At 35.0% G+C, this 72,089-nt stretch overlaps 3 protein-coding genes across 3 annotated transcripts in view; 2 read left to right on the top strand and 1 right to left on the bottom strand.

The window, feature by feature from the left end:
* The window catches only part of LOC132559244 (mitochondrial import receptor subunit TOM70-like), a 22,161-nt gene extending 10,358 nt beyond the window's left edge, over positions 1–11,803 (top strand). The window contains exons 6-11 of the mRNA XM_060223861.1: positions 1–64; positions 1,485–1,619; positions 3,124–3,229; positions 5,245–5,470; positions 6,000–6,122; positions 6,837–11,803. The exon at positions 1–64 is cut by the window's left edge and continues 144 nt beyond it. Of these exons, the coding sequence (XP_060079844.1) occupies positions 1–64; positions 1,485–1,619; positions 3,124–3,229; positions 5,245–5,470; positions 6,000–6,122; positions 6,837–7,011 (829 nt within the window). The 3' untranslated portion in view covers positions 7,012–11,803. The remainder of the gene's footprint in view (positions 65–1,484; positions 1,620–3,123; positions 3,230–5,244; positions 5,471–5,999; positions 6,123–6,836) is intronic.
* A 13,780-nt stretch (positions 11,804–25,583) lies between these two features.
* LOC132559241 (C-X-C chemokine receptor type 5-like) lies at positions 25,584–30,601 on the top strand. The gene is made up of 2 exons (XM_060223858.1): positions 25,584–26,807; positions 28,929–30,601. The coding sequence occupies exons 1-2, from the start codon at positions 25,741–25,743 to the stop codon at positions 29,002–29,004; spliced, it is 1,143 nt and encodes a 380-aa protein (XP_060079841.1). The 5' UTR covers positions 25,584–25,740; the 3' UTR covers positions 29,005–30,601.
* A 551-nt stretch (positions 30,602–31,152) lies between these two features.
* LOC132559263 (ankyrin repeat domain-containing protein 50-like) lies at positions 31,153–54,827 on the bottom strand. Its single transcript, XM_060223880.1, has 4 exons — positions 53,927–54,827; positions 50,896–53,535; positions 49,979–50,223; positions 31,153–31,236 (listed from the first exon to the last, which is right to left on the bottom strand). Exons 1-4 carry the CDS (start codon positions 54,825–54,827, stop codon positions 31,153–31,155), a joined length of 3,870 nt encoding a protein of 1,289 aa, XP_060079863.1.
* Positions 54,828–72,089: the final 17,262 nt, after the last annotated feature.

Here is a 72,089-nt window from a genome sequence, read left to right as displayed (position 1 = left end):
CCAATATGACCTTGCACTGGCTGACCTCAAGGTCGTTTTATCAGAGGAGGATATACCCAAAAGAGTAAGAACTTTAATGTAAAGAATGGTACAGTCAAACTTCTTTGAATCGAAATGCGATGATTCCATTTTCTCAATGTATGGAATTTTTTGTCTCGTCCCAAATCTCATTTCTATATATTACTACTAACTAACCCCCAAACTTTCCGATGTATCAAAGTTTTTTCATGGGCCGTAAGCTATGATAACACAGTCATTGACACCTCATGATTTGAACAAAACTTTTACTTGCACTGTACAGGTATTTTCGTCCTGTAGCAAAATTTCACACATTTCATCGAAGAGTGCTACCCCATAGGGATTATGATAGCCTTCTTCCTTAGCCCTGTGTTACAAGGTCAATTAATGACTGGACACAAATTAAAATGTAACTGTTTACTTACATGCCATGATGTTTAATCAAAGATAATGGGACGTTGTGTAATGTTCACTGCTGCCATTGTGGTAATGACACTAATTAGGTCTAATTTACAGAATTTTGAAAACAACAGGAGGAAATCCTATCACTTGTATGATTTTTCAACTCATTTCCAAACCATCACTTTTTAGTTTGAAGCATATAAGCATGAGAAATTCAGTGATTTATCTGTCAATCATGCGTTCTGCGATTGATTCAGACTAGCCATCATCAGAGCATTGGCAAACACTCTTGTAATTTCTACAACCGAGGATGGGTGATGTTAGTGCTGTCATTTCTGGACAGAATTCATTTAGATATGAATTTGCTTTCTTAAAAATCAATAATATAATGTTGATGTATCAGTCTTAAAATAATTACTGTAACAAGTGAATACTGTTTTAATGCTGTGAGTTGTTTCATTTAAAATTGACTCGTAAAATGCTTATACTGTGTGACAGGAAGGATCAATTTCTTGTTGATTTCAAGTCTTTTTTTTTTCATGAATGAAAAAGTTTTGTTTAAAGTTAAAAATGCATCTTTTCATTTAAACTGATGTTTTGATATTTGTTGTGTTTGTTCAGGTAGAACTCTATATATTGCCATTAACATGAAAACATCAATATAACCCACCACGAATGATTCAAAGTCTCGATGTATCAAAGCTTTTTGGTAGTCCCTTGAACTTTGATACATCGAAGTCAGTTCACTAGTAAACATGTAGTTTGTATATTTATGTATAATTTTTAATTGACTTCACAACTTTTGTAATATTCATTATCGTTATACATTTTGGAACACATCCCTTATGTTTCTAATTTATTGACAGAAAATATTGATTGCATTTTTGTTTCTAATACATTTACATAATATCAGCTCTTTTATCAACAGGTTATCAATAGTTCATGTACTGAAAAAAATCAATTACATTTCACAGAAGCAAACAGATATGATACTGTTAGTGTGATGAGATCATATTTCAGAGGTAGGCATGTCAAGATGTACATCTTTTTGTTTTTCATTTCAGTTAAGAATAAATGCTATGATAAAACGGGGAAGTATATACATACAAATGGAAAAACAGACGGAAGGCTTGGACGATTTCGCGTCTGCAGTTAGGATTGATCCAGAAAATGCAGACATTTACCATCATCGAGGACATGTAAGTTGTCCTGAAGGTTTGTCCTAATCTGAACCGTGTATGATAGGTGGAGTTCTACAGGGAACATTTATAAATATCAGTTAATAATTCATAAAAATATCTTCACATTTGATATATCTCGGTGTATGGTCCTATCTTTCAAAGTTTGGTTTAGAAAAAAAATTCCTTGATTAAAACTTGAGAAGAAATATGAATCCTGTCAAAAATGCTGGAGTGTTATTAAAAGAAATAATAAAAAAACATGTTTAAGCTCCCACTGGGGCTCAAAGTGATGACATTTCGGTCTCTGACAAGACACTCTGCTGCTTGACTAAAGGGAAATTTCTTGCTACCCAACTCTAGTAAGATGACTTGTACTTTCATCTTCCTCATTATCCCTCCTTCACCCATCTTTGTTCCCATAGGCAACAACAGCCAAGGTTTGATATCTCTAAGGAAACATCTCTGTCTCCATTAGCTTCTACCCTTTGTGTGATCAACAGCACCAAATTCGTAACAGGAAGTAGTAATGAACAAATATGTTCTGTCCCCATCTGAACGAGAAACTCACTACCATTCACTCTTGGGGAAACCACTCTACAGCTTGACAATAGAGAATTATTTATAATATAAACTTTATTTGTTTTACAACAATTGCGAAACAAGTTATTTAAACTTATACTAATCACTCTTGTTGGCCCGGATGTATTATTTAATGGGCCGTTCCCTTCCCTTGAATAGCCAGGGTCTTTTTGAGGCAGGTTCTCCTGGTAATAAATGTTGGTTACCTCACTTCTTAACATGCTAGAAGTCTATTACATTCCTTTCTGCGGAAAATGTGCCTTGCTCAGAGATAGGACCACGTCAGCACAGACTGGTAGAGGTCTATCACATTCCTTTCTGCGGAAAATGTGCCTTGCTCAGAGATAGGACCACGTCAGCGCAGACTGGTAGAGGTCTATCACATTCATTTCTTCGGAAAATGTGCCTTGCTCAGAGATAGGACCACGTCAGCGCAGACTGGTAGAGGTCTATCACATTCATTTTTGCGGAAAATGTGCCTTGCTCAGAGATAGGACCACGTCAGCGCAGACTGGTAGAGGTCTATCACATTCCTTTCTGCGGAAAATGTGCCTTGCTCAGAGATAGGACCACGTCAGCGCAGACTGGTAGAGGTCTATCACATTCCTTTCTGCGGAAAATGTGCCTTGCTCAGAGATAGGACCACGTCAGCTCAGACTGGTCTGATTCTCAACTTTATGAGCAACACAAAACAACATACGTAGGAAACGTTAAACTGCACATCATATCCTAGGGTTAGGTAGGCCAGTGCTTCAACTACCGCGACCCTGATTAAAAGTCCTGATAATACAGCCTAGTAAGATGGCTTTTAGTTCTACAAGAAAATTCAAGTTAACTTATCAGGATAATATGATCAGAATTTTGTTTTCAAAATCAGTGGTTTGTTTTTTTTAATCCTAGCCTGATACAAATTTGGCAGAACTGTATCATGTTTTTACTTCAGCATAACATACAGTTAGAAAGGATAGATGATGCCTTACGAGATTTGGAGAACGCCATTTCAAAGGATCCAACATTTGCGGCTTCTCATGTACAGAAATCCTTTGCAGGTATGTTGTTTAATTTCTGTACTGGAATGTTTTTGACATGTAAGCTTGCTTTATTGGATTTAGTCACTCAAAGCTAAGACAGTAGGCTGTACTGAAATGAAGATCTCTCACCACCCATTTTGAATTTTAAAGATTTTCTTTAGAGTTTTTTCCACTTTCTGTGATGCTTTGCAATAAAAGTTTGTCAAGACAAATTCATCATTTAAGTTGCTCTAAGATGGTTCTCATTATATTAATCGATGCACATATTGGACCAAAGATTTTCCAGGGAGTTACTTCCCCTTTTTAGACAATCCTTTAATATATTACTAAGCCTTGATCATAATACAGAACGATAGCTTTCGCAATACTAGTTCTTTCATAAGGTTGTTGTCCTAATACTATAAGGCTTGCTTAAATGTTTACAGACAAATACTACTTATTATTATTGCCATGGAACTTATATATGTTGTAAAAATTTTGGGAAAAGATTAGGCTTGCATGCATTACACATGCATTGCACATGCAGTAAACAAATACAACCCATTTGTAAACAATCATTAGAGAGCCCAAAAGAAAAAAGCAACATTTCTAATATTTAATCAATAAATTTTTTATCATGGATTTTTTCATTATATGATAACACATAGAGATGTTTTGTATTTACCAGTAGAAACTTATTCAGAAAAAGTTTTGCATGGTCGATGCATTGATTAAATCAGATTTATCAAAAGAAATAGAAAAGTGTAGCGAAATTTGATTTTAAAAATTTCACAAAAATAAGAGAGAAGATGTGTGATAAGGTGGTTGAGTTTGGTGGATAAGATAAAATAAAAACTATACATACACTGAAATAGAATGAGAGAACAGTTCAGTGTGTAATGTGTCAGATGAAAACTATACGTCCCTGTGAACCACAACAGTTGTAGTGGGAGACACCTGTACAGAAGTAAGGATCTTTAGACTGTGTTTCTACAGGTCCCTGTGAACTACAACATTCTACAGGTCCCTATGAACTACAACAGTTGTAGTGGGAGACACCTGTATAGAAGTAAGGATTTTTAGACTGTGTTTCTACAGGTCCCTGTGAACTACAACAGTTGTAGTGCGAGACACCTGTATAGAAGTAAGGATCTTTAGACTGTGTTTCTACAGGTCCCTGTGAACTACAACATTCTACAGGTCCCTGTGAACTACAACAGTTGTAGTGCGAGACACCTGTACAGAAGTAAGGATTTTTAGACTGTGTTTCTACAGGTCCCTGTGAACTACAACAGTTGTAGTGCGAGACACCTGTATAGAAGTAAGGATCTTTAGACTGTGTTTCTACAGGTCCTTGTGAACTACAACAGTTGTAGTGGGAAACACCTGTACAGAAGTAAGGATCTTTAGACTGTGTTTCTACAGGTCCCTGTGAACTACAACATTCTACAGGTCCCTGTGAACTACAAATTCTACAGGTCCCTGTGAAGTAAAACAGTTGTGGGAGACACCTGTATATAAGTAAGGTTCTTTAGACTGTGTTTCTACAGGTCCCTGTGAACTAAAACATTCTACAGGTCCCTGTGAACAACAGCAGTTGTAGTGGGAAACACTTGTATTATAAGTAAGGTTCTTTAGACTGTGTTTCTACAGGTCCCTGTGAACTAAAACATTCTACAGGTCCCTGTGAACAACAACAGTTGTAGTGGGAGACACCTGTATATAAGTAAGGATCTTTAGACTGTGTTTCTACAGGTCCCTGTGAACTAAAACATTCTACAGGTCCCTGTGAACTACAACAGTTGTAGTGGGAGACACCTGTATATAAGTAAGGATCTTTAGACTGTGTTTCTACAGGTTCCTGTGAACTACAACAGTTGTAGTGGGAGACACCTGTACAGAAGTAAAGATCTTTAGACTGTGTTTCTACAGGTCCCTGTGAACTACAACAGTTGTAGTGGGAAACAACTGTATAGAAGTAAGGATCTTTAGACTGTGTTTCTACATGTCCCTCACTGTTCTGTCTCTGAAATCCTTCCTTATTTGGTTTCCAGAACACAAGAGAACAGCTATGCAGATGATGGGCTCTAATTTGCCCCTCCCACAGACAGTGTTGCAGTCCTATAAGGCAAATGTCGACATGTTCCCCAAGAACGGTGATGCACGTGCACTCTATGCTCAGGCCCTGGGGGATGCTGGCAAGTTTGAGGAAGCTGAGGTGCAGTTTGCAGAAGCTGTGAAACTTGATCCAGATAATGCGACAGCACTTGTACATAGAGGGTAGGTGAAAAACAAGTCACATACATGTGCTGTAAATATACTTCATTTGATGCACTGAAATTTCAGTACTTATATCAATTTTTGGCAAACTAGCAAAATAATGAATTTTGGTGTCCACAATAATTGTTAATTAAAAAACATACAGACACTGTAAATTTCTGTTAGTGAAACTCTTAACTCTGATTACCACTTTAATGTATTTATTAACAGAAACTTGTGTTGTTTTTAATTAATTTATTAATTAATTAAAAACAAAACAGAAATTATCATAATGTCAACAGAATCTTAATTCAGTTTGGTAAAACTATGGAAAAATACAAACAAACAAAGATTTACATAGAAACTCCTAAAAACAAAAAGAAGGAGAATAAGACCAGGTGTTCCTGAAGGTTCATGGTCTTCTACTTCCAGAACAATATTCATCGCCAGTCAATGATTAGTTATTTTATTATATATATATATATATATATACTATAATTAATCCAACTTGATTTTTTTAAATTTTAAATTGTTTGATGGTCTGTACCAGGTTGCTGAAGCTTCAGGCAGACAAGGATATAAAAGAGGCCACGCGCACCATCAACACTGCCCTGGAACTGGACAACCGTTGTGAATATGCGTATGAAGTCCTTGGAACCCTGGAGGTCCAGCAGTGAGTGTTATTTAAACTGGACATTACACCCTGGATCAATGTGATGCTGATGCTGACCACAACTAACACTAAGTGACCATTGAATAGATATTATTCCCAAATCAGATACACTTTTACTTTCTCTGAGGAAAACCTTTGACCCAATAAGACAGAAATCTATGGTTTGATATCAAACCTAAAAGATATTGTTCTACCAGGTATTGATGAGAGAATTAAAACATCAACTATACATGAATTCTATATACACAGTTGTTAAAGAAATTACAACACTGGTATAGCAGGGATTAATCTAGACATATTTCACTACTGGAAATGGGTAATATTCCCTAAGAGATACGCATTCCCCTCTGAACATAAACAAATTCCCATCAAGAAAATATGCTAAAAACATGGGGAAAATTTCCCCAAAAGATATAAAAAATTTTCCCGAAAACTGAACTAACTAGTATATTTTACTTAACATATTTACAAATGCCATCATGAAAAAGATTTATTATTCTAACCTGAACATTGTCCTTTTTCATTCATGTAATTTCATGTAACCGTGTATGTTATATATTTTGATCTTAAGTGCTAGATTAAGCCATGTGTAATATAGCTAGTGGGTAAATATTTGTTTAGCGAACTCTGTTCAAAAGTGTTCCCATGTACATATATGTAATTGTTACTGTATGTTTGGTTATACACTACAACTGTATCTGTTTGTTTTTTCAGAGGACATATGGATAAAGCCATGGGTCACTTTGAGAAGGCTATTGAGTATTCTCGAACAGAGTCAGAAATGGCACATCTATTTTCGCTCTTAGAAGCCGCCAAAGCTCAGCTTAACGTGGCAAAAAATTTTGGAATTCAGCTTCCAAGTTTTGGTGGAGGACCTCCAATGGTGTGAAAGACTTCAAAGAACAAGGAATGCTTTCATCGTCATCCTTTTTGAATTAATGAAGGGTCCACAATTTTTGAAGATGATAGAAAGTTGTGTGTATTTTTGTCTTCTTATCATGTAATCTGTTATAATTAAATTAATTAATACCTTCTTCGATCATTTTGTAAGGTGATTTCCCAGACATCCTCTTTCGGTGTCTACTTTTCAATCTTTGACTAACTATTTGGGTTGCTGAGCAGCCGCAGTAATCAGCTGTGTCAGAGTTGAAAGCTGAATGAATTCTCAAGAGTGTGAAATTTTTTGTGGTGATATGATGCTACTTCATACATACAGAAAAAAATGAGAAATCTAAAAAGACAATTGCTGCTTTTGAAATCCAGTTTTCTGGTAGATAATTGTTTTTCCTAATAGATTATCTTCTATGTGCTATATAAAATGCTTGATATTACTAATTCTCTTGGATTTTAATTATTAAAACACAGGTGTATAATCATGAACTTCACTGTCAAATCTCCAAGGACTGGAGTCTTTAGTTTGTTTTGTTAAATTTGGCAGTCACAAATGTAAAATTTTGGTTGCAAGCTGGAAGAATTTTTAAAGTAAATTCTATTAAATTTTCTCTATTTCTCTTTTTTAAGCTGAGTTGATCATATTACATAACTAAAGATTATGAATTCCATTCATCAACAATTGTGAAATAAGCTGTTATATTTAAATGAAACTGACCACTTCTGGTTTACCTGGACGAATGTCCATGAGAGTTCTTAATGTGGGAGTAAGTGGTGGAAACCTATGTGGTTCAGCAGGTGATGTTTCCCACACATTTTTTCTATTCAATCAACAGCTGGAACCTTAGTCGATAAGACGAAAGGTGAGTGGGTTACAACATTGGCATCCAACTATTGTACTAGGTAATCACAAACAGGACTGAATTAGATAAGATTACAGACTACAGATTATAGAAGGCTTTCAAACATCTCCAGTTTTGAAATCTTGATGGATATATTTTTGGTGATACATGGTATGATGTATTGTTCACCATGAGGCCAAGTAATGCCAGTCTGTAGATGTGGACATACAGAATCTTGGCTTGTTATAGGATAATAACATATTAATGAGGCCAAGTAATGCCAGTCTATAGCTGTGGACATACAGAGTCCTGGCTTGTTATAGGATAATAACATATTAATGAGGCCAAGTAATGCCAGTCTATAGCTGTGGACATACAGAGTCCTGGCTTGTTATAGGATAATAACATATTAATGAGGCCAAGTAATGCCAGTCTATAGCTGTGGACATACAGAGTCCTGGCTTGTTATAGGATAATAACATATTAATGAGGCCAAGTAATGCCAGTCTATAGCTGTGGACATACAGAGTCCTGGCTTGTTATAGGATAATAACATATTAATGAGGCCAAGTAATGCCAGTCTATAGCTGTGGACATACAGAGTCCTGGCTTGTTATAGGATAATAACATATTAATGAGGCCAAGTAATGCCAGTCTATAGCTGTGGACATACAGAGTCCTGGCTTGTTATAGGATAATAACATATTAATGAGGCCAAGTAATGCCAGTCTATAGCTGTGGACATACAGAGTCCTGGCTTGTTATAGGATAATAACATATTAATGAGGCCAAGTAATGCCAGTCTATAGCTGTGGACATACAGAGTCCTGGCTTGTTATAGGATAATAACATATTAATGAGGCCAAGTAATGCCAGTCTATAGCTGTGGACATACAGAGTCCTGGCTTGTTATAGGATAATGACTTATCACTTGGCAACTCTGATACTGCAATATATGGGGGGCTTATAAGCAGACATGGGCTTATTGTGGCACACATACAAATAATTAAAGGATTTTGTAAACAGATATCTGTCTTATGGAATGGGTGAAAAGTCGAGTTTGTTCTATTTTAAAGTATGTTTGTCTCAGTGTTTGGTTTTGTTTTCATTACAGAGTCCAGTATTGAAATATTGGACAGATTTTTATCATATTGTTCAGTTATCAGGACAACAGCACTTGTATGTAAAAGACATCTCAATTTTTAAATTGAAGTAAATGAAATTATTAAAGAATTTAAATTGTAAATTCCATGGAAAAGCATGAATATTTGAATTTTCTGGTGAGAGACACAGAAGATATGTACATGGTGTAGATATAATTTGTTGTTTTGATAAGAAATTTGTGTAATTGATAGTACCCAGTTTTGATTTTACTTATAGTATCAGCACCATAAGGGAGGTAAGTTAGTTACCATTCACAATATTTTGTTTTGTTAGTGTTAAAATAGTTCGCAAACTGGTACTTAATGTCACACAATAACAAAGGATACATCTTTAATTTGAACATTTAAGTTGTATTAAAACTAAAACCATTTTGTTACTGACTTACATGAAAACATTTTTTAATGATCAGATTTCCATGGAGATGCATTCCACAACATTCAGGGTCATAATAATTCAAATTGTTAGCTTTCCACAATTTATAAACTCACAACCATACTTCACTTTTTTCAGATAGCATAATCAGCAGTAATAGAAATTGATATCTCTATAGGCAATAGAATGTATATGTTTTGTGGTCTGCTGACCTAATTTTCAGCCCAAAAACATCATGATTTTAGGGTTGACCTGTGTGAATTTTTTTAAAGTGGTGTGTTGTTTTTCATTTGAAAGATTTTTTTTCAATACTGAAAAAGATAAATCTTCGTACTTTTTGTCATATGAATGGTGAAATATTACATTTAGGAACCAATCTTTAAATTTAAGCTTGTACATAAGCATCCAGTATCAATAGTACACAGTTGTCTTTTGTTGATTTTGAATTGTTTTTGCTTTTGATCTTTGTTCTGAATGTCTCGGAAATTTACAAATTTTAAATTTTAACTTAATTTCATATCTGATTTATAGTAAATGGATAATCATGATTTTGAATTTGCAGCGATAAACTGAAAGTGTACTTAATCTAGTGCAATCAAAAGGTCGTGTAAAAGTTTTCTCATTTTGACAAATTAGCACATTGATGAGTTAGCACATTGATGAGTCAGCACATTGATGAGTCAGCACATTAATGAGTAAGCACATTAATGAGTAAGCACATTGATGAGTAAGCACATTGATGAGTTAGCACATTGATGAGTCAGCACATTAATGAGCAAGCACATTGATGAGTGAGCACATTGATGAGTTAGCACATTGATGAGTCAGCACATTGATGAGTCAGCACATTAATGAGTAAGCACATTGATGAGTAAGCACATTGATGAGTTAGCACATTGATGAGTGAGCACATTGATGAGTCAGCACATTGATGAGTAAGCACATTGATGAGTCAGCACATTGATGAGTTAGCACATTGATGAGTAAGCACATTGATGAGTGAGCACATTGATGAGTTAGCTTATTGATGAGTTAGCACATTGATGAGTTAGCACATTGATGAGTAAGCACATTGATGAATTAGCACATTGATGAATTAGCACATCTACAATGATAGCCATAAATGTTATACCTGCTATTGACCCAATCACATTTTAACCAATACTTCCAGAGTCAATAGCAATAGAAAAATTATCTTTGTGGGAGGGATGAGAAGCATTTTTCCAAAGACCTCACCACCCATCAAATATTAAAATATTTATCAGTATGAGAGAAACACTAGCAAAATGGTGATGAACCCCCCTCCTCTATCAGATTTTAATACAAGTGCTTCCCACCCCCACCCACCCAGATAATATTGGAATAACCCATATTAGGAAAATATGTACCTTGGCTGCATTATTCCATTGACCAATCAAATGTCATATTACATCTTTCATATAACAGAATTCTTCATTCCTCTAGTGTATCAAGGTTTTTAACAGTATACACTTTGTGATGATGCTAGGAGTTAGCTGCTGAATCTGTGGTTGAGGGGAGTATTTGTGTGTGATCCAGAAAATCTGTTTAATTTCTTATGTAATTAGAAGTACACTGTAATAGAAAAATAAAAAATATTTGAAATCTGGTATCAGAATCTGTAGAATAAAATGGTTTGTATTTTGTATATTTTAGGATAAACCAGCAGTAAAAAGATATAGATATCCATGTTAATATAATTAAGACAGTTGTACTTTGGATTTCCTGTAGTTCATGCAGGTTTGACAATTTTACACGGTAGCAATTAGATGTCAAGACATGAAAGAATTATTACAGAGTTTCTGAAATATCAGAATTATACAGTTGTCATATTATCTGTTTTTTGTAATGACTTAAAAAAAGGGAGGAAAAAGAAGAGAGTCAGGCCGAATCACTTCAGACCTTTCTTTACATTTGTTATAAATTGGATTTCTGATCTGGGTAAATTTATTTAAGAGGAAAATCTAAACAAAACAGTTACTGACCACCTTTATCAGGAATGTGCAGTGAATGACTTTATTCAGAAGGATTTCACTAAAAATACGTTTAACCTAATTAATGCGGTCTCCACTGTTTTCTATGGAGGCTTAACTGACTTGACAAAACCTGTGTGTATGTCATTCATTTTTACTCGGATACTTCTTTTGTTGAATACCATACATTTTGACACCAACCTTATTGAATAAGATATTTGTCAGTATAAACAATCAACTCGTCTTGCTGTTTAAAAAAATCACATCAATGTTGTAGACTTGTTACAGAGACTTCAGCTCTGTCAAAGACATTATTTTGTAGGTAATGACAAACTATTGTGACATGTGATACAGATTGTTAGGTTTCATATCATTAAAATAACTTTCTTTGAATAAAGTATGTCTTTACCATTGAACATAACTGTTTAATTTGTATTTGCTCTTCCGGAACACCTGGTCTTTATTTTGTATTTGCTCTTCCGGAACACCTGGTCTTTATCTTGTATTTGCTCTTCCGGAACACCTGGTCTTTAGTTTGTATTTGCTTTTCCGGAACACCTGGTCTTGATGTTTTTATTTGCTCTTCCGGAACACCTGGTCTTCAGTTATTATATGCTCTTCCAGAACACCCAGTCTTTAGTTTGTATTTACTCTTCCGGAACACCTGGTCTTTATTTTGTATTTGCTCTTCGGAAACACCTGGTCTTTAATTTGTATTTGCTCTTCCGGGACACCTTGTCTTATTCTCTAACTATTCTGTGTAGATGTTTTTCCTTTTATTTCATTTATTTTTTTTTAATTTAAGGGCAACGTGGCCTGCTTTAACAGACTGCATACTAATGAAAACATCATTTAGATTCTATTGTAAAATTAGATCAGATTTGATCAGACACAATATAGTTAAGGACTTTGGAATAATTTTTTAAAAAAGAGAAAAAACAACAGCATTATATGAATTTTGTTTTTGTTTTTTGTTTGTTAGCACAAACTATTTAATATAGCATCAAACACAAATGAATGCTAGCTGGAGACCCGAACCTACGCGATTAATTATTCTTCCTATAAAATTCCAATGTGAACAATAGTGTAGGTACATCTCTTTTGCTATTTGCCTCAAATTTTACTACAGTAGGGAAACAGGCAGGGCAAATGTTCATGATTTTGTCCTTCCGGATACGGTAGCGATTTAGTAATGGACGAAATTATCAGATGTTGCAGTGAATTGGCAACTTTTTGACTGAATTCCTGAAATTTTAGATATGTGCTGCATAGTCAATTCAGCTTGTCAATCAAATGTTTCATCCTTCTAGGACTCGTCTGTGATCTTATATCATACAGCTGTTTCGTCCTTCTAAGACTCGTCAGTGTTGTTACATCATGCAGTTGTTTCGTCCTTCTAGGTCTCGTCAGTGATGTAACATCATGCAGCTGTTTCGTCCTTCTAGGGCTCGTCATGATGCTACATCATACAGCTGTTTCGTCCTTCTAGGACTCGTCAGTGATGCTACATCATACAGCTGTTTCGTCCTTCTAGGACTCGTCAGTGACGCTACATCATACAGCTGTTTCGTCCTTCTAGGACTCGTCAGTGATGCTAAGGGCCTAGATATTACTCCAGAGAAATCACAAGAAAAAAATATAGAGATGGAGGTGCAACAGGCCTATTAAATAAATTTCGTAATTTTTATATTTCTGATAATTTAAGAACAGTGTCAAGTACATGTTTATATGCTGAACCGGGCCACTTCGAATGAATTGAAATGAGTATGTTAATTGATACATATGGACAGAGTTCCTTAATCTGCGATATGCCGTATAAATAAGAGAGGTGATAAAGCTTCTGATCAATAGATAAGTCATTTAGACCCGACGATAACTTTTTCGTCGTGCTTGGAAATGTCTGTTCGACAGGCTATTGGTGTTAGGATAAAGCTGAAAGGGGGTTTACATTGATGACACAAACTTTTAATTAATTTTTTATTTATTATTCTATTTGCATTATAAACAAACACTTACCTGTTTTCCTGTAACATATACCCACATTTCACACACAGTTCGGACGCTCCCGTACACGTTATTAACAGTAATGGTCATGAGTCTTTGATGTCTTATCGCGTTCAAGAAGAATTACGGTGGGGTTGACAGAGAACCAATCCTCGATTCAGGAGTGCATTGCGAGTTTCCCTGAGCATGTACAGATCTATACTGATGGCTCAATAGATGGTGAAAAAAAAAATCGCAGCAGCATTCTGCACTAATCACCACTGTTCTTCAGTTCGTCTACCAGATGGTACCTCTATTTTCTCTGCGGAACACTGTAAAACATCTGTGTAAAGTTACACTCTAATAACACCAGATTTTGTGAGATTTTACACCAATTACTGTGTTGTATAACATTGTACATTAGAGTTGGTGTAAAATGACACTATTTTCTGAACTGTGTAATGTAACGACGAATTCAGTGTAAGTAAAGCGGGTTTTAGGTGTAGCCTTGATCAACAATGCTGTAGGTGGTGTAAATTTACACCTCCTAATTTTTCGGGTAAAGCTATACTTAATTTACACAGACTTTGGTGAAACTTTACAACAATAACAGGTGTCACATCACATAAAACGAACAAAAATGGTATTGTAAAATACATTATTTCTTGGCCGAGTAATGTTGCTTTGTTGCTTTATAGTGTAGGGGGAGACCGGGGAACAGTGAATCGGGGAAATTGTTTTTTTTTTAAATATTACTCCTTATCAAAAGGCAGAATTGATTGTCTTTTAAATGCAAATGATAATGACCCATGGTCAGTGTTTACACATGCAAAATATTACATGCCAATTTTAACCATTTAAAATATACAAGTGTTTGAATTTTTTAAGCTGATTCACTGTGCCCTGGCACCGTGGAACAGTGGATCATCACCTGGGGCACTGTGAATCAGACCATCACATGGGGCACTGTGAATCAGACAGTGAAATCAGTGGACCATCACCTGGGGCACTGTGAATCAGACAGAGAAATCAGTGGACCATCACATGGGGCACTGTGAATCAGACAGAGAAATCAGTGGACCATCACATGGGGCACTGTGAATCAGACAGAGAAATCAGTGGACCATCACACATGGGGCACTGTGAATCAGACAGAGAAATCAGTGGACCATCACATGGGGCACTGTGAATCAGACAGAGAAATCAGTGGACCATCACATGGGGCACTGTGAATCAGACAGACAGAGAAATCAGTGGACCATCACATGGGGCACTGTGAATCAGACAGAGAAATCAGTGGACCATCACCTGGGGCACTGTGAATCAGACAGAGAAATCAGTGGACCATCACATGGGGCACTGTGAAGAGAAATCAGACCATCACATGGGGCACTGAAATCAGTGGACCATCACCTGGGGCACTGTGAATCAGACAGAGAAATCAGTGGACCATCACATGGGGCACTGTGAATCAGACAGAGAAATCAGTGGACCATCACATGGGGCACTGTGAATCAGACAGAGAAATCAGTGGACCATCACATGGGGCACTGTGAATCAGACAGAGAAATGAGTGGATTGTTCTCTCTAAACAGGATAAAAAATTACAAACATAAATGTTTTGCAAACAAAATTATTTATTCGATAATTAAGGAAAACCAAATTCAGTCTAAATGCAGTAATTTAGACCACAAAATTATCTATCTATGAACAGCAACATGTGTGACTAGGTGTCTTCTAAAGTCACACGAGTAAAATTGCCACTAAAATATCGTAAGTAAGGGAACTGTCTATTCATGAACAGCAACATGTGTGACTAGGTGTCTTCTAAAGTCACATAAACAAATTGAAATGGGTAAACAAAAAGTAAGTCATCAAAACTGTCTATCCTTTTGTCCAATGACAAGATGTTTGACTGGTTGTCGGATTTTTAAATTCATTTACGGAACAAATTTTGAACAGGCGTCAAAATCCACTGGGAATAAAGCTCCCTAAAAGAGTGTTCCGCACGTGCTCACTCCTAATCGCTTCTATAAATGCGGTCGTGCCATATGCGGTACAGTATACTGAGGTTTTGTACACTGTTCCGTATTCTTGTGAGTACACGTTAACCGTGTCTTTATTTCATGATATTTATGAATGAATTTCCGTTATTGTCTACGCAAAAAGTTTATCTGTTTGAAGATGTGTAATTACGAAAGGTTCAATCTTTAATTCGTTTATTTAACTTTTTATCAATTGTTGTAATTTGCATCCTGTCGATATTATGCATGATCTAGGGCACAGTAGTATGAATGTCAAGTTTATATAATTCAGATTGGTTTAAATAAACATGTTAGATATAACCTCGTGGAATAGGTGGTCATGGCAGGGACTTTTTGGGAAATTTTCAGCAAACACAAATAGACTTCCCTGACAGTGGAAGAGACTTCTCGGATAGTGGAAGAAAGTCGGTATGTATCCAGAAATATAATAATGCAATTTATATCAGAAGAGAGAGAGATAGAGAGAGAGAGAGAGAGAGAGAGAGAGAGAGAGAGAGAGAGAGAGAGAGAGAGAGAGAGAGAGAGAGAGAGAGAGAGAGAGAGAGAGAGAGAGAGAGAGAGAGAGAGAGAGAGAGAGAGAGAGAGAGAGAGAGAGAGAGAGAGAGAGAGAGAGAGAGAGAGAGAGAGAGAGATTAAAATCTGTTAGAGTTAAGTATATAGTTTATATATTCCTAGAGTGTATACATACCAAAGTCCTAACGCCTAAGCGGAACGATCATGTTTACCTCAACCTACACTACTTGACCTGTGAAGAACCACACGAAATGTGGCTTATTCTATCAAGTATGAAAACATGAGTTAAGTGCGCTTAATGTACTTATATTTTGTAACACAAACTCAAGGATCGGTGTTGATACAAATCTGCGCATGCGAAAAACAAGCAGGAGTCAATATTAAAAACAAAAACAAAAATTATCAACACAATCGTTGTTTGTTTTTTGGGTTTTTTTTTCTTTTGAAAAATATAATTGAAATCAAATTTCATTAACGCTTTCACCTCTTTTATTAACTATTGTATGTAGCATAGAATAGCGAAATAGATCAGACAGAAAAATCAAACACACAAACAAATAAACAAAAACAAACCGACAAAATGAATTAAGGACGCTCTACACCAAGCTAAAGATACACAGAAGAAAATAGACACTTCGAGAAAAATGAAAATAAAAACGAAAGAACAAAGATTGAGACAAAAATAAAGACCGCAAAGTTCAATCATCACTTATGACATGATTGTACCGAGTCCTTATATTTTTTGTTTCTTCTTAATGTCCCTCTTTATTCTTTTTATCAATTTGGACCGCGTTAATGAACGTCTGCCAAAGTAAGGAAGGTTAATGATACTACATATTAAAATCATTGACACAATGGATTGAACGCATAATGACTAGTTAGCCCATTATCTGTGTCACATGATTGAATATTTCACGGTAAAGCGTCGAATGATGACTCAATTATCCATGGATACGATACTCCTATAGATCTTATTGTTGTGAGAAATTAAATACAGTAATTAAAAAGAACATGAGGTGAAGGGTAATCAATGTATTATGGTTCTGACCATGGCTTTTCGATTTCCTTTTAAAGTACTTTTTCGCTGAACTTCATTTTCGCGGGATAAGTAATTTTTAAAATTTTGAGGAATTCATTTTTCTCACTATTGATGTACAGAAATATGAAGTATTACAGAACAGAATATATGGTTAAAACATTGTTTGGCGATTTCCTATCTCCACAATAGATTATGAATTATTGTTTTTATTAAAGTTCAATCTTTTGCTATGACAGCGAAAATTTCTACCATCGTAAATGAAAATGAGCACAGTATGACAAATTCTAATGCATAGTAGTGATGTTGTAAATACTTCTGACGAAATTAATTTAGCGGCACGTTTTAGCAAATTAGCATACCAGTAATACTTGCTTATATAAACAATGCAGAGAAACAACAATTAGCGGAAACCTATTTTAGCGCAATTAATTCATCACGATGATCACCGAATTCCTCACGATGATCACCGAATTCCTCACGATGATCACTGAATTCATCACGATAATCACTGAATTCATCGCGATCATCACCGAATTCATCACGATAATCACCGAATTCATCACGATCATCACCGAATTCATCACGATGATGACCGAATTCATCACGATCATCACCGAATTCATCACGATGATGACTGAATCCATCACGATAATCACCGAATTCATCACGATGATCACCGAATTCATCACGATGATGACTTACTGGATATAAACGGTATAATATTTACGTCTATAGTACTTAAGCTTATCATCACAGTCACATGTTCTGTTGGGGTCAGCTATCTCTACAAACACTCAGTGACTGTGTAAGGCCGGCTTTATTCCCCGGTATTTTGTCTCCTACCGTGTACTTCTGTTGACGAATGTCTAAGTGTCCCTACTTACATGTGTGGTATGATGATATCTCTTGACACCGATAGAATAGCATTGTTTGTTGTTATCAAACTTCCTTCATTCTTGTTTATCACTTATTATTATTAATGTATTACAGGCTCATATTTGTGATGTAGACGTTCGGTCTGATTGCTAAAATTACGTTCGGATATTAAGTAATCACTGTGACGTTTATTTGTAACAAGTATTTTACTGAACCCTAAATTCTACCACTGTACTCCTTAACCTATTAAGAATATGTAATTTCTTTATCAAACTACTGCATGACCACATCCTAACGTGATTACTAACTAACACTGATTGAAATTTCTTTATCAAACTACTGCATGACCACATCCTAACGTGATTACTAACTAACACTGATTGAAATTTCTTTATCAAACTACTGCATGACCACATCCTAACGTGATTACTAACTAACACTGATTGAAATTTCTTTATCAAACTACTGCATGACCACATCCTAACGTGATTACTAACTAACACTGATTGAAATTTCTTTATCAAACTACTGCATGACCACATCCTAACGTGATTACTAACTAACACTGATTGAAATTTCTTTATCAAACAATCATTCATCGCGTGATTACTAACTACACTGTGACCACATCCTAACGTGATTACTAACTAACACTGATTGAAATTTCTTTATCAAACTACTGCATGACCACATCCTAACGTGATTACTAACTAACACTGATTGAAATTTCTTTATCAAACTACTGCATGACCACATCCTAACGTGATTACTAACTAACACTGATTGAAATTTCTTTATCAAACTACTGCATGACCACATCCTAACGATTAATTTCTTTATCAAACTACTGCATGACCACATCCTAACGTGATTACTAACTAACACTGATTGAAATTTCTTTATCAAACTACTGCATGACCACATCCTAACGTGATTACTAACTAACACTGATTGAAATTTCTTTATCAAACTACTGCATGACTACATCCTAACGTGATTACTAACTAACACTGATTGATTTCTTTATCAAACTACTGCATGACTTTATCAAACTACTGCATGACCACATCCTAACGTGATTACTAACTAACACTGATTGAAATTTCTTTATCAAACTACTGCATGACCACATCCTAACGTGATTACTAACTAACACTGATTGAAATTTCTTTATCAAACTACTGCATGACCACACATCCTAACCTGATTACTAACTAACTAACACTGATTTTTCTTTATCAAACTACTGCACACTCCTAACGTGATTACTAACTAACACTGATTGAAATTTCTTTATCAAACTACTGCATGACCACATCCTAACATTACCTAACTAAGATTTCTGATTATCAAACTACTGCATGACTCCTAACATTACTAACTAACACTGATTGAAATTTCTTTATCAAACTACTACATGCATACATCCTAACCTGATTACTAATTCACAATAACTAAGATTTCTTTATCAAACTACTGCATGACCACATCCTAACGTGATTACTAACTAACACTGATTGAAATTTCTTTATCAAACTACTGCATGACCACATCCTAACGTGATTACTGATAACTAACACTGATTGAAATTTCTTTATCAAACTACTGCATGACTACATCCTAACGTGATTACTAACTAACACTGATTGAAATTTCTTTATCAAACTACTGCATGACCACATCCTAACGTGATTACTAACTAACACTGATTGAAATTTCTTTATCAAACTACTACATGACTACATCCTAACCTGATTACCAACTAACAATAACTAAGATTTCTTTATCAAACTACTACATGCATACATCCTAACCTGATTACTAATTCACAATAACTAAGATTTCTTTATCAAACTACTACATGCATACATCCTAACCTGATTACTAACTAACACTGATTAAAATTTCTTTATCAAACTACTACATGACTACATCCTAACCTGATTACTAATTCACAATAACTTATATTTCTTTATCAAACTTCTACATGACTACACCCTAACCTAATTACTAATTCATAATATTCGTATCTTGTTTTTCAATAAAAAGAAATAAAAAAAAGAAAGAAAAAACGTCACGGACTTCTGATGAAGAAACAACCAACTCTTCTTTATTGAATTGTGAATTGTCCATTTCTGGATAGCAATTTACCTGCTTCCCCATGTTATTATGCTTTCGTATTGTGGCTGAATTTATATTCAGTAACTCGTTTTCCACGATAAGCGTCGGCCGATAACAACAACACTGAGTAAAATGTAGATATCAATTATTTTGTGGAAGTGTTGTAGTCGTCAACATAAAAAGAGCATTCGCCTATCTTGTACTTGGTTTTATGCTTGTAGGTCAATTCTTTTTTCAACTCGAACTTTTTTTTGAGAACGTGACATTACATGGATAAACAAGCTGATACCAAGAGGAACGGATCAATATCTTATATACTAAATTTAATTAAAGTTATTTTGTTGTTTATCATATTTGGCCTACAAGCTTGTATCGGGTCTGAGGTGTGCATCATTTACTATATTTTTTGGTGGTTTTAATCTTATTGACAGTGTTTCATGTAATCAGGCGGTAGATGAAAGAAATAAAAAAGGTGATAAAATTGAACAAAATATGAAGATGATTGACAGATTACTGTGAAGTCATTGGAAATTCATTTTCGTTTAATTCATGGGCTATCTATATCCACGAACCCCCCCCCCCCCCCCCACCCCCCCCCCCCCCCCTTTCACTATTTATACACATGCTTTCTAATATACGATAGATGAATCATATTGATAAGCAGTCGAAATAGATTCACAATATTATTTTCAATTGACTAAAAGTGAATGTTATGAGAAAGGACGATCTCACAAGCATCAAGGCCATAGATCATGTACAAATCCGGAAGGACATGTCAGGCATGGGGCAGTCAATACCCGCACTCACATGACCTCGATGCTGCGTCATTTCCGGATGGAAGCATGACAGGTTCTTCCTGTAGAGACCCTTATCGTATGAGAGGAGCCCCCTGGTGTTTCACCCTTGATCCGGAAGTAGAATGGGAGATATGTGGCGTCGATATCTGCGACGGTAAATATATGTTAAGAAATGGTGCATTAGCTACGAGAAAATATCAAGGATTGCTTACCCGAACATGATATGACTTCCGTGGACTTTATATAACACACCTGACTCTAAATTAAAACTGTACATGTCACACTTAAAATCACGTGTACAGAAACGACCACATGAAATTTCATTTTCATTCTTGCTATGAATTCTGCTCAGAGGAGTTAACTTGTTAGAATTCTACTGAGATTGTATCAGCCATACATGTCTAACATGCTACACACGATGTTTATACGTATGCATATCTTATTGGATTATTAATTGGAATATCACTGTATGCTGACATTGGTATCTTCTTGTTGTTTTCATGAATGCATGTGTTACGTGAATCAATGAATCACAACTCATAATAATTTTTTTTTCAACAAACAAAACAGCAATGCGGATGGTAAATAAGATTGTACGATTTAAATGTTACGTCTTCAAGACAGTTGACGTCATATAAAAACAGTGTCCACAGATGATGAGGCCACTTATGGATGCATTTGTAGTGCCGTCATACTGAAATATCCTGATTCTTGTATCACTAACAAAGGCAAAGAATGCTTTAGTCTGAGACACGCGTTAGCTTATTCCTTTTACTTCAAGTAACAAATGCGCATGCGTTTGATATATGCGTTATGACATCAATTGTCAAAGATTTCGATTTAATTGTCTGTAGTTTCATTAAATACAGGTTATATTCTAACCCTATTTAGCTCGAACTTGTATGATTCAAAGACCCAGTTTAATTCGAAGCATTTCTTCGGTCCCTGTCTAACATTCCAACTCGAATCGAATACTCGGATATCTCGATTTTTTCTCATGTTCCCGCCGAGTTCGAGATAAAGAGGTTCGACTGTACATATGCACAAACTTTAAACCACGTCTCGGTATTATTTGCCTTCCATTTAAACTGGTTGTTCTTATGGGATCGAAAGATCGCAGGCATATTGTTTATGTGCTGTCTGTTGTCTACATTAACATTGCCCATAACTATAGCAACTTGAGAGGTAGGGATTTCATATTTAGCTTGTGTGTTCCGTTTCTGGTTATTACCCTCTGATTTTAATTTTGTTGCAACCAGGGCATATTGTTTCATAAATACATATTGTTGGACTTGGTGCAACTGCAAGGAAACAATTATACAATCTGCAACCATGTAGCGTATATATATATTATTGAATGCGGGTCAATGAGTAGATATTGTAAATCACTTTACACATTTATCATTTTTGCGAGTAGTCACATTTCAGCAGGCGTAAAACTCGATACATATCTTCATATATGTATATACACCAATATTATTATCATAGTATCATGGATACAACGTATTTTTATCTAGCGGATTCGAAATACGCACTCACAATCAATTTTTGCTATGTCCGCCGTTTGGTTCAAAAGCTTCTTTTACATAGAAAGAAACTGTCCTCAATGATACAATATGGCTGCGATTAGCATGAAAGACATGCACTTATTTTAAAAATAGCTATTTGAATAAAAAAAATTTACTCATAACGTTGGGGAAAAAAACAATCAAATAATGTCACGTTCTCAAATAAGAACAAGGTCTACAACAACATAATCACTAGATGTTATACCGAACATCACACCCGTGTGTGTGTGTGTGTGTGTGTGTGTGGGTGGGTGGTGTGGGTGTGTGTGTGTGCGTGGTTACTTTATAAACAACATTCAGAAAAATTAATTATCGCAAGTATTTCAGAAAGAAATTGTAGAATATTTACCTATGTGGTCATGATGACAATGAATAACAATTTTAATACAAATATAGTATTAGAATCGGTAGAACCAAACAATGAATTAACATTATCTCATATCAATACACTCAGTCATCATAACATATTAACTCGAGCGGAGACAGGAGTATCATGGCGGCAAACAGAATCATATATATATATAACATACATACACCGTTAATGCTATGTTACAGCCACAGAAATGAACCTTGACCGATTTAATGATTTCCCTGTTGGATAACATGTCCATTATACTTGTACTGTACTGCTTTGACTTTTAAAGAACAAATGTTGTATACTGTTATCTATGATGATAAACAATAGAATGATAGCACGTGATTCTACATGTGCTGAGTACACCGGAAGCTATGTACCGGTCTCTGCCATCTCACTTTAACCACAAAATCATGACCTTTGTGTTCGTTGCACTCGTTTACAATCTAAATAAAATTTGATGTTAGTATTTATTATACGCTATATTATAATGTATGTTATCAATTTTTATTGTCGAAACAAAACAGGAAATCGATATTGAGCAGCAAATATTTTTGGTTAATTTTGTGTTCTATTGTCATGCAAATGTTGTATATCTAAGATAATTCCCATTGTTTAACAATTCCAGGGACATTTGTTAAAATGTCCTCCTCCGTGAATGATTTCTGATATTCTGTTCTGTCAGGTAACTCCAAACCCATGTAAAATTCTTGTAAATAATAGCAAGTGGACAGCCAAAGGATATTGCCGACATTTCTGGCATCTGGATGCAATTCTAGCAGCCGACACTTGAATTAAGTCTAATGATAGAAAGTCATGTTTCAAAATAAAAAGTGTAGCTTTTCACAAAGTTTGAGTGATAAACGGAATAGTTTCTCCTAAGGTCTAGATAATCAATGTGCATTTACCTGGTGTTCTAATACTTTGAGTGGTGTTAGATACCTTGTCTCACAGCAGGACTCATATATTGGGTTACTCTAAAACAACAACCATATTTAACAAGAATAAGGCAACTAAGTCCAAAAAAGTAATAAGTATTGCTCCATCCAAGTAAGTAATGTTTCATGACGAGAACAAGGCATACAACAAAACTCACCTGCAAATAAACAGACTTCAAACACGTCCAGCTTCATACCTCACAAAGACGTAGACTAATTCTCAGTGAGATCATTATGATAACCGTAATATCTCTCACGATTTTCCAGCATTTCACCAAAAACCGAAATTGTTCATTTGTCTGTCAGTTGGCGACATCTTGCACGAGAATCGTGATATTTGGAACAGGTCCTTGAATATTGCAACATGTAAACACCATACATAGGGATGTTGCTATCAAGAAATAGAAATTTCACAAGAGGGAAATTGAAATATATTATAATACCAGTGTTGTAGTTGTAGGAAAGGACCGATGTAGGAGGCCGATATAGGAGTGCAGGTCGTTTTCTAGATTCTGGTGGGTACATATGACGGACATGGCCTATAAATCGTTAATTATTTAAAGAAAGAAATTACTGTTAACGTACATAGTTTAGTAAACAATCGCTTTCACGCTGAAATTATTGCACTAAAATTTGTGGAAAAGTGGTACTGCACTAAATGTGATTTAACTAAATCCAATTTGTCAACAGTATTGAACATATATTCTGAATAACCATGATATACATGTTGCTGTTTCTACATACTACACAGCATATCGTAAACACACCCAATCAACACATGTACTCAACTCATATACACAAGGACGCCGTTCTTAATCACCATAGCTGTTGATAGGACGTTAAATAATACAGTGTATAATAGCATACCAACTCGCCTCACATACACCGAGAGGCCGTCCTGGATTCACCAAAGCTGTTGATAAGACCCTAAACAATATTAAACTATACCAACTCGCCTCACATACACCGAGAGGCCTTCCTTAAACGACCTTAGTTGTTGACAGGACCCTAAACAATATTAAACCATACCAACTCGCCTCACATACACCGAGAGGCCGTCCTGGATTGACCAAAGCTGTTGATAAGACCCTAAACACTATTAAACCATACTTACTCGCCTACCATACACCGAGAGGCCTTCCTTAAACGACCTTAGCTGTTGATAAGACCCTAAACAATATTAAACTATACCAACTCGTCTCACATACAGTGAGAGGCCATCCTGGAATGACCAAAGCTGTTGATAAGACCCTAAACACTATTAAACCATACCAACTCGCCTCACATACACCGAGAGGCCTTCCTTAAACGACCTTAGCTGTTGACAGGACGTTAAATAATATTAAACCAGACAATTTCGCCTCACGTTAACCGTGAGGACGTCCTGAAAGGCGAATAGCTGTTGACGTTAAATGATATAAAAAGAAACAACAAAATATACTGACTTGAAGCATGCAGTTCAAGTAATTCTACATGTGAAATGTAATATGTTCTGTCTTAATGTCTCGACAAGTTCCATTGTGGGATTTTATTGTGATGACCACAAAAATAACCCAATATCGAAGCCACTGTAGTTTCTGTATACACAACATACATAAACATTAATTATCGTAAATGTTTCAGCGCAAAACTCGGTAACCAAGATTACATCTAGTATAAACACGTTTACAATATCCATTCTAAGGTATGGTTTATCAATTTCAATAGATACGAAATTATCTTTATTTTGGATAAAATGTGAAATAATATTATTGACCTACTACCAGTCAGAATTGTTAGATAAACATTAATATGGTACCAATGAACACTTATATACACAATAATCATACCCTGTCATTTCAATACCTCTTAACTCTGTATGTCACACTGCTACGTGTACACGTTCATCATACTGTTTGTATACTGTTAAGAGGACACACTCACGCTATATCCTGTTATTTAAGCCTATACTACAATAAGGATAACTTCTCCTTGTTTATATATTTGTAGCTTATAACACCTCACATTCAAAGTCTACTGCTCCTCAGTCGGTCGCGTGTTGCGAGTGCTACAACATAATTCACTACCTTTAACATTGGCTGACAATTAAAACGAAATATCTTTCGTGCTTGATTACAAACATCATGGCTACTTCACAAGCAGTCTTGTCAACAGCTGTGGTACAATTGAACGTTACCACCTCTACAACTAGTGTGTTGCAGACCGTAATGAAAAGCACAACTGCCGAACCTGCCGAAAACACATTCCGTATTTGTGGATCAAGTGACAATTGCCTGTGGACCATATTTTCGCCGATAATTTTTCTCGTTGGAATATTCGGTAACATTTTGAATGTGCATGTTTTGCGTCGTTTAAAGTTTTACGAAAACGCCACACTATCTCTGTTGTTTGTGCTAGCCTTTGTCGATATGACAGTTCTCTGTGTAGGACTTGTCCGATCGTGGATACGAGCCACGTTTGATGTTGAAATTCGAGATGTTTCTGGTTTCAGTTGCAAATTTCTTTTGTTCTTGATCTATTTTTCCATGCATATGTCATCTTGGATTTTAGTCCAGGTAACCTGTGTCAGATTTGTAAAAACTGTTTTGCTGGACAACCGTTATAACACTGTAAGGAAGTTGGTCACAAGAAGAAACAGCATAATTACGCTTTGTATAATCAGTGGTTGTCTGGCTGCTTTGGATTTTCATTACTTTTTCACAAACGGCATCAAGGATGGTGAATGCAATTCTCTAACAGCCGAGATTTTCGAATTTGAAGAGTTCGTTTTTACCTATGTCGATCTTGTTGTATTGGTTATAATTCCTGGAATTATAATGATCGTGTTGAATATTCTTATCATAAAACAGATAAAGAAACTTAGATGTAATAAACGACTCTCCACTGGATCGGATGGAAGCAACAGAATGGCGCGGAAAGGACAACAATCAGTATCGAAAATGACAAAGATGCTTGTGTTTACAACTTTTTATTTCGTCGTTGCGAGTCTTCCAATTTGTATCTACCTCATTGTGGATTCGTATGTTCGCCCTAGAGCCAATTCCGACGAGGAGTACCGACTTGATCTACTGCGAGCCTGTGTGTATTTGTTTCAGTTCACGCATTTTGCCAGTAACTTTTATTTCTACACTGCTACCAATAAAAAATTCAGATTGGAGCTCGGCAAGATCTGGAGAGGCGTGGGAAGAATGTAGGTATCACACACCGTATAAGTAAATTTCATTCGGCTGATAGTTCTTAGTCGTCTCTGTTCGGGCTAGTTCACGACATTGCTGGTGGATTTTTAAGTCCCCAAGATTCGCCGTAACCTGCATGTCACTTTTAGATTCATTCATGGTTCAGAAACTACATTGATGATTGACGCTTTTCTGAATTTATCTTGTATGTAAAATGTACGAAATTTATATAATTATAGGGGCGCTCTACGTCCCCGTCTAGATTTTGACTTTTCTTCCAATCATTCATCAGTCGTATCCTACGTTTCAAAAGTATGTATAATATTACTGACAAATCCAAAATGGACGCCGAAACAGCTGTATGATGCAGTTTGATTAATTGTTTTACTTGTCTGTATGTAACTCTCGGTTATAATAAGGTGTTATTCACTTGTTTAACTCTTGTATGATCTTGTGTATCTCTATGTATTGGTATTCATATATGACGGCATGCAAATAAAATTATATTGTCGTATCAAACATCGATTGGCGATAGGCTTAGTTGTTTTGAAAGTTTTGAGAAAAAAACAGACTGATGAAGACACTGTATACAACAAATTTCAGCGATGATCTAATTTTAGCGATTTTAACACTTAAGATATAGCGCTAAAATATAGTTGCGTTAAAACAACCTTTGTGTTTTATGTCTGTAGCATCATCATATATATGCAAGTTCATCATCAAGCTAATCTGGTAAAAATTGAATTTGCACAAAATTGAGTATGTTTGTAATCACTGATAGTTTGTAGTACCGCTATCTGTAATCACTGATAGTTTGTAGTACCGCTATCTGTAATCACTGATAGTTTGTAGTACCGCTATTTGTAATCACTGATAGTTTGTAGTACCGCTATCTGTAATCACTGATAGTTTGTAGTACCGCTATCTGTAATCACTGATAGTTTGTAGTACCGCTATCTGTAATCACTGATAGTTTGTAGTACCGCTATCTGTAATCACTGATAGTTTGTAGTACCGCTATCTGTAATCACTGATAGTTTGTAGTACCGCTATCTGTAATCACTGATAGTTTGTAGTACCGCTATCTGTAATCACTGATAGTTTGTACCGCTATCTGTAATCACTGATAGTTTGTAGTACCGCTATTTGTAATCACTGATAGTTTGTAGTACCGCTATTTGGCCCTTATCGGTATTTTTATTATTGTTTTTGTTTGTTTGTTTTTTTTTTTTTTTTTGTTTCGTTATGACGTTCTTTTCTATATATCCTATTCCTGTTAATATGCCTGCTGATTTCTGTATATCATATGGTTCTATTTTGTGGCATTACGATTGGGTTGACATTGGTGTATGTAATACTTTTATGTTTTATGTTTATTTCATCCTTAAAACGATTTCCTTGTTCAATTATCCCCACCCCCCCACCCCCCACCCTCCTTAAAAGGTTTGCACCGGTTAATTTAGAAGAGATTTTGTAGCACCTATTTTGCAAAATTACGAATCTTTAAAAGTCTCAGTAACATTCTACATACTCCAGCACAATTGCTCTTAAGCTTATAGTGTTTTTAAACATTTAATATTTTAATCTACCGTGCCCATTTTTACTAATTCCGATACATGTCGCTGGTAAAAGTCCATTTTTGCGGTAGTGTAATCACAACATACAGCTACAAATTTCAGAACACGTTATAATTACTCATTCATGTGTATTTTAAGAAGGAAAAAAATCAATTGTTTATCGTCGCTTTACTACAATGTTTAACTGTGTTGACATCTTTAATGTTCAAAGTCAAGCGACCTCATCGTCCTTAAGAGATGACGTCATTCTTCTTGACATTGTTTATATTAATAATTATATTATATATTAATATGCAAATGAGAAATTTTGGTTACTGTATATCGTGATTATACTACCGCACATTATTTTTACTGTCCAATCAAATGTCATGTAACATTTTGAATAAGAATGATGTTCGTTAACATCGATTATCGTGGGAAAAGAGCACATGTATGCGTAATGATTTCGATAATTATTTCTATTGCTGTTAGGATCTACAGTACATATAATATATTTATATCACCAGAGAATGTTTATTGGAATATAAAATAAAGTGTTGTATTTTTTTTTTCATTTAGATTCAGTCCCGTCCATTCTTCAGATCCGTCGAGCAGCAATGAATACCATCTACGATCAGGAACTGGTGACACGTGATTACTATGTCACCATGACTACAGAAATCACGCGCTAACAACGACCGGAAACAATGATGTCATTGTCGCCCATATATGTAAAATATCTTCAGGTATTATCGTGTGAGATACGTTGATAGGTCAACCACGTGTTCCTGTAATGCAGACAATCAAGTGTGAAGTTTTTGTAAAGACGGAAGGCACTTTATGTGACGTAAAGAGTTATCTAACGTGTTTGTCTCCAGAGAAATGATACACACCAAAAAGTTTCCTCATGTGGGAAAAAACTTTAAAATACTCTTGGACGGAAACAAATATCAAATGCCGAACCTAGAATTTCAAGTCATAATCTGCACATCCACTGGACAGTTGACGTCACGTGGAAATGTCTCTATCTTTTGGGGAGTGTTTGAATATCTAGACGATTATACCTAAAACGAAACACGCGTCGCTCCAAGAAAATGATCGCACGCTCGATGGATTGCCTGATATTGCCACCTCTGCCACCATTTTTTACAAGTGTTATACCTTTTAATCTATATGTAAATGAATGGGGTGGGGAGTGGGTTGAGTGGGTTCCGTTATGGCACAATAAAGTGATTTATATCAATAAAATCGACTTCATCTTTATCATGGACTGTTGCATTGTGGGGATCTCGGTATCGTGTCTATGCCGATAGATTTGAACGTTATTTTACGTTTCTGTAGACAGACATTAACGGAACAATTAAGTAATAATATTTCGTAAAAACAACGCGTATCTGTCATAGTTATAATATACAAAGATATATAAACGATTTTGCTTAACACTATTTCAACAAATTTATTAGCAATAGTATAGTTGCAGTAAGACAAGTTTTACATCACAGCAAATAGTCTTTCCAGTTTAATGACAGTAAAGACTCGTTAGTTTGCCTGTTGGTTCTGTTGTTGTATACTTCGTTCTCATTTGAGAACGTGACATTTCTTTCTTGGATTGATCAATGTTTACATGGTCGGTGTCGTCGAAGAAGCAGAAGACGTTTACTCTTGCGGAACACCTGGAATTATTATCCTTGCATTTGTCGTTGAGCAAATCTTTCTTTTGTTCATATTTTGCCCTAATTTTCTTGAATTAGTGATTGAATTATGATTATTTTGACAGGCTCTTATTTTCGTTTTGTTTAGCGTAGTTCCACTTGTATAAGTACTAGATATTATTTTCAAGATTAAATTTTTGTTTATATTAAAACGATGTTATTTAATTAATTGTTTCTATTACCCTAACCCTAATATACAAGTTTTTTTTGCAAAACTTCATCTTGATATGTGGATAGAACAAGATAATGGCATGTCTTAATCCTACTACACGAAGTAATTGAACAATTCTATGATTCAATACGTTGTACAGCTGTATAAATTTAATGGACAACATCTTATCAATACAATCCAATCACTACATAATATTTTATTAACATAATAATGAAACAAATTAAAAGTATATTCTTTACATTTTGTACCTTTGTTCGTGTGGTATCTCCCTATACACGTCTGTCCGCATATTACCATAAACAAACAAACAAATAACCAATATAAAAAATAACAAACAAAAAGAGTGTTCTAATTCTCTAAACGTAAATACAAACAAATAGGATTTAAGTTTGTATTATACATACAAAGAATTTGTCACATCAAGCTGCTTTCTCACACTTAGTGACGCTAAACGCAAGGAAAGGAAACTTTTCTGTGAATTTTATTCATTGCATAATGTATACGCGGGAGACGAGTAACGTGTATGTCCGCATCGGTAAAAGCTGATTTTTGTTATACACAGTGACCTTGGTTTTTATCTACATATTCCTTCCTCCAGATAGAACAGCTTTTCCTGTCCTTCCGTGTGTGTCAGTGTCGAAACAATGACGTTTTGTACATGGTTCCGCCAATATGTGGCCACCTCACGAACAATATCACGTGTCCTATTGGCGGGACAATTGTGTTTACATATATATATTGAGTCCTTTGTTAACTTAAATGTCCCGGTCATTGTTTCAAACTAGTGAATTGGAATTCATTGTTGATTTTTCTTTTTTCATTATTATTTTTATTAATATCATTTAAAATAACATTTAACACAGTACACGTTGTAATGTGAACATAGGTTTATAACAAACCTTTACTAACAATGCATTGTTTAGGTAGGGTTCAGAGCGTAGGACTCGCCGCTGTTGACAGGGCGGAAAACCCAGCTAAACACATTCAATAACTTACAGTCATGCTACAAATGTATAATCTTTAGTATGTTATACTATGTTAACATATATTTTACTTATTACTCTTTATCTCCATTTCTATGTCTCTTCCTCTCTCGCTTTCTCTCTCTCTTTCTCTCTCTCAGGCTGTGTTTTTTTAGATGTGCATGTCTACATGTCTGTTATGAACGTAAATGTGTATGGATGTGTGGATGGGCAGATATGTAATGGATTGCATGTATGTGTGATAATGATGAAATAGATGATGATGGGAATGATGATGATTATCATCGTCATCATGATAGGATTTGATGCAGGCGATGATATGAGTGATGCAGATGATGATGATGATGATGATGATGATGATGATAAAAAATCATTACATGTATGTGTGCATGAATGTATGAAAATGTATGCATGATTGAGAGTGTGTTTCATGTAATTATGTATTATGTAAAACATCTTATAAAAACAAAATAAATATAAACAAAATGTTATACTATGTTAGAATAATCACGTCCATACAACAAATGTATTGAAAAAGTTAATCAAAATACGAACAGTGTAACTTTAAGTTAAGAACATTTCTGAATCTACAGTTTACCATTTCTTCCGGTCAATTTTGAATGTCTTTTTTACACTTTTTAATCACAATAATAATACAACAATTTTATAAATACAAAATGTGTAACTGAAAAATGTCCTCACTGAGAAAAATTTAATTTCTTTGTGCGATATGAAGCTGGACATGTTCGATGCTAGTAAATATACCTGGTCGCTCCTTAATTGTTTCCGTTGTTTCATACATAATTCTTTTTTGGAACGTGACACTATTTACTTATCTTTACAATCATTCATATAACGGTTGTCGTCATTGAAGCAGAAGACGCTAATTCTTCTGAAACACCTGTTCTGATCTCCTTGAGGATTCTCCTTTTAATGTTCTGCTCATTTTGTTGGATTTAATGTCAGCTTGGATTATCATCTATTGATATGTTGCTAGGCTAGTTTCATTTTTTGTTTTTGTTTTTGTTTTTGTTTTTGTTTTTTTTTTTTTTTGACAACGACAATATTAAACGATGATTGTTTTATATTATGTTAGGACCTTGTCCGTTTACTGATAGCGAAAGGGACATGCTGCAAATGTAGCAAATTTAACATCAACGCAAGGCTTATGAAGCGTTTTTTTAAATTGGTTGCCTCCCTTTCATTTTGCCCCTCCCCATTTAGTCTGCGACATTATGTATTTTCCTGAATTATTTGATATTTTTATTATTATTATTATTATTTCATGACATTTATGAAACTCGACTCAAAAATCTTGGATTACACAAGTTCACATAAAATAAATACATACTGGATAGATGGCGATGACTCACACGGAAATATTTATCCTGCTATCGACATATCCGATCAAGACAAATTTCCGTTTTTGATAGTGTTCTAACAACCCATTAGAATTTAAATCATATTATGGATTACTAATATTGTATCAAAACCATATTTGGGATCAGTGATATTTAATTTTAAAAAAAAACCTATAAAGTTAACACTGAAATATTATCAAAACTATATTGTAATTTTAAGTCCTTGCATCACCATGCGGAAGAACCAAGAGCATCATCAAGTCCGGAAAGGGCGCGTGTTGCGGTATGATTCATTATTTGAACAAAAAACATACAAATGGATGAAACATTTCAATTGAAATTTATAAATGAACAAGTGTACCAGATAATGAATTAACTTTATCATACAAATAGGACTCGTCAGTGATGCCAAAAGGCCCTAATTTGAAATGTTGGAGACGATTGAAAAAAAGATCCAAAGTGATCGACAGTAATGTCAAAACCTAAATTTGGAAGTGCAGTAGCCACATAAATAAATATATCTTAAATTTACCATGTCTGATCATTTTAAAAAGAATATCAGGTACGTGTGCATAATCTAGGCCATGTCACTATCGAATGAATAAAATCGTGGCATAAAGGACAGACATCCTGGACTCCCAATGTCTACAAACTACAACCTCACAAACAACACCCGGGTGAGAAAACTCTTTAATATCTATAAAGCCAAGGCTGCAACAGAATTTAGGAAAACCTCCATTGAGGGCATGTTGTTGCAATAAGAGTTGAGTGATAGATTTATCATTTAGTATATCATTACAACCATACTAAATACGTTAACTCCTCAACTGTTAAGGCAATGACTAATATTTCATATAAATGGACCGAGTACAAAATAGAAGATAGAAATCGATGTGAAATGAGGCTGGGCAGTTTGATGTTTCTTTACTTCTATTTCGGTCTAGTAACGATATTTCCGCTGAAGATATTGATGTATACAAAAGCCTTTCAATACTCAGGACACAAACAATTTAAACACAATTTGATCATGAAAAAATAATAAATGAGAACTCGCGCTCGAGCACACAAAAGTTTTATCTAAGTTCTTAAAAATAAACAAAAGAGAAACAAACAAATTGAAGGGAAATGTAACAACACAAGGTCGGTAACTCTTACAATATGTTGATTAAATTATACTCTATGATATAATTAGCTTTGATATATACATAAAAAAAACAACCCTGAAATCTTATGAAAAGAATGAAAATATAGAAATATGCCTCGGTTTAACAAAAGAAACATATATATATATATACATATATATTTGAAAAGAATTATATATATATATTTGAAAAGAATATATATATATTACAACTTTTTTCTGTCATTACTTTTGTTGCTGTACCGAGATTAGTAATCTCTTATGTTTTGTGTTTTGTCCATCACAATGAGGTCATTTCTCTGAGTCAAACTTTCTATGTTAGCTTATATTAATATATCTGTTTGCACTGAAAACTGTCAATAAAAAAAATTGTCACTTAAATTCCTAAATCAATTACTTATCTACAGTACAATTATTAAACTTTGATTTGATTATAAACAAATATAAGTTCATATTGTCGCCATTTGTAGTTTTTAACCACAGTGATATCTTTTTTCTTCTTACCCTAGATAGGCCTATCCACGCTTTGTACAAATGCGAGAATTATTTGACTCATCTCGGTAACCAGAATTCCCTTCTCATCTCTATGACGTCATGTGAACGATGCGAGAAACTTGGACATCACAAACACATACCTTAGAAGGCCAGCATTAAAATAGAGAAACGTAATAATTGACACCTTTGTTAGTGAGATCTCAACCCTTACCCTAAACATAATAATTCACACCTGTGCTAGTGAGATCTCAACCCTAACCCTAAACATAATAATTTACACCTGTGTTAGTGAGATCTCAACCCTTACCCTAAACATAACAATTCACACCTACGTTAGTGAGATCTCAACCCTTACCCTAAACATAATAATTCACACCTGTGTTAGTGAGATCTCAACCCTTACCCTAAACATAATAATTCACATCTTTGTTAATGAGATCTCAACCCTTACCCTAAACATAATAATTCACACCTGTGCTAGTGAGATCTCAACCCTTACCCTAAACATAATAATTCACACCTGTGTTAGTGAGATCTCAACCCTTACCCTAAACATAATAATTCACATCTTTGTTAATGAGATCTCAACCCTTACCCTAAACATAATAATTCACACCTGTGCTAGTGAGATCTCAACCCTTACCCTAAACATAATAATTCACACCTGTGTTAGTGAGATCTCAACCCTTACCCTAAACATAATAATTCACACCTGTGTTAGTGAGATCTCAACCCTTACCCTAAACATAATAATTCACATCTTTGTTAATGAGATCTCAACCCTTACCCTAAACATAATAATTCACACCTGTGTTAGTGAGATCTCAACCCTTACCCTAAACATAATAATTCACACCTGTGTTAGTGAGATCTCAACCCTTACCCTAAACATAATAATTCACATCTTTGTTAATGAGATCTCAACCCTAACCCTAAACAAAATACTTCACGCATTTGTTAGTGAGATCTCAACCCTTACCCTAAACATAATAATTCACACCTGTGTTAGTGAGATCTCAACCCTTACCCTAAACATAATAATTCACACCTGTGTTAGTGAGATCTCAACCCTTACCCTAAACATAATAATTCACACCTGTGTTAGTGAGATCTCAACCCTTACCCTAAACATAATAATTCACACCTGTGTTAGTGAGATCTCAACCCTTAAACATAATAATTCACACCTGTGTTAGTGAGATCTCAACCCTTACCCTAAACATAATAATTCACACCTGTGTTAGTGAGATCTCAACCCTTACCCTAAACATAATAATTCACATCTTTGTTAGTGAGATCTCAACCCTTACCCTAAACATAATAATTCACACCTGTGTTAGTGAGATCTCAACCCTTACCCTAAACATAATAATTCACACCTGTGTTAGTGAGATCTCAACCCTTACCCTAAACATAATAATTCACACCTTTGTTAGTGAGATCTCAACCCTTACCCTAAACATAATATTTCACACCTGTGCTAGTGAGATCTCAACCCTTACCCTAAACATAATAATTCACACCTGTGTTAGTGAGATCTCAACCCTTACCCTAAACATAATAATTCACACCTGTGTTAGTGAGATCTCAACCCTTACCCTAAACATAATAATTCACACCTGTGTTAGTGAGATCTCAACCCTTACCCTAAACATAATAATTCACACCTGTGTTAGTGAGATCTCAACCCTTAAACATAATAATTCACACCTGTGTTAAACATTACCCTAAACATAATAATTCACACCTGTTAGTTAGTGAGATCTCAACCCTTACCCTAAACATAATAATTCACACCTGTGTTTGTGAGATCTCAACCCTTACCCTAAACATAATAATTCACACCTGCGTTAGTGAGATCTCAACCCTAACCCTAAACAAATAATTCCACCTTACCCTAAACATAATAATTCACACCTGTGTTAGTGAGATCTCAACCCTTACCCTAAACATAATAATTCACACCTGTGTTAGTGAGATCTCAACCCTAACCCTAAACATAATAATTAACACCTGTGTTAGTGAGATCACAACCCTTACCCTAAACATAATAATTCACACCTGTGTTAGTGAGATCTCAACCCTTACCCTAAACATAATAATTCACACCTGTGTTAGTGAGATCTCAACCCTTACCCTAAACATAATACTTCACGCACTTGTTAGTGAGATCTCAACCCTTACCCTAAACATAATACTTCACGCACTTGTTAGTGAGATCTCAACCCTTACCCAAACCTAAACATAATATTTCACATCTTTGTTAGTGAGATCTCAACCCTAACCCTAACTCAGCAAGCCTCATGTTTTACCAGACTTGCGCATCTTTTTCCTCTGGTTAAGATCCCCTACCTAACCTCCATGGTAGCAGAAGGTTGTATCAGTGATTCCTTATGAAAAACATTATGACTCAAATGCTCTTTGACTCTACCTCTTTAATTGTGTATCTATGTCAAAAATGGGTTACGTCATCTATTTTGAAATCTATTTCATATACTATGAATGGTACGCGATGAATATAGTACAAGTGTTCAGTATTCACGGTAGGAATATTTGGGAGAGGGAAAAAAATCAAGCATAGGTTTGTCCCTGGCACGAGGTATATAAACAATAGTGTAGACCAGCCAAACACTTAGACCAGGGTACATATATTCCTTGTCGATGAGACAGGTCCATGTTATATTCTACTAAAAACATATTGACAAATTTTGAATTTTCAGAAAGCACCAAAGTATCGTTAACAAATAACACAATGTTAGTATATGATAATTATACGTTTCCATGGTTTCAATCTCAGATTGTTAACTCAATCATCATTTATGATCATAACTCTTAAACGAAAGAGAAGATAGCTATATTTCAAAATGTATAATAATGTTTCTCGATTAGCATCTAGAACACAATAAATTGGGCTTAAACCATGATTCCATGATTACGGGCAGTGAAATACAAGTCTTGGGAATTGTCATTTACGGTGACTTCGGAAACAATAGAAATGAATGACTGTGAATGATAAGTGATAAAATATTGACATGATTCAAACACGGAAAAGTGTATTAATTGTCGAGGAAAAATATCAGATAGTTTATCTTTCGTTGTTCAGAATGTCTTCGAAAAGAGTGACACGTGTTGACTAAAAATATTTGACGTTAATGTTAAAAGATAGAGAGAAAAAAATAAAACTTAGATAGGGCTCTGAAGGGAAAAAAAGACCAACTGTAAAGGTATCAGGAGAAAGTTGACACTTTGCTGAGACGATTATAGCGTTTCATTACCACCTTAGAAAATGTCATTAGTAATGTGTGAAAGATCCACGCCATCGCAGATATACTCGGGCAGCAAATCACGTCATATGGCCTTACTCAATTTTTGTTCACACGTTCTAATGCTACATACATGATCTAAATAGCTGGGCTAATTTGCGTCATTCGTAAATCCTGACAAAACGTGTAAAATAAATATTTAAAGGCACAACTTATTCTTAATAAAATCAATTATCCATATGATATTCGATTTGTGAATTTTCTCTCTATATTTTCATGTTTATATTTGTATTCTTTTCGATACAATAAACGGTAATTCTTTCGCATTGGACTTATATTGTTCCGCCCCGCGGCACTCTTACTAACGACTTCAGCCAGGCGATAGAACGTTACGCTTTCTCACACAGTGCCGAACGCTCAACTAAAGGCTAAAAGTGAGGCAGTATCAAGTGAGTCATTGAGGAGGACAGGTTTTTAAAAAAAAAAAAAAAAAAGAATATAAAAGATCAGGTTTTCATATCCTAAAATAAATTTCCTCTTACGATCAGACAATGGTTTAGTAATGTAACAACCACGTAATTCACGAGGCGTTAAATCAAATGTTTCTGAACGTTCTCTTTTCTTCGTGTGACCTTGGCTGTTACGAGGACGTAAAATCCCAAATCAAAGTATTTCTCATATTGAATATTTTTTTTCAAATTTTCTTGCTCTTAATTAAGGTTGTCGTAACAAATAACAGACTGTCTTACTTCAATGCCTGTGAAGTTGAAGGACTTCTATTTTGCTTTTCCTCACCTGTATTTGATTAGTCATTTGACTTGTCAATCAGATGATAAAGTCGTGATCAGATTCCTGTGCTATGTAATACCCTTTAGTTTTCACACAGTTACAGATACACACAAGCACACGACACACCTAGACTGCCTTAGCCATGGCGTTACTAAAAAGTTGTGTGAATCCCGCAGAGGATCTCTGCAGCGGTCAACAGAACTGGACATGGAGACGTTATAATGTATGTTCGATGGTTGAAAGTGATGCTCAGGCACAATTCAGCGATGAAGATACTGTATGTGACTTTGTTCAACTAGCAATGTTTCTGTTTGACTTTTGCAGCCAGTTTCCAAAATGGAACATTAATATAATGTCGTGTTTCAAGCAGTTCGGAACAATTGCAGGGATGTGCTCTTCGTTCTATCCGGATCTCACCGATCAGTCATTCCTAAGTTGCTACAACACAATCGCAGCAAACGTCGGAGAGAGACATAACGAAAGCCACACTGAATGGTTCTATCACATAAATTCTGTTGCTTGTTCTTCTAATCACAGCAACCAAACAGGTATATGCGACAGTGTTCAAATACAGGATGCCATCTTCAATGTCACATGGTATGCTCCTAATGAAAGGCTTAATGCAACGTACAGATATTTCGTGCCGATAGTCTGCGCCCTGGTCTTCGTTACCAACGTTGTCTTGTTGATTTTAGTTTTCAAGGTTATCTCAAACGCTGCCGTGAAGTTGATGATTTGCACTATATGTGTTTGTGAGATTTTTACCGCTTTAACAGTATGGCCGATGTTTCTGGGAATACTTACCAATTATCAATACCAAGATTATCTTTCTTACAAATGGTGCATTGTCTTTGTCTTCTTGTTTGAAATCTTCACGCCATTGCTCCATTCTTTATCTGTGTGGGTTGCTCTTGGTATGACAATACAGAGATGCCTCGTAATTAAATTCCCGTTCATCGCGCGGTCATATGCAGGCCGGAAATCGCTGGGATTAGCCTTCATATATCTGATAATAACGCTCTTACTTACATCGGTGTCATTTATTCCGGAGATTATTTTTATTTCGAAAATAAAGAAGTTTCATATCATGTCGAAACTGGATATATCCAAAGAGATAGAAACAGCGTACATTCCTCAAGAAAACTCCTTTCGAAATTTGAAGCATATGTCATATCTTTTTTGTGTTGTTTTGCAACAAATCCTACATACGGTGTTGTTATTTGTATCTGATATTGGGTTTTTTATAGTACTGCATAAGATTTGGAAAAATCACAAGAAAATTGCAAATGTTTCGACTGTTGCGAAAAAAATATGGTTTGCCAACATCATAAGTTTGGCATTCGCACTGATTGTATTGGTGTCAGAGATGCCTTCGGCAGTTATTGTGTTTCTCATTTATTTAGATCTTGAAACAAATATTCATCAATTCACGTTATATATTAATTTATTATCTTTAACTTTTTACTCGATAAATTTGTTTGTTTGTTGTTCTTTATCAAAAGATTTTCGCGATAAGTTATTTTGTTGTTTTCAGAAGTCTAAGCAGCATGGAAGTAATAAGAAAGCTAGATCTAAGTGAATTACATCAAAGAATCCGTCTTTTTGTAATACATGATTATCTCCTCTTGTCAGAATATATTTATAGTAGCGTCATTTGTCTGTGATAGCAACGTCATAAAATTGTGAGAACATGGTATCTTTTTCTCAGACAAACTATTGACGAAACCATAGAAACCTGCCAGCCTGAGTAGATCACTCTGCATAACAGAGACGAAATACTCTGCACTTCCGAACAAATAGCTTGAGTAGAACAACTGTGGTAGCAGAATGTATTAAGAAAAATAGTTTAACGAGTCAATTACTTTAAAAAAACGTATCAAAGAAATAACTCGATTCTTTTTTATCTAAAATGGTATTGACAGATAATTGAAAAAAAAAAGATTATATAATGTGACTAATTCAAAAACTAATTAACATCAAAGGGAAATCTAAGTCTTATGTGATTACTTATTCAACGCAAATCTGATGTTAAAAGGGATTTTGAAAGGGTTATCTTTTGCCTGCGCTCTTCTACAACCCAAACTCGTTAAACAAATGAAATTTCTCTCTCAAAACAGTGAAATAACATCCTGAAGGGAATCAGTTATGTTTTTACTCAGATGCTCATTTGATACTTAAATATTATCATTAAATTCCCTCGCACATTGATTGTATTTTATCAATTTCATGTTAAGTGAATAACTTTGATATTATTTCATTAGATGTTTTAATTGTTCGAAAGAAAAAATGGATAATCTGTCAAGGAAAACAAATTATTTCTCGCACCTAGCACGATAAAATTGAAATTTGTATTTTTCCTGACAGCCTGATATGCATCTACAACGGTTATTACCCTTAAACCAAAGGTATCTTATAAAACTTTTGCAAGCATATGGAGATGTAAAATATCTCTGATTAAAATCAATGAGCTGAATGTACATATTACATTTTTTAACACGACAACCATGCCTATCATGGATATTACATTTTTTAACACGACAACCATGCCTATCATGGATATTATATTTTTTTTGCAAAATCAGTATGGTGACAATATCCACTATATTTATCTTTGATTCAAATCTTTGAATTTGTTTTTTTATAGCAAATCGAAATAGGTTTCAAACAAAATATCGAAAATATAGTATCAATCTTCTGAACAATGACATCGAAATCAGCAAACGCATGGAGTTAATGCTGCATTTTAAACTGAAAATTTAAATGTATTAAAATTTCAGGGCAAATATTAAACAGGTCAAATTGTAGCCCTGTTGTAGCCCCCAACAGTAGGGGAATAAGACATCTTCCCAGGCCCCACTTGTATAAAATATCTCAATTTCAGATTTCCTTAAGCCCAGATTTTCCTCAGCTAATATCTCCTTGAAAATATCTTGTATGAAAATTCCTCAAGGAATTTCAGGACATCCTAGCCGAGGACTTCCTCCTGTTCCTTGAGAAAATTTTATACAAGCCGTTTTTGAGAAGATATCAGCAGAGGAAAATCTCGACTTGAGGGAATCTCAAGTTGAGATGTTTTATACAAGTGGGGCCTGATATGGTAAGACAACTTAGTTTTCAGTATGTATATAAAGCATGTTAGTAAGGAATTTCTGTCTGACGGTCCGTGTGTTTGTGTAGTCTGTATGTCTGCACACATGCGGTGGGTACCAATGTTATCCTTCTTTTTTCTTCAACATAGTTAATATTTTATTCCTTTTTGTTGTTATTGCTATTGTCATTTCAATGTCAACCAATGATAAGTGTTTGTAATTTAACTATATATTATTTAGGGCCTGTGACATGACACGGTGGTCAGGGTGAAGAATATATATATATGTGTGTGTATAAATAATGTCCCAGCTGAATTTCGAATTATGGAGTAGTAACCAGACACCTCTTCCAGACTATACTGCATTTCGCTGAATTTATTCTGTAATATTCTAACATTATCATTTATAAACATCCCATGAATATCATTCGTAAGATTTATGAATCAAATTTATAATATCTATGAATTGAAACTCTGATCTATAAAAAAATGGCCGATTCACTAATTTGCTATGATGCTGTCATCTTCTTTCCGTAAGTCGTCAGGAAGCAGATGACGCTATAAGTTTATTGCGAAACTAAAAAGTTCTTATTTCTGATTTTGTATTAAAAAGAATATGAAAAAAGAGACAGATGAAAAAAGGTGAATTAAAGATACTAAATTAGAGATTTAATCTTGTATACATGATTGTTTAGAAGCTTTGCAATACTGACTAACGTTAAAACGTCAAAACATCACAGACAGCCCATATTGCGATGGAAGGAACCAGGTAAGACATGACTTAGAGAATAGATGATGTATATTGTGGTAAGCAAAGTCTCCGAGCGGTCTGACCATCTAGCTTAATCATATGTATTCAGATTAGCTGTTATTAAGTCGCTACAGTCATTAACATCGGATTAATACATGAGTTACCGGTATTTAATATTTATGAAACATTGTTTGTAAAATGTCACAGTGTTTCCGAAATGCAAATGATAGTTTTCTTTACGAAACTCAAAATTGTGGTTCTATGACGCACGATACAGTTGGTGGAGTGGAATATTTTACAACAAAAAAAAAGAAAAATGGAAAAACGATTTTTGTACGAAAAACGCTTTTGGTACATGATTTATGTACCAGATTCATATGAAAAGAAAGAATAACGAAAAAACACAAACAAAAAACAAACAAACAAAAACACCTCAGCTGAGTTTCGAACCTGTATGTCGTCCAGGTTGTATATAATTCGTTACTTCTATTTGAATTATGCCTTCATTTGGTGATTTCCTAACCTCGTTACAGCACATGGATATATTTTGTAAGGAGTATACAACACAGTTATAAGTTCTTGGAGCTGAAATTACCTCTAATTAAAAACATTTATTGCAGATTCATCTTGTGTATGTATGACACTAGCAACGAGCAAGGAAGCGGGGAACGATTTAACATATTTCGAAGGGTAGAACGGTATTTTCCGAAAAAATAAAAACAGGCTGGCCATGGGCTTAAGATAATATCTTTATTATCAGCTGGTAACTTTGTAAAATATCACCACGTGGTTAGAAAATCTATATTTAGTGAGAATTTCCCTATGGCGAATAATTCATTCCTGGATAGCACCAACCCTGCATTCCCAACCTATAGTGTTTACATGTCGCAGCTGATTCGATATTCAAGAACCTGTTCTCATTATCACGATTTCCTTGCAAGAAGTTGTCAACTGACGGACAAGCTCGTAACATATGGTTTCTAAATATGCAAGTTTATGTAAACTAAAGGGATGTTTCACGGTCGTCATAGTGATATCATGTAGGACAATTCTATTTCTTTGTGTTTGATGTTCGTTAGTTTGTTAATCTGTTGTTGTATACATTTTTTCAGGAGTCTCCATGTAAACTTTTCCCCTGTTATAGATATGTTCCACTGCGTTTATATAATTGGAGTTATTTGAGTTTGGATTATGATTATGTTGACATGTTGGTATTTTCTTTTTTTAAGCCATGATGTACTGATATCAATTGTTGATTGGTCGCAACGGTCATTTACATAGAGTATTACTATATAAATACTCATTAGATCAATTATTTGTTATATAATAAACAGTTGATTAATTCTGTGTTAAACGTTGTGTTTAAGTTTGTTATCATTAGATATAGGTGTACAAATCTGGAAATAAAGTTATTGTGAAATGCATTTTGTTATGTTTATGATGAAAGAGACATTTAGATAAAAATATGAAATCATACAAGCTTATCTGTAAACTATTATTGAATGAAAAACGACGGCAACTGAAGCTTAACGGAGAGCATCGTGTTTTTTCAGTCCTGCTATATGTTTGTGCAAGCCTTCTTGTGATAGTATGGAACTGCAACCGACTTCATAGCGCAACTGGCCTGAAATATATCGCCCAAAACATCCAGCGAGACACATCCTCATACGTCCACATTATGCTGACATGGTGTGTGTTAATCAAACAGAGAGGATTGTCTACCATCTTAAATACTCAGGTGTGTCTCGATAAGCAGATAACTTCGTCAATAGGGCGAACGCTAAACTAAAGGCAAAATGTGTGGATGTATCAAGTCAGACATCACGATGAAACTAGCTCCTTCGTTCACCTGCCACAGTATCAAAATGCATGGTTATTGTAAGAATCGTGTGTGTGGTCAACCATACGTTCTTCGTTCACCTGCCACAGTATCAAAATGCATGGTTATTGTAAGAATCGTGTGTGTGGTCAACCATACGTTCTTCGTTCACCTGCCACAGTATCAAAATGTATGTTTATTGGAAGAATCGTGTGTGTGGTCAACCATACGTTCTTCGTTCACCTGCCACAGTATCAAAATGTATGTTTATTGGAAGAATCGTGTGTGTGGTCAACCATACGTCCTTCGTTCACCTGCCACAGTATCCAAATGTATGTTTATTGGAAGAATCGTGTGTGTGGTCAACCATACGTCCTTCGTTCACCTGCCACACTATCCAAATGTATGTTTATTGTAAGATTGGTGTATGTACTCACCTATAGGCCTGGAGGGAGATGCTTCTGAAACTGAAGCATTAATTTAGTCTTGGATCGACTATAAATCAAAGACATGTTCATTGACACTGAATTAATATAGATATGTAAGGTAACACAATTGTTCTATTGACCATCAGCTCGATAATCCGAAGCCTTGTGTCATGTTTCAAGATGACACCTATACAGAACTTCATATCCTGTGTCACTTTATGTAATTTCAAATGGTTATATCTTATGTCATTATCGTGTCAGGAAAGGGGTGTTATTTTCTCGATTTGCGTTAGGCAATTACTCAAGGATCGATTTCATTAGCATGTATTAATCATATGATTTCTGTAATCTCAATGTGTATTACATCGTATAAAAGGTATCATTTTCGAGCTTGTGAAAAGACATATAACATAGGCTTCATCCACTTAAACTTATGCCAGACCAAAAAATGGGTGTATATCTAGATAAATTAATTCTATCAAGTAACTTCATTAATGCATAAGTTGTAAACACATCTAAGTTAAATCATTTTTACATGCAAATGAATAAAATAGGCCTTGATCATGAAATACAACAACACTAAAATACCAATAGCATTATATGTCTACAAATGGAACTCTAACTAATCAATGAGCAATTGGGGCTGGGTGCACATAAGAACAACATAGTCGCTGACTTTGCATATTGATTGGCATAATATAAGTAATAATTTGGAATTGTAAATCGGTAAAAGATCGAATGTCAATAATAAGATGTTAATATTGATATATCGAAACTTGATAAAAAGAAATTAAAACATTGGGAACCTATATCAGGCTTTTCAAGGAGGCAACTGCGAGACGGTATATATTGGCAGGAAATTTACATCCAAATGCAAAATTATATATCACAAACAAAGGACAAAAGACATAGAGCCCTTTAATACAAATTTAGAGTTTGATATACCGGCGCCAATAGAAATACATGTGGAGGGATATTTGTATCGTCTTGTCTATGTATTGTAACAAAAAATGGGGAAAATATTAAGATATTCGCGCCAATGAAAGAATTTAATTGCATGATGCAGCTGTTTTGTTCTTCATGTATTTATAAAATTGATATTATCTAATGTTTAATTAAACATTATGATATAATAGCATATAATTTCGTTGCGGCATTCTTTAATTCATCCACACTATGAAGGTGGACGGAACGGAAATATATTAAATTTTAGTAATCATCTATAGAATTACAAAGATATAAATATATAGATTATTTCACGTGAATTTAACATACGTTCTACAATCGGCATTTCAGGAAATTGATAAGTGGCAATTACATCAGCTATGATTCTAGTCGAGGATACAATCCATATACTTAATGTTTACGATTATCCAAAAGACACACAAATAATTTAAAAATAACTCTTCAAAGGCGTTATTTTTATAATCTGAAAATGTAATGTGAATGGTTTGAATATCGTTTTAATGAGGGTCAGAGACGTATAATAATAGGGTTGCATCAACAAGATGTAAAACAGCAGGGATGGCTATTAACAAATATCCGAGGTGTATAATAATAGGAGAGTTTTAACAGAATTCGAAATTTGATATATTAGAGATGGCTATTAACAAATATTCCTTAACAAGGAATGATAAATATTGCTCTCCGGGAAAGGATAGTGATTATTGGCTTCGCTAGCTTTGACAAGAAGATGACAAGTTTCTTTATTATGATGTAATTTAAGCTTTGTTCTGTATATTAATAGGTAACATGTTGAAATCTATCTAAATGGAATAAAGAAACTTATCTCGTTTTAATAGCAATATATTAAAAACAAATATGTTTTTGATGAATAAATTAAGATACTTCACGTATATCACCCATCAAATGGATACTTTTTATCTCTCGCAAGATTATAATGTTTCTTATTTCTCAATATCCACGTAATCTGACAAAACTGAACCACATTTTACTTTTATCAACAATTCTAGGAATTTATATTTCGCACATTTCATGTAACCTTTGTACATCAATTGTGAAGTTTCTTAATAATATTTAATGTTTCAAGCAAGTGGGTTCTTGAGAATAATCGTATTAATATTAATAATTACGAAATTCATTGCATTGTTGAGCTAGTGTATTCAATGAAGATTTTGACTTTTGATTACTTTTGAGTTACCACAGTCGCCACTTAGACTTCAAACTTTAGGCCCTTAGCATCACTATCACAACCTAAACACAATTCAACAACATTACAGAACATTCAGTTTATCTTATCTTATTTTTTTTCAATATCAAAGCGCAAGTGCACTGAAGTTCGTGGAAACACACCAATGTATATTGTTTTTGTATCATATATTTAGGGTAAATTTAATAATGTCCGATCACCTCCACAAAATAAGTCATTTAGGGGTAGAGTTTGTCTATAAATGATACAAATGTCTTTCATTAGTATCTCGGTGAAAATGTAAGTTTGTTCCTTTTCGATATTTGAGATTATGTGAAAGATGTTATTATATCAAAGTTATTTATAAAATCATGCAGATGCTGTTCACGGATGTAAGGATGTATCTAAAGTTTAACCCATATTTACGAAAATTTACGAGAGTTATGTGACTTATTAAAAACAAGACTTATTTATGACGTAACAATAGTGCGTAAGCATACGAGTCTCAATGATGACATGGCTCTATGGTATAACACAACAGACCAGATATATAATCAATGTAGATATGTAACATCGGTGAAAAGATGATTGAGAAAAATAAAGAAAACAAAAAGAAAGCTGTTAATCAGGCAGAATTAAAAAAAAAACAATACAAGTCTTGAAATTTACATGTCATTACGCTTTATTGACAAGTGAGTAACAACATATATATAATGAATATCACAGAACTGATTTTTATGAAAAAATATATCTTTTATACATGTAGTTCAATATCTCTTTTGATAGGTATTGAGTAGTTATGTTAATGTTCAACACTGATATGTGTTGCGGTGATTAGGCAGACACATACATAAAGTTGAGTGTAATTTTTTTTATAAGGTAACTTTATATTTTGCACATCGTTGACAAATACAAACAAAATATTACAAAGTTCGAATAAAATTTAGATTAAAACAGGTTGCGGGCATACATATGTGTACGATGAAAGATCTCCATCACTGAATAATCAGTTTAATGTACCTCCTTATCAAGATCTTATTACACTTCTTCGACCAATTTGAATTTTCCTAGTAGTATCATAGGTTTCAACGCTGAAGTTTCTTAGGCTCATTGACGAGTCTGATTAGAACTCATTTTTTTTTTTTTTTTTAAATAATTCTAAGAGGTCAAATGACACAAAAATAGACTAAAGAGGTTTCTTTGAATAAAATTTCTTTGGAGATAGGAAAATATGAAACGAAACGGATTCTATAGTCATTTATCATGCCAAAGAATTATTGCGTAAATAGTTAGGTGATGTATATGACGAGCAAAACATGCCGGAGTCTTTGACTTACAAAAGACACGCAAGTAAATAGCATATCTTTGTAGATAAATAGAATGAACTACAGTATATATATATATATATATATCTGGATACATCCATCAATTTAAAGAAGACAAATTTGTTAACTAGAGAAGCAGGTTCTTGCATTCAAATAATGGAATATATTATTGGGCATTAACCATCACAGGTCATTAAGGAATTTGGTAAATTCAACATGAACAGACCGATATGCAGTGTGTGATTATAGCTTCAACAAAATTGAAACATGGAGATGAAAAGAAATGACAACAACCAACAGCTTTACATTATGCTATAATTTACATAAAACATGTTCAGTTTGGAGTATAATCGGATGGAACTGGAAAAAATATAGTTTGATTGAATAATTATCAAAGCCATCAAATTTATCTTTTCCCATCTAAATTAACACTGCAGGTACGTTTAAAAGAACAGATACACTCTGCAACTGATAGAATGATTTTGTCTGTGCCCCTTGATTATGATAAACGCAAGGTACTCTATATGTAGTATAACTGGTAAATAAAAACGATTTGGCACATACTGTTTATACACCACAAAAATATAAACCGCAAAAAATATATCAACTCTCGGCATGAAACCTCTTCTTGTGTTTTGTGACATATACTAGGCCCAATTACAAACTGCAAGAGGTTTCATAATTAGATCACCACTACATATTCAGGACTGTACAGTTCAAAAAGAGATAATGATTTTTTTCAAGGTACAACGATAAAAAAATCCAATATTTTGTCTCGTTTTGTATGTCCATTCATTGACATAACGGTATGTGTTAAAGGTTAAAAACACAAAAAGTGATGAAATTGCAAAATTTGTACGTGCCTATATCAACGTGTTATATGATCATTTGAACCTATTATGTGGTGTTGTTTGTAATTCGTTAACCCCGTTGATATTGCTTCAATACTTATCTAATGGAGATATTGATTGTTCCGTCTTGTCAAAGAGTTTGGCTAAAGACTTGTTGAAATTTTTCATCGCTATTAAAATATCGTACACAGACTGTTTTTGACGGATAATATTATCTAAGGTATAAAATCTAGCTTCTGAAACGTCGAATTTAGATGGGAAATATTTAGTTCCCATATCACTGAAAAACTTTCTCCTAAAAGCATAAAAATCCTTTATAGCGTGCAAAGTCATATGTCTCGTGTAGTTTCTATCTACATCAGTAATTCTATGGAAATGGAATGCTGATATTGGCACTTTCTGTATAACTGAAGATTGAAAATGACTCAACAATTGATGATTTATACGTATCGTTCCGTATATTGCATCTATGAAAAGCGTACTTGCCTTTATTCTAACTAAAACAAAATCTGTATATCTCAACAGCATAACCATCAGATTACAATGCCTTGCAATCATTCGATTATATTTGATTGTCTGATCAGTTATATTTTTTAAAATTTCACGTAGAGTTGATTTGTCATCTACAACATCCCTTGTTAAGTTTACTTTATCAAGTGTTTCATTTGAATATTTTGATAGGATATCGTTCAAATCATTTGGTATATATTGAAAAGCCTGCAACATAGCAGAAAGTTCAGGTATAATTCCACTGAGATCAAAACACATACGAGCTAGACTTCGGTAGAACATAAAACTGTTCGTTGTTTTAAGTTGATATAAATAGGGATGAATTAGCCTTACAATAAAATGAACATAAATTGGAATATTAATTAGTTCGGTTACATTACTTGCCGCGAAACTTTGTAAGAATAATAATTCTGCCATTTCCTGGGGAAGAATTTCAACCGGACATTTACTTTTTAAAACTTTCACGACATCAGAATGATTGAAAATTTTAGCAAAATACAAAGGAGTAAATTGATAGAAATTTGTACATTGCAGAACGCGCTGTCCAAAAGCATTATGCATAGTTTTTAGAAGAGACAATTGGCCTTTGATAGCAGCCCAGTGCACCAAACTTAACCTTTTAGAATTTGCCATACATAAGTGTGCAAATTTTACTTTCTTTGATTTCATCATTTGAGATAGTATGTAAGTATTTGTGGCATCAAAGTTCTTCACAGACCAATACCAATTTTTTTCACGGTGTATTACGCCGAGTACATATTTCGTTTTAATGTTAGAAAGTTTCTCATATACCATCCAAGGACGTGATTCTAAGTGACCATATTCATATATATCTGCATGTGTCACACCAAGGGAAATCAGATCAGTAACTTTAGATAAAGGAGGTCCACTAAGCGTCAGACCATTACTAAGCAAGAATTTCACTGTCTCATAGTTACCACCCATAACTGCATGATGAAGTATATTGTAACCATCTCTGTCGTAACATGTATCCCAAAACCTCATAGTTTTGGATTTTAGAACATTAAACATCTCCTCTGTATCAGAAAAATAAATCCAGTATTTGTTGTTGTCATTCCTTATCACTCTATGAATTAGACTTTTCTCAAGAGATTTGTTACAAAAGTCAAAAAAGAAATCTGAGAGTAGAGCTATCATGCCCACGGGGGGTTGTTCTATCAAAAAGAATTCGGTTATCAGGTCTGTATCCATTGGTAAAATCAAAGGTTTCGGCTGGTTCAGAGTAACAATATGACGAACTAATGTGTTACCTTTGAGAACAGCAAGTCTATGATACTTTGAGAAGTCAACAACTTTTTGGATATAGGAATGTTCCGACATAATTTGAAATATTTGATTGATTACTCTTTCCTCCTTACTCATATTTTCCTGTTGAAAATTTTGATCACCAAACAAACAATTAAAGCAAAGTCTAACGTTTTGTTGTTGCGGTAACTTATCAAACGCGATATCTATCACAGTCTTATTTACGTTATTTTCCGCGACCAGTAAACGTGACGCATTGTGCACGACACAGAATACAGTTATAATGTAATGATTTCCTATATCTGCAGCATAATGGAGAAAATTATTCGAATGTTTGTCTGTAGTGGATGTATTTAACTTATACTTATCTGAAGTTAACATGTATATCATAGCATTTACATCCTTTGAATGCTCCGAACCTGATACGAGGTAATGAAACAAACCTCTGCCTTCATTGTCTATCAGTATTCTGTTTGATCTTACATGATATTGTTGAAGAGCAGCATACGACATAATCGCATTACAAAGAACGGCAGAATGTATCGGCAGCGATCCGTTTTTCGCTTCCAGATATATATCGCCATTCCCAGTATTTATCATATAGATAAGCATTTCCCACTCATTATTACAAGCTGCATAATGTAATGGCGTATTACCCGATTCATCTTGGACTCTCCAATTCAAATAGATACCTTTATTACGCAAACGCTCAGCTATATCTTTATTACCACTCGTTGCGACGAAATGTTCTACTGTTGTCCCTAGTGGACACATATCATTCTCTAACGCGATTATCTCATTGACACTGAAAAAACTCAAGGAATATCTTACGGTTACATTAAATGCCCGTTCACATTTGTCGGTAACATTTGCTCCTTTCTTTAGCATGATATCGACTACATCGGATTGATTATATTTAACTGCTGTAAGAAATGCAGTCCTCCCCCCATACTCCCGACAAGAGAGGGCATTTGGAATTTGTAAAAGTAGATGAGATGCGATTTTGTTGTAGCCATTTTGCAAGGCAATTTCTAATGCGGTTGTACATTTCACTAATCGCAAATCGTCATTTAGAACAAACGTAGCATTTTCATCCTCTATATATGTTACACATTGAATCCCATCACTTGTATTATAACACGGATGCCACTGCATTCTTTTCGTGTTATTACTTATCCAATGTAATTTATCTCCACAGCAAACACACGAATCCTTAACACCGTGTCTTAACAGGGTTTTAACAGATAAAAGATGACCATTCTTAGATGCCAAATAAAGCGAATGGTGATCGGCTTGAGTATTATCTTTTTCCAAAAACGTATCTAAAATATGTACATGGCCATGTTCGGCAGCTAAATGAACAGCAGTAAGACCTAGTCCATTTTTAGAATAAAGCAATGTCTGATTTTTAGCCAATAACAAATTAATTACCTCTGTATGTCCATTTTGAGATGCGATATCTAGTAAACCATATCCCCACAATGTTTTATATTTACAGTGATTGACCGCGTCTTCTAATCCCCCTTTGTTTGGAGGATTTGCTACTCTGAACGAATAGTTTCCGTTCTCGTCAATCAACGCTCGAAGAGTTTCCGAATTTCCAAATGCCGCCGCGAGAAAAGTAGCTGTAACGTTGGCGGATGTTAAGCTATCGATATGTTGTCGCCCAAGAGCTCTGATTAGTAATTTGGTACCCAGAAAGGAATTTCTAGTTTTGGCCATTTGATGAAGATGTTTGATCGAAGACAAATTCATTCTCAGAAAATAATTGCTATGTTGGAGAGAATGTAGGAGATCAGAATCTTTTGACTCGGCGACGTGAATGAACAGATCAAGAATGTTTTCAATACTATTGTTGTATTCCCTTAAAAGATAATTTGCAAAGAGTGTGTGGCCGTTAGAGATAGAAATATGATACTTATGATAGGCAGAACCGTTATTAGTAAGATAATCACAAATGGCTTTGTGATATATTCTTATGTAATGTTTGTGTGTGACGAAATGCGCAATTTGGTTTCCAAGAAGATTTCTCAGTTCATATGGATATGCTGTTACATTTAAAATAGCTTCTAATTCCTCCAGTTCTAATCCCTGATATGAAATGCATAACACCTCGAACACATTTCTGGCAAGGCCATACAAGTGTTCATTATCGCCAAAAACACGATCTAAATTCATAGCATAAAACTCATTAAGAGATTGAGGAATATCTGACAATTTGCTGTGCGGTGATTCAATCCAAAATTTAACAGCGAGGTCTACATATAAAAAATTTGATCCACCTATCCTTAAAATGTGTTTTCTTACCTTCTTAGTATCAATATATTCTCCAAACAATCGTGTTAATGATGTTTGGTGTATGGACATAACGCTATCGATAAACATGGCGATATCTTTTCGATTCTGGTTATTTTTGGAAGTTTCATGAAGTAATTGCATTCCAGGCAATTTACTCGTTACTCTGTTTATGTCTCTAGATGTTATAAAGAATTTTAGCCACCATGGCAATTTACTAATTCTTTTAGACAAAACATCGAGAAGAGACATAGTAATGGCGGCAGATTCTCCACATTCATCCATTGCGTCAATGATAACATACCTTTCCTCATTAAATGTTAGTGTGCGTAAAGGATGAATGATTGCGACATCAATACAACCAACAGGATCCTCCGCACATTTACTGGTTTGTAAAAACCTCATCGCTAGTTCATCAGTCAAAATGGCATTTCCTGCCTCTGGCAATTTACTTATCAACATACCAACGAGATTTTTGATAAAATACTCTGGTTTCTGTGTGCTGATTACATCAAATTTACAGATATGATATGATAACACGTACTTGTGTAATCTAGAACCACCAAACAGTTCATCGTCACAAAGTAGATTAGATACTAAAGTAGATTTACCGTATCCCATTTCCGCAGTGAGCATGATACCTCTCAATGATGTAGCCATTAACGAGAACTGAATTTTGTTGATGAGCCACTTCCGTCCGAATAGAGTGGATCTATCGCTAAGATAGCTGTCGAAGGTGAAATCAGGTTTCCAAGGACAGGGGCTAGAAAAAGTCATCGGCAGACAATCTGTAATATCAAAAAAACAAAGTTGAAACATTAGAATATCGTTTTCTATTTTGACACTAGAATGTTTAAAGATAATGGGAAAAACAGAATATAATGCAATACGTTACATTTTTCTTCTACATGATGGAAATAACGTTTGCTTCGAACTTCAAACATAATCTTAATCCAAACTCGAATTTAATACAATTAGAGCCAAATATAAACAAAACAAAGATCTAAACAAAGATTCTAGAAAAAGGGCAAGGAGAATAAAACCAGGTGTACGGAAGTGTAAGCGTCTTCTCCTTCATCGCCAACACTCACCACGTAAACTAACATCTTATCAATAGGTTAACCAAACTGCATATATATTTATACTATACACATTCTCAACACTTTCTAATTTCGTTACCTTTTTCTTTTAATCCTGTATTAACGGACTTGTTCCAGTAAAACGTAAACAGGAATGTAAACAGGAGAAGTGAAAGTACAAACACTCCAATTAGTGCCGCTGGCCGTCGCGATATTCTATTTACAATATCCTCCTTAGGTTTATATAATTGCAATCTCATTTCCTGGATGATGTCATTTTGGCCAAGCATTGAGGTATCCTCCATATTTATAGGGTTAAGAGCTTTGGCTAGGTGTTGTTTGAAAGATTCCTCCTTGGTTATCAGATTGATGACACTATTGGACCTTAATCTTTTTAGCTGTGAAATGGCGAGTTTACCGGATACTGTTCTAGAAATTTCCGGTTGTTTAAGAAATGCAACTAGGACTATCAAAGCCTGTTTCTTTTCAATATCTGATGCTTCAAGTTGTCCATGTGCAAAAAGAGCATTCCTTACACCTCGTACACGTTGACAAGGTTCGAAAAGAATGTTAAATTTCTTACAGTTATGAAACACATGCAAAGCTACAGATAGGTCTTCTGTGTAAGGTGTCCTAGCTTTCCACCAATCAGGGGCGAACACTTTTACCATTTCGTTGATATCATATGGCCATTGCGAAGAATTGATCTCACTCCACTTGATCTGTCTGTCTCTCGTTTTGTATTTGTTGTGCAGCATGATTTGTTTCTTCCAGTCCTTACATGTAGGACACCACGAAGAAAGGTTCTGTTCAGTCCTGCTACAGTTATGTCTACAATTCGGCAGTCCTGCGCATGCTCCATATTTTATATCGTGATGTAAAGACACGATAGTGGCTTCCAGATAGTCTGATATTCCTTTTGTTGTAATTGATACGCCCACAGCAACATCAAGCCAGTTGGAAAAACGGGAATCTTTGATCTGCCGATATAGTTCATACATAGTGACGAGACTGAAATATCGAAGAAAATAGTAACTTTAAAATTAATTCCGTCGTTTGTTATGGTCAGTCTGTTATAGCTCTTACGCTTACTGACATCATCACATAGAACAAATATTGTGAAATTTTCATTGAAATCAATTACAAATTGAAATCGGTTAAGTGTAGATATTTAGGATATTGTCACGATTATCAAAATATTGCGAAATGGAATTGAAATATGAGCATGGTATTGCCATACTGAAAAAGAAAGAGAAATACCGACATGGCATCAAAATATTCATTTAATGGAAATATGAAAAAAAAAAAGGCAACCGCTATTGACACGTACGTGGCAATAACTGTACCGGCTATTACCACGTATTTTTAGAAATGACGCATGCGCACATCGATGTCAAGTGGCACAAGGTAAACTGTCACGGCTGCCGTGTATGATATACGTTACTTGTATTGGAGTTAAATAATGATGTTTCGTGATAAATTTAACTAATTTTGTGACATTTTATGTAATGCACGATGTTAATATGATGTATATGAGTCAAGTTATGTATTTATATAGTGATGACAATACGTGATTTCTGTGACAGAGGATCGTATTTGTTGCTTAAAGCTGTTGGTTTTTGTGCCACGTAAATTACGTGTCACAGTTCAACAATGTATAATGAACAATTTTCTCTCTAATATACTTCGACTGATGAAATATTTGTTGCAATTATTATCATAGTAAATATGTTCAATGGAGGATATCACTGGATTAGTTTTTGTCGTGTAACTTTGACTGAATTTTTGTACAAAATTTCCCCTCTGACACAGTTCAAACTTGCTTGACTGTGACACGTAAAATCTGTCTTTTTGCATCTACAGTATATATGTAGCAATAGCAGCTAATTACTAGCTTATTACTTGTTTCAAAAACATGGATGTAGATTCTACTTATATTAATTTTGAATTTAATTTTAAAATTTCTTTTCTTTTTCTTCATATAATTGTGTCACATAAAGTGGGATTTATAGGCATAATCCCTAAGTAAAGAGTGATATGAACACCAGACAGGACAGTTTCCTCCAGCTAAAAATCAAGGAAAAAATGTAGAACTCTTAGCCATTAATGTAAATGTTTCCAGACTCAACGACGCGGACGTGGTTCTACCCTGAGTCCAATATTAAAATTTTAAATTTTAAACTAAAATTGAATGAAATTTACTAATTTACTGAATAATTTACTGATAATCAGAATGCTAGATATCTAATTGTTTTTGCTAAAATTTCATGCATTTTTTGTTTGCTTTAGAATTTCATTTGTGACAAAAAAAATTGAATTTATAATTTGAATTATTTAATTTATTATCTTAAAAAAGTAATTTTGTAACTGGATTTAATGTTATTTATTGATTTCATTATATTTTTATTAAAGTTTTATACTGGTCTTCTATCTGCTTCACAGAACTCACTACAGTAAAATGGAGCATCAGGATTGTTGAATTTTTTTCACAGATTTCCGATTAATGCATTTAGTATGGTACCACTCATTGCAAATTGTACATTCTATCATATTGTCTACATCTTCATCATATGGTCGTCTACAGTTACAATAAATTTGAATTTTGAATTTTCCATATTTTGAATTTCTTGTTGATTTTGACTTTGGCGTATTTGGAAAAATTGTGAAAGTTTACAAGATGAGAACGCATTTTGTTTTGATCAAATATTATATTTTTAGGATCTTCTCCAAAACAGATTGCTACAGAAAATGCTATTGCAAATAATCCACAGTCTACACCTCCACATTGTTGTTGAACAGGAACATGATTAACAGATATTTGGGAATTTTCTGATTTTAGAATGGTGCATATTTGTTTTTGAGCTTCCATTGAAACTTTCTTATTAAGACTGTCATACAAATTTACCTCATCTATATTACAATTAACGGTAGATACTGTAATCCAATGACCAGCACTTTTATTACCTTCAAACATAATTTGTACCATAGGATCCGTTACATTTTTGAAATTGTCCAGATGCTGAGAAAATATAGTTGGTTGCAAACCTTTCATATTAAATTGTTCTGACATTAAGTTTTGAGCTGCTAATATCACTGTATCATCCAACATTTGTTCTCTTTCAATCATTGATTTTTTTTCTTCTGATAAATTTTCATTATTTTGAGAAAGCTTAACTTTTTTTGGATTAATATTTTCTGATTGAATTTCTTTTCTTTTATTTGTTTTTGAGAAATGATAGAATGGTTTATTACTTCCCTTTGGCCTACCTCTACGCTGTTTTACAACATTTATTTTCATTATGTTTCTTACTTCATTATCCACTTTACTTTCAATGCAATTATCTTTTTCTATTAAAGGAGTATCTGGTTGTGATTCGGATTCTTTAGAGTGTTCAATTATTTCTGTAATATCAGTACAAGTTTTTTGATTACTTTCCCAGGATTCTTTTAAAGATTTTAAATGTTCTATTTTTTCAATGAATTCTTCCTGTCCACAAGTAGCTAAAATGATGCCATATCTTTCAAAATTTCCATTGCTTTGTTGTATTTTTCTATTTCTGGTAATGGTTCTACTTTTTTGGTACTTTCAGTTTCCCTTTTAACTAGCACAATGTTTTGTAATGGTGATTCCTCCTGCTCTTGTTCAAAATCAAACTTACTATTGAGTTGCCACTTGGATGGTATAAGGGATTTTATAAATAACTCCACTCCTAAATGTTTTCTACAAGCAAAGCTGTGTTGGCATGGTAAACAATATATAGTATAAAATGTGACCTAACTTCTCACTACCTGACTTAGCACCTTCTACCTTTGGACCACCAGACTTCTTACTAACTGATTTCTGACCACCTGACTTAGCACCAACTACCTTCCTATCACCCGACTTAGCACCAACTACCTTGGGACCACCAGACTTTTTACTAACTGATTTCTGACCACCTGACTTAGCACTAACTACCTTCCTACCACCCGACTTAGCACCTTCTACCTTGGGACAACCAGACTTCTTACTAACTGATTTCTGACCACCTGACTTAGCACTAACTACCTTCCTATCACCCGACTTAGCACCAACTACCTTCCTATCATCAGACTTAGCACCTTCTACCTTGGGACCATCGAACTCACTAACTGACTCCTGACTACTAGAATCCTGTACAACCTCTTGACAAACTACCTTCTGACTCAACAACACCTAACTGCTGCATACCTGACTCCTGTCCTGGCAAAGCTGGCCAATCCTGAGATTCAATACTGAACTCCTCAGGCTGAACTGACACCTCCACTTCAACTGGTCTAAGCAAGACATCCCTGTAATCCGTACACTCCTGATCACACACCTGGACAACTGACTCCTGCACTACTGACTCCTGCACCACTGACTCCTGCACTACTGACTCCTGACCTTCCTCCTCTACATCCCATATAGAAATGAACCTACCAGACATCCGAACACCTCTAATGCAACCTAACAGAGACCTAACAACACTCCTAGTACCTGAAAAACTCAGATGCAGTCCATCTCTACTCAACAAAGACCTATTCAGAACACCTTTCTCCATAAACTCCCTATGTCCTACAAACTCCAACAATGCATACCTTCTACTTATATACGCCTATTGACTTCCTTAGCCATCCTATTTATCCTATCAATGTAATCCTGCCTGACCAACTTATCTCCAACCCTATTGTCACCACGTGGAAGGATAGCAGACAACACCACAACAACCTCCGGATTAACATGCCATATCCTTTCAACCAAATCCTGATATTTTCCTAACATACACTCCACTGAATCACCATGAATTAAATTGTTTGCACCACTGTGCACAACCACAATATCATAACTACAAACCACATCCCTAATATTCCTCCAGACATTTTCTATCCTACCACCACTCTGAGACACAACACTAACATCCTCCTCCCTATCCAAATACTGCGAAAAATACTTAGCCTGAGAATGACCAGCAATCAACACAGACATGATGAAATGAGAAACTAGACAAATACAATGATAATACAAAGACAATAATATGACAATTAAAATGCAATAAAGTCACTGAAAAAAAATGCAATGTTAAATTATCACAAAATATATACAGCACTATATATATACACACAAAATATATCTGAAAAAAGAATGAATATAAGAATTAAGCACTATAATAAATAAGCACTAAATATATACCACTTCCTTGTCTTTTGAGTATCTGTAGCAATATCAAGACTGACTGTAAAATACTGTTATTTATACACAGAAATTCAACTGTAATGTTGTTATATGCAAAGCGAGTAATAATTCACTCATTTAATCTTTATTTCATATAAAAGCAGAATAAACATATTAATTAACAGTGAAACAAAAGAAATCAGTGTTATCCACTCATCATACATCATTACCAGGCCTAGGCTATACAAGTGTTCATTCACCCCAAGCTCACTTACAAAGATATACCATTGTCATGATTTCAGTGTTTATACCATAAAAATTCATGTAATTATTTTGTGCAGATAAGAATTAGTAACCGTTAGAGTGATAAAAATAGAAATAGATTTCTCAGAATATATTAGACTAGTAAGTGAGCAAATCAGCTGTTATGACTTCCTATCAAGCTTTGACACGTAAATTGAGCACTTGTTCTAATGTTATGAAAGCAAAGAACTATAAACAGAATGGTCAAGTTTTGTGTTATATAATAGTAAAATTACATCAAATTCACCACTTTGATTGCAGAATTTCGATTTTATGATCAAAAGTGGCGTACGAAACTAAACCAAGACCACTCTACTTGGACGCCATATTGTAAACAACAAGAAAAGTGTCACGCTGAAAGAGTGTAACTTTCGGCGTTTAAATGGGCATATTCGACCAAAATATTTGAACCATTACTTAAATGAATATGTAGATGCAATATTATTGATAAATAATACATATTAACGTAAATCAAATACGTGGCACAAAAGGAGTGGTTATTGACACGTACCTGGCCATAATCACTCCGAAAAAAAAAATTGGCACGTAGAATTTTAGAAAATTTCAAATATAATAAATATAAGTGTTCCGAAAGAGAAAGCGTTATTTCCATTATTTTCGTTGTCTTTTAATGAATCAATGGAACGATGATCAATGCGATGGTAACTAAGAGGAAACAACGATTATCACCTTCCCAAATATGTATCACAACAAATAAACCTGGTCAATATAACTGGGTTGTTTTCCAGCAGTATTCTTAGTACGAAAGGCCAAAGGAAAAGAAAAGATATCTAGATCTTCAAAATAATAGAAACATGAACGTGGTAACGACCTAGTTCAATTGATTATTTCCCCCGCCCCATTTTTGTTTTAATTTAATGTCGTTTCTTAAAATTTCATGAACTGCAATGTAATTTAGTAAGTAATGCTATTTTAATAATGTGTTTGCATTATGTTGTTTGATTTTAATATACTTATTTATCACTATTCAACATTTTCTCTGAAGAATCATTTAACAAATTGGAAAACACTTATGATGTTTATCATTTGGAAAAAATCTATGTGATTTGCATCATAAGAATTTTGATTTAGTTATTTGAATGAGAAAGTAATAATCGTTATCGAACACCGTTAAAATATCCTTGCTTGAACAGTTAAATGTAAAGCTATCCTATTTTCAAAGAAAATATCATAGTATAACATAATACCCTTTTAGATGTAATATACAGCACTCCTTATTTTTTTAAATGAATCCTGTCCGGATATTTCTTTATTGTCATTAGATTCTCTATGTAAAACTAAAAAGAAAGGTAATCCAATTCAGTGTTTAAAACATTTTGAATATTAAGCACTCCGTGACCAACGATAATCAATATACACTGACGGTTACACTTAATACACCAACTACCCGACATTTGATACCTAGCTGTTCTGCATTACTGTGTAGTTATCCTATGTGTAAAACATATGTGCTGCTTTATGATATTTTAAAACCTTGGTCACGTGATGTCTATATGTAGCCATTCATTTACGTACTATTGAATATTATCGACTCATTGTCTCATTAAAATATGCAGTACAAATAACACTTTATCATGTCTTTGAACGTTTAAAAATATGGTGAAACAATTTAATTCGAATGTATTTGATTTTAAACTCAAGGTAAGTGGGTAGGACACTTTCTTACCAAATGTTTGTCAGACAGTTGAAAATTGACAGTATTTGAAATCGTTACGGTGTTTCCAATGTCAAAATATTTTAATTTTTACGCTCCCCACTGTTTCTACATACTTACGTGATCAGAGTTGTATAAATCGCTGTTTCTAACCTGTACAATCTACTGTATTGAAAGCACAGGTATCTTCCACCATGGCGTCCGATATCTTCAACCTAGTACTGTTTTGTACTTCCTGTTTCGTACCGCAATATATCTTAAAACGCATATGTGTATTACGTGACATATTTTTGCTTCTTTTGTTAAATACTTCATAACGTGAATTCTTTAGTACATGTAGTAAATCCTTCGGCATGATTGATTCCTTTTCTTGTTCTGCCGTGTCTACAATCTACAGAATATTGAAATGATTTGATTAAAGGGCTCATTTATTAATTATTATTATGTTTCAACTAAATTCTTCCACTCTTTTCATCAAGCCATTACACACATATGTTTTATGTTTATTAAAATAAATATTCTGCGTTTTGAAATATAATGATTTTTTAACTGAAAACAAAAAAAATATTTTATCTCTTTTTTATCGATTTTTCTGCAAATTCGGTTAAAGAAAACTGTATTCTTTTTAAAACAGTTTTGATGTTATAGCTGTCACATCTCTCCCTGATATATTCAAGTATTAATAACATACCACTATCAATCTAGTACAAGAGGTCATCACCATGAAAACTAATGTTTATTCACAATCCTGTCTTCTGTTGTTAGTGTATCTTACCGTAATACGAGATTATTTTGGCCTGTATACGGTGTATAACGCAGTTGCCATTCCAACCGACTTGGCACGTAACCTCACAATGTAGTAGCTTTACCACTGATCAGAATGTTTGACAATCGCAATCTTTTCGTGTATGTTACCCAAGCTGCTTTCCATTTGTATGTGCAAATCATTAGAAACAATTAGCAACCATATTTGGAAGCAATTACAACTCGCTCTTGATAAGCTATTATTCATATCATAATCAGGACTTTACATAATAAACTGTTCCATCAAAATGATTAAATTAGTCGGGTGTAGAGGTAGTTATAAAAAAGTAAAATTTTCAAAGTTCATTATGTTCCAAGCAACCTTGATTTTAGGATACAATGAATTTAATTCCAAACAAAAATTTCATTTGAAAACCAATTCTGCTATCAATGTAAAAGTTGAAAAAACAAAGTCGGAAAAAGAGAGAGAAAAAGAAACTTAAGAACCTGAGAAATCTGCCAAATTATTTATAGCGTAATGATCTTCATAAATGACGATTTAAGCTTTTTTAAGAATGATTTTTCATTGTACGTGATTTTGTATAGGTATATGTCTTTTGTACAATCTAATTCAATAGACACTTTGGGATGAAGTGAGTCTTTTGTACAATCTAATTCAATAGACACTTTGGGATGAAGTGAGTCTTTTGTACAATCTAATTCAATAGACACTTTGGGATGAAGTGAGTCTTTTGTACAATCTAATTCAATAGACACTTTGGGATGAAGTGAGTCTTTTGTACAATCTAATTCAATAGACACTTTGGGATGAAGTGAGTCTTTTGTACAATCTAGTTCTTTAGAAACTTTGGGATGAAGTGAGTCATTTGTACAATCTAGTTCTACAGATCCTTTGGTTGAAGTGAGTCTTTTCTACAATCTAGTTCTGTAGACACTTTCGATGAAGTGAGTCTTTTGTACAATCTAGTTCTGCAGACACTTTGGATGAAGTGAGTCTTTTGTATAATTTAATTCTACAGAAACTTTGGATGAAGTGAGTCTTTTGTACAATCTAGTTCTGCAGACACTTTGGATGAAGTGAGTCTTTTGTTCAATATACTTCTTTAGAAACTTTGGATGAAGTGAGTCTTTTGTATAATTTAATTCTACAGAAACTTTGGATGAAGTGAGTCTTTTGTATAATTTAATTCTACAGAAACTTTGGATGAAGTGAGTCTTTTGTACAATTTAGTTCTACAGAAACTTTGGATGAATTGAGTCTTTTGTACAATCTAGTTCTACAGACACTGGATGGTAACATTTATGTTGTATCACAGCATATTGCTTGCCATCACAGTGGACTGTTTAGTCTTGTCCAATCTTACAGCGATATGATAGATTATTTAGTCTTCTTCAATCTTACATACGTGAATGTGGTAGATCTGGTTGTTTGCAGAATAAGTTAAAACAAACTCCTCTGAGTTACGTTCTGTCATTTATTGTCGACAAGAGTTTTGGATCACGAGATCCAGAATCTAGCCCTGTAACAACAGATAAAATTACAATTACTTGAAATCTACACACGTACCTATACATTTTTCAAGGCAAGGGAGATAACCCTTACTAAACTTATACGTCATTCGAATTATTTCCAATTACAATTACAGATGTAAATTATAAATCAAATTATATTCTTGGAACATTACATATACCAATAACATTGCAGAACATATCATACCTGCGTGTGGCACAAAGCCTTTATTCTGATCAAATAGACGTCTAGAGCGGTCTTGTTCTATTACTGTAAAGGACAAATAAACAAATGGACTCAAAAATATTTCCAAATCTCAAATACATATGAGAACAGAAACATATTTAGATCACTTTGGGAATTTGACAAAGTAAATCTTACAATATTTGTTTCTAGATTTCACAATTTTAATCAATAATCATGAATAATTATATCTAACTAATCATATTAACTTGATAACTAAATATGGATATAAAAATAGTAGCGTTGCCACACTTAATAAAAATCATTCAAACGCTTACATTCAAAAATATGTCCGTCCTGCCAGGAGTCCACTAAGGGTACTGCCTAAACAGACTTGAAATACAAAGAAACACGCGCCAAACTGACCATAAGAACCTACAAATGGAAATTCGCCAATATACGTAAACAATTCACTTATGAAATTTGGACAAACCACACCATGGGACACGAACGTAACAAAACTCCAACTGAGCAACACAATACACATGTACACCTATAATCACAACATGAGACCCGGTACACGGACGCGACTTTTACACGAGCACAATACAAATACGGTATAAATCCGGACAGCCGGCGGTCTGTAATACAATAAGATAAAACATACAAGTTTCAGCCCTGCTATATGAAGATGGGTTGTTTAGCCTTGTGCAATCTTACAGCCATGAAGATGGATTGTTTTATTCTTGTGCAATCTGACGGCCGTGTAAATGGATTGTTTAGTCTTGTCCAATCTTACAGCCATTGAAATAGATTGTTTAGTCTTGTCCAGTCTTACACCCATGTAGATGGTTTGTTTAGTCTTGTCCAATCTTACAGCCATGTAGATGGGTTAGTTAGTCATGTCCAATCTTACAGCCATGGAGATGGTTTGTTTAGTCTTGTCCAATCTTACAGCCATTTAACTAGATTGTTGAGTCTTGTCTAATCTTACAGCCGTGTAGATGGATTGTTTAGTCTTGTCCAATCTTACAGCCATGTAAATGGGTAGTTCATTCTTGTCCAATCTTACAGCCATGTAGATGGATTGTTTTATTCTTGTGCAATCTGACAGCCGTGTAAATGGATTGTTTAGTCTTGTCGAATCTTACAGCCATTGAAATAGATTGTTTAGTCTTGTCCAGTCTTACACCCATGTAGATGGTTTGTTTAGTCTTGTCCAATCTTACAGCCATGTAGATGGTTTGTTTAGTCATGTCCAATCTTACAGCCATTTAACTAGATTGTTTAGTCTTGTCCAATCTTACAGCCATGTAGATGGGTTAGTTAGTCATGTCCAATCTTACAGCCATGTAGATGGTTTGTTTAGTCTTGTCCAATCTTACAGCCATGGAGATGGTTTGTTTAGTCTTGTCCAATCTTACAGCCATTTAACTAGATTGTTCAGTCTTGTCCAATCTTACAGCCATGTAGATGGATTGGTTAGTCATGTCCAATCTTACAGCCATGTAGATGAATTGGTTAGTCTTGTCCAATCTTACAGCCATTTAACTAGATTGTTGAGTCTTGTCTAATCTTACAGCCGTGTAGATGGGTTGGTTAGTCATGTCCAATCTTACAGCCATGTAGATGAATTGTTTAGTCTTGTCCAATCTTACAGCCATTTAACTAGATTGTTGAGTCTTGTCTAATCTTACAGCCGTGTAGATGGGTTGGTTAGTCATGTCCAATCTTACAGCCATGTAGATGAATTGTTTAGTCTTGTCCAATCTTACAGCCATTTAACTAGATTGTTGAGTCTTGTCCAATCTTACAGCCATGTAGATGGATTGTTTAGTCTTGTCCAATCTTACAGCCATGTAAATGGGTAGTTCAGTCTTGTCCAATCTTACAGCCATGTAGATAGATTGTTCAGTCTTGTCCAATCTTACAGCCATGTAGATGAATTGGATAGTCTTGTCCAATCTTACAGCCATTTAACTAGATTGTTTAGTCTTGTCCAATCTTACAGCCATGTAGATAGATTGTTCAGTCTTGTCCAATCTTACAGCCATGTAGATGGATTGGTTAGTCATGTCCAATCTTACAGCCATGGAGATGGATTGGTTAGTCTTGTCCAATCTTACAGCCATGTAACTAGATTGTTGAGTCTTGTCTAATCTTACAGCCGTGTAGATGGGTTGGTTAGTCATGTCCAATCTTACAGCCATGTAGATGAATTGTTTAGTCATGTCCAATCTTACAGCCATGTAACTAGATTGTTGAGTCTTGTCCAATATTACAGCCGTGTAGATGGATTGTTGTTTGACATAGATAGAAACAACGTATGAGAGGCAATAATGGAATTAAATAGACCCTGTACTTCTACGTAATAACGATGGATTTTTGTCAAGGAAGATATAAATGTATCCTCCATCAAGCACAGACATGCAGTTCGGCAAACATACAAAAAGATTATTTAGATAACTTCTATATAAATCTTCACAGTTTAGAAGGAAGTGGATTCCTCAGAGGCAGGTGGTCTCTGAACACGAATAATCTGTTTACCAACTCGACTAATTTCAACCTTAGTGTAAAGAGAATTATAGTACATCCGAAAACGTTGGTAAATTCCTTACCACCTCGTCATACTATTCTCAATAATAGTCTAGACAGAATTATAGTACATCCGAAAACGTTGGTAAATTCCTTACCACCTCGTCATACTATTCTCAATAATAGTCTAGACAGAATTATACTACAACAGATAACGTTGGGTAGATTCATTACCATCTCGCACACAACACTGGTCATTTGGCTGATGAAGATGACCGTGTAGATCTCGGACACTACGTACGTCAGTGCTAGTACGCTCCACACTGCTCATTTGGCTGATGAAGATGACCGTGTAGATCTCGGACACTACGTACGTCAGTGTTAGTACGCTCCACAATGGTCATTTGCCTGATGAAGATGACCGTGTAGATCTCGGACACTACGTACGTCAGTGCTAGTACGCTCCACACTGGTCATTTGGCTGATGAAGATGACCGTGTAGATCTCGGACACTACGTACGTCAGTGCTAGTACGCTCCACACTGGTCATTTGGCTGATGAAGATGACCGTGTAGATCTCGGACACTACGTACGTCAGTGCTAGTACGCTCCACACTGGTCATTTGGCTGATGAAGATGACCGTGTAGATCTCGGACACTACGTACGTCAGTGCTAGTACGCTCCACACTGGTCATTTGGCTGATGAAGATGACCGTGTAGATCTCGGACACTACGTACGTCAGTGCTAGTACGCTCCACACTGGTCATTTGGCTGATGAAGATGACCGTGTAGATCTCGGACACTACGTACGTCAGTGCTAGTACGCTCCACACTGGTCATTTGGCTGATGAAGATGACCGTGTAGATCTCGGACACTACGTACGTCAGTGCTAGTACGCTCCACACTGGTCATTTGGCTGATGAAGATGACCGTGTAGATCTCGGACACTACGTACGTCAGTGCTAGTACGCTCCACACTGGTCATTTGGCTGATGAAGATGACCGTGTAGATCTCGGACACTACGTACGTCAGTGCTAGTACGCTCCACACTGGTCATTTGTGTAATGAAAGTGACCATGTAGATCTCGGACACTACGTACGTCAGTGCTAGTACGCTCCACACTGGTCATTTGGCTGATGAAGATGACCGTGTAGATCTCGGACACTACGTACGTCAGTGCTAGTACGCTCCACACTGCTCATTTGGCTGATGAAGATGACCGTGTAGATCTCGGACACTACGTACGTCAGTGCTAGTACGCTCCACACTGGTCATTTGGCTGATGAAGATGACCGTGTAGATCTCGGACACTACGTACGTCAGTGCTAGTACGCTCCACACTGGTCATCTGTCTGATGACATCAACTCGGTGGACGAAAAAAGTAAAACAAACATTTTTGAATGCCAAATAACAGCAGAGATCCTATAAAATACTTTTACAAAAAAGAAGCTATTCATAAAAATATGTCATCAATGTGATCTATATACACGTGCATATGATACAATATACCACGCTTAATTAAATATGATAAATAGCTCCCATATAGCGACTGAAAACTTGGATCATAAACAACGCGTATAACAGAAGAAAATTTCAATTATAGAGCAATAAATGAACTTATTAACTAATTACTAATTAATTGAAAACATTAAAATCTTAATAACTTAATCAGTATGAGAGAGATGAGAATTACACAAAAGAAACACAAGTGAATGGCGCCTTTCAATACAAAGATTGTACAAAAGACACACAGGTGAATGGTGCCTTTCAATACAAAGATTGTACAAAATACACACAGGTGAATGGTGCCTTTCAATACAAAGATTGTACGAAAGGCACAAAAGTGAATGACAACTTTCAATGTAAATCAATAATTTGAACAGCTGGGTTTGTTTGATAAGGAAGGAAATACGACCTATACATTCTCCAATCTTTTCGAAACAAAAATACCAGGTAATCATGCTTCAGTATTATAATTATTTAGATTGCCTATTGTTGATAAGGATTCCGACCCTCCGTTTACTGTAAATCATTTACAGTCACTATTGTTGATAAGGATACCGCCCCTCCGTTTACTGTAAATCATTTAGAGTGACTATTGTTGATAAGGATACCGCCCCTCCGTTTACTGTAAATCATTTAGAGAGACTATTGTTGATAAGGATACCGCCCCTCCGTTTACTGTAAATCATTTAGATTGCCTATTGTTGATAAGGATACCGCCCCTCCGTTTACTGTAAATCATTTAGAGTGACTATTGTTGATAAGGATACCGCCCCTCCGTTTACTGTAAATCATTTAGTGTGACTATTGTTGATAAGGATTCCGCCCCTCCGTTTACTGTAAATCATTTAGAGAGACTATTGTTGATAAGGATACCGCCCCTCCGTTTACTGTAAATCATTTAGATTGCCTATTGCTGATAAGGATTCCGCCCCTCCGTTTACTGTAAATCATTTAGAGTGACTATTGCTGATAAGGATTCCGCCCCTCCGTTTACTGTAAATCATTTAGATTGCCTATTGTTGATAAGGATTCCGCCCCTCCGTTCACTGTAAATCATTTAGATTGCCTATTGTTGATAAGGATACCGCCCCTCCGTTTACTGTAAATCATTTAGAGTGACTATTGTTGATAAGGATTCCGCCCCTCCGTTTACTGTAAATCATTTAGATTGCCTATTGTTAAGGATACCGCCCCTCCGTTTACTGTAAATCATTTAGAGTGACTATTGTTGATAAGGATTCCGCCCCTCCGTTTACTGTAAATCATTTAGATTGCCTATTGTTAAGGATACCGCCCCTCCGTTTACTGTAAATCATTTAGAGTGACTATTGTTGATAAGGATTCCGCCCCTCCGTTTACTGTAAATCATTTAGAGTGACTATTGTTGATAAGGATTCCGCCCCTCCGTTTACTGTAAATCATTTAGAGTGACTATTGTTGATAAGGATACCGCCCCTCCGTTTACTGTAAATCATTTAGAGTGACTATTGTTGATAAGGATTCCGCCCCTCCGTTTACTGTAAATCATTTAGATTGCCTATTGTTAAGGATACCGCCCCTCCGTTTACTGTAAATCATTTAGAGTGACTATTGTTGATAAGGATACCGCCCCTCCGTTTACTGTAAATCATTTAGATTGCCTATTGTTGATAAGGATACCGCCCCTCCGTTTACTGTAAATCATTTAGATTGCCTATTGTTAAGGATACCGCCCCTCCGTTTACTGTAAATCATTTAGAGAGACTATTGTTGATAAGGATACCGCCCCTCCGTTTACTGTAAATCATTTAGAGTGACTATTGTTGATAAGGATTCCGCCCCTCCGTTTACTGTAAATCATTTAGATTGCCTATTGTTGATAAGGATACCGCCCCTCCGTTTACTGTAAATCATTTAGAGTGACTATTGTTGATAAGGATACCGCCCCTCCGTTTACTGTAAATCATTTAGAGTGACTATTGTTGATAAGGATTCCGCCCCTCCGTTTACTGTAAATCATTTAGATTGCCTATTGTTAAGGATACCGCCCCTCCGTTTACTGTAAATCATTTAGAGTGACTATTGTTGATAAGGATTCCGCCCCTCCGTTTACTGTAAATCATTTAGATTGCCTATTGTTAAGGATACCGCCCCTCCGTTTACTGTAAATCATTTACAGTCACTATTGTTGATAAGGATACCGCCCCTCCGTTTACTGTAAATCATTTAGAGTGACTATTGCTGATAAGGATTCCGCCCCTCCGTTTACTGTAAATCATTTAGATTGCCTATTGTTGATAAGGATTCCGCCCCTCCGTTCACTGTAAATCATTTAGATTGCCTATTGTTGATAAGGATACCGCCCCTCCGTTTACTGTAAATCATTTAGAGTGACTATTGTTGATAAGGATTCCGCCCCTCCGTTTACTGTAAATCATTTAGATTGCCTATTGTTGATAAGGATACCGCCCCTCCGTTTACTGTAAATCATTTAGAGTGACTATTGTTGATAAGGATTCCGACCCTCCAATCACTGTAAATCATTTAGATTGCCTATTGTTGATAAGGATACCGCCCCTCCGTTTACTGTAAATCATTTAGAGTGACTATTGTTGATAAGGATTCCGCCCCTCCGTTTACTGTAAATCAATTAGAGTGACTATTGTTGATAAGGATACCGCCCCTCCGTTTACTGTAAATCATTTAGAGTGACTATTGTTGATAAGGATTCCGCCCCTCCGTTTACTGTAAATCATTTAGATTGCCTATTGTTGATAAGGATACCGCCCCTCCGTTTACTGTAAATCATTTAGAGTGACTATTGTTGATAAGGATACCGCCCCTCCCTTTACTGTAAATCATTTAGAGTGACTATTGCTGATAAGGATTCCGCCCCTCCGTTTACTGTAAATCATTTAGAGTGACTATTGTTGATAAGGATACCGCCCCTCCGTTTACTGTAAATCATTTAGAGTGACTATTGTTGATAAGGATACCGCCCCTCCGTTTACTGTAAATTATTTAGAGTGACTATTGTTGATAAGGATTCCGACCCTCCGTTTACTGTAAATCATTTAGATTGCCTATTGTTGATAAGGATTCCGCCCCTCCGTTTACTGTAAATCATTTAGAGTGACTATTGTTGATAAGGATACCGCCCCTCCGTTTACTGTAAATCATTTAGAGTGACTATTGTTGATAAGGATACCGCCCCTCCGTTTACTGTAAATCATTTAGAGAGACTATTGTTGATAAGGATACCGCCCCTCCGTTTACTGTAAATCATTTAGAGTGACTATTGTTGATAAGGATACCGCCCCTCCGTTTACTGTAAATCATTTAGAGTGACTATTGTTGATAAGGATACCGCCCCTCCGTTTACTGTAAATTATTTAGAGTGACTATTGTTGATAAGGATTCCGACCCTCCGTTTACTGTAAATCATTTAGATTGCCTATTGTTGATAAGGATTCCGCCCCTCCGTTTACTGTAAATCATTTAGAGTGACTATTGTTGATAAGGATACCGCCCCTCCGTTTACTGTAAATCATTTAGAGTGACTATTGTTGATAAGGATACCGCCCCTCCGTTTACTGTAAATCATTTAGAGAGACTATTGTTGATAAGGATACCGCCCCTCCGTTTACTGTAAATCATTTAGAGTGACTATTGTTGATAAGGATTCCGCCCCTCCGTTTACTGTAAATCATTTAGAGTGACTATTGTTGATAAGGATACCGCCCCTCCGTTTACTGTAAATCATTTAGAGTGACTATTGTTGATAAGGATTCCGCCCCTCCGTTTACTGTAAATCATTTAGATTGCCTATTGTTGATAAGGATTCCCCCCCTCCGTTTACTGTAAATCATTTAGATTGCCTATTGTTGATAAGGATTCCGCCCCTCCGTTCACTGTAAATCATTTAGAGTGACTATTGTTGATAAGGATACCGCCCCTCCGTTTACTGTAAATCATTTAGAGTGACTATTGTTGATAAGGATTCCGACCCTCCGTTTACTGTAAATCATTTAGATTGCCTATTGTTGATAAGGATTCCGCCCCTCCGTTTACTGTAAATCATTTAGAGTGACTATTGTTGATAAGGATACCGCCCCTCCGTTTATTGTAAATCATTTAGAGTGACTATTGTTGATAAGGATACCGCCCCTCCGTTTACTGTAAATCATTTAGAGTGACTATTGTTGATAAGGATACCGCCCCTCCCTTTATTTAATCATTTAGATGGCCTATTGTTGATAAGGATTCCGCCCCTCTGTTCACAGTAAATCATTTAGATGGCCTATTGTTGATAAGGATTCCGCCCCTCTGTTCACAGTAAATCATTTAGAGTGACTATTGTTGATAAGGATACCGCCCCTCCGTTTACTGATAAGGATTCCGCCCCTCCGTTTACTGTAAATCATTTAGATTGCCTATTGTTGATAAGGATACCGCCCCTCCGTTTACTGTAAATCATTTAGATAGCCTATTGTTGATAAGGATACCGCCCCTCCGTTCACTGTAAATCATTTAGATAGCCTATTGCTGATAAGGATTCCGCCCCTCCGTTCACTGTAAATCATTTAGATTGCCTATTGTTGATAAGGATTCACTGTAAATCATTTAGA

Source organism: Ylistrum balloti, unplaced genomic scaffold (assembly GCF_031769215.1).
Source record: "Ylistrum balloti isolate Yb309-2 unplaced genomic scaffold, AGI_CSIRO_Ybal_v1 Utg370882, whole genome shotgun sequence".
NCBI lineage: Eukaryota > Metazoa > Mollusca > Bivalvia > Pectinida > Pectinidae > Ylistrum > Ylistrum balloti.
The sequence above is the reverse complement of the archived record's forward strand: the minus strand, read 5'-3'. Positions and strand labels throughout refer to the sequence as shown.

Coding starts and splice junctions, on each gene's coding strand:
- LOC132559263 (XM_060223880.1), bottom strand. CDS start 54,827: ATGTATGAACTATATCGGCAGATCAAAGATTCCCGTTTTTCCAACTGG. Junction 53,536..53,926: donor TACAGGATTAAAAGAAAAAG/GTAACGAAATTA, acceptor TTGATATTACAG/ATTGTCTGCCGATGACTTTT. Junction 50,224..50,895: donor GATAGACAATGAAGGCAGAG/GTTTGTTTCATT, acceptor TTTCTGATACAG/AGGAGATGTTTAATGTTCTA.
- LOC132559241 (XM_060223858.1), top strand. CDS start 25,741: ATGGCTACTTCACAAGCAGTCTTGTCAACAGCTGTGGTACAATTGAAC. Junction 26,808..28,928: donor TGGAGAGGCGTGGGAAGAAT/GTAGGTATCACA, acceptor TTTTTCATTTAG/ATTCAGTCCCGTCCATTCTT.